A 61,155-nucleotide genomic window follows, 5' to 3' on the forward strand; every position below is an offset into this window, starting at 1 on the left:
AGACTTTCCTAGCCAGGAAACCTCTCCCCATGGACCCCAGCGAGGAGTTACAGGCAGGATCCACCCTCCATGCCTCAATGTCTCCTTTGTCATCACCACCCTCACGCTTCTCACCAGAGTCACCCTCACCTCTAACCCTGCATCCAGTTGCTTCCAAACTTCATCCTCCCTCTTTCCCAGTCTGTGCCCAAAGCCCCTTTCCAGCAAAAGGATCCTCCTTTAATAGTTTGGGCCCCCTCAGTGCTTATCTCTCCAAAATTCTAACCCCTAACAGCACCCTCAGTCCACTGGGCTCCACCCCCTCACTCACCCCAAAGTGATGACATTGCTGTTACCTTGGTAACAGATGCCTGTGGGTGGGTAGGGGAAATGGACTAGAGAAAGAAAGCAGTGGCTTCGGGACACTGTCAGAGGCATGGGAGGTGGGTAGGGGGCAAACTGATGCAGTGCCTAGGGAGGGGCTGCCAGGGGCTCTGACCCGCCCCACCATGGCTGCGGTCAGCCTATGTCCCAGCCTCAAGGAAAAAAGAAACAGAATAGAAGGGGACATCTTCCTGGAAAGAGAGATTTTCTTCATGGAGGAAAGGGAAACATCCCCAACCCCTCTGTCCCCTCACACAGGAACAGGTCTCCTGGGCTTGGCAGGGGACAGGGAAGGGATTGCATATACTGGAGCCCAATCTGTTCCCCTCCAGGGAGCCTGGGGCACAGAGAGAGGGAACAGCTCACCCAGGGTGTATTAGGGACAATGCCACAAGCAGTGGGAGGGTGGCTCTATGCCAGTGTCCTGAGCTCCTGGGGTTGGTGGCAGCAGGGGGTGGAGGGGCCCTCCTCCAGCCCCTGGGGACCTGGCTGTCCCAGATGCCACAGACGGGAAGTGTGTCAGGCACTTGCGTAAGAGCCTTCTATATTTCCATAAAGTCGTAATTACTGAGGCCTGCCATGGGCCTTAGCTCATTAGAGTGGTATCTGCCTCTGGGCCCCAGGGTGGGCTGGCCGGCAGGGGGAGGTGGGGGAGACCGGACAAGGCCAGGCCACTCATGGTGTTCTCTGCATCCCCAGCCCCACGGGTCCCCCTTCCTCTCCCCAGCTAGGAGATGAGAACCCAGACTTGACCTCAACCATGATGGACTACCCCACCCCAGGTGTGCTGGTTCTAAAGCTAGAGGGAAAGGCCAGGTTTTTCAGCTTGGGCTGTCCTGGGCAATCCCTGGGGCCAGAGGCCGCAGCGGGAAGGGCTTGAGCTGAAGGTGTTTATGGGGAAAATAAGTCAGTCCTGTGGAAGGAGTAGCAACCCTCACATCAACGAATCTCAACCTCTTCCTGGAAGGATCCTGGGGGTCATTCAAGCCAAAGATTCTTAATCTTTTGGGGATCTTAGATTCTCTGAGGAGCAGATGAAAGCTCTGACTCTTCCCAGAAAGTGCTTATCCTCCAAATTTTACATAGTTTCAAGGGGTTCACGAACTTCCTAAAGCTTCCCTGCAAGCCCAAGGTTAAGAATTCTTAATAACAACAACTATTGCCCTGGCTGGTTTGGCTCAGTGGATAGAGCGTAGGCCTATGGACTAAAAGGTCCCGGGTTCGATTCTGGTCAAGGGCATGTACTTTGGTTGCGGGCACATCCCCAGTGGGAGGTGTGCAGGAGGCAGCTGATCGATGTTTCTCTCTCATCGATGTTTCTGACTCCCTATCCTTCTCCCTTCCTCTCTGTAAAAAATCAATAAAATATATTAAAAAAAATAACAACAACTATTATTGCCCCATTTTAATCCAACTCCCCATTTCAACCTATTCTAGTCCAATTCTGCCCATCTAAAAAGAAAGAAATGAAAGTCCCTCCAGAGAACAGCTCTCTGCCCCAAATCGAAGAACAGAAAAAAAAAAAGGGCAGACTGGGAAGAGGACCAGACTCTGAGTGTGCTGGACATTGTGCCCCAGGCAGATTTAAGTCATTGGCCATCCCTCGGTCCCGGGGCTCCTGAGAGCTCAGTGCCCACTCTCATTCAGGCAGTTCTCCCACCAAGAGGCACTCCAGTAGTTGTATTTTGACTTCTGGTCTAGGGGGTTCTTTTGAGAGTGTGACTGCCATTTATCCTCTCGTGGCACCTTGACCCTCGTTATTTCAGCCACCGCATCTGAGATGGGACAATGTTCCTCTTCCAGGAGAAGCTAGCCCGGTGCTCCGGCCCTGTCCCTGAGCTACTGCAGTAGGAGTTGTTGGCGCTGAGACAATGACTCAGACTTAGTGTATGAAAGGCTTCTCTGAAACACTTCCAGAAAGGACATCCAGAGGTCATGGCATCCAGCCCCCTGGCCTCCTCCATATTTGCCCCACCTCAGGCTTCTGGTGCCGAGACCAGATGGGTCCAGGACCCACCAACTTTCCTGGCTTTGCCTTGGTCACTGGTACCACTGAGGCCCCTGGGAATTCTTCCTCTTGTCTCATCAGAATCCTTTTCTGGGTTGACTCCCCCATGAAATAACAGGCTCCCAATGACTCAGGAAAGTGAGGGGAACGACGCTGTTTCTTCTCTCTGCTCAGGAAAAGCACTGGGAAGGAACAACGATCCCAAAAGAAATGCGAGGAGAAAATTAATTTCCCTGCTTGTCGTCCCTGGGCTAACTCATTCATTCTCCTAACACCGCACTGTGTCCATTTTGCTGATGGAGAAATCAAGGCTCTAAAGGGTTTAGTTACTCACCCCAGGTCACAGTTAGTTAGTGACTATACAGGTACTGGATTCTAAGGAACCCGGAGTTTCTGCTAGGTGGGAGAAACAGGGGTAGCTCCCCAGGATGTCTCTAAATGCAGAAGGCCTTGTTTGCTCTAGTCCAGAATAGATGGGGTGGGGGGAGGAGGCTGACAACTCTATCTCAGGGTGCTCCAAGCATTTCTACATCTCAGTTGTCCAGGGAGGGGATTTTGGGGTGCCCTGCGCTGGGCAAGAGGGAGGAGGGCAGCCCTCCGAGGAGATTTGGAGATGGCTGGTCATGAGTGGGCCTTTGGGGAGACTGGTTTAAGGACGGAGGCCAGGTTCTATTGCAGCTCCTTTCAGGAAAGCTAGCTCTCAGCGTCTGTGGCTGCAGTGGGTGGATCTGGAGGGGAGGGGACTAAGCCCCCACAATCACGAACCCTCACATCTGCCCTTGTCCTACTTCTGTCACTGGCAAGTAAATCTCTATTCTTGGACACAGTAACCTGAGCGGTTCTCCAATGGTGAGCTCATCCTTGGGAGGACAGAGATCGCATGGATGGCTATGTGCATGGGCAGACACAGGGTTCAGCCCCTCCTCCAGGGCTGCCATAAAGGCAGTACCTTCTTGAGGTCCCCCCGCCCCCATCTTATCACCCACAGCAGATGAGGAGGAAGGAGACTTAGACCCAGAAGTCTATCCACCCCCAACCAGGAAAGAAGTCTCTCATCTCCCAATTTACCTCTCTTTCCTTGGACTGGCCAAGAGATGAAGCTAGACCTTTTGGTCAGGATGGGAGGTGAGGGAGGAGGACTTGGGGAAATGGAAGGCACACACACACACACACACACACACACACACACACATACACACCCATGCATTAGAAGAGATACCTTCAGACAAGTGGGCAGAAGACACCTTGGAGGGCAAGAACCTGCTTGCCCCTCCACCGTTCCCTACCCCCCTGATCTAACTCCATCTGTGGCAGGTTCTGTAGGAGGGGGCGTGTCCTGGAGAAGGTTAGAGGACCTCAGGTGCTGGGACTGAGGCCACTTCTCTCTTTTCTGCTGAAGTCCAGACAAGACTGGAAAGTGACACACTGTCCAGCTTTTCATCCACAAAAAAGCAGTTTGTCAGGCCTGGCCTTTGACACATGATGTTAAGTTGTCCCTTCTCTGCTTAAGGAAATTACTACCTCACAGTCCAGGGGTACGTGTGTTTGGGGAGCGTCTCTTCAGGGCAGAGACACCCAGGTACTGAATGGGGCAGAAGGGTCCCCATTCTTCCTCCACCCCTATCAGGAAGTCCTCATTTGGATTCTACTCTCGGCTATCCTTCTGCAGATGTAACCTACTTCTATTCCCCACTCCACCCCCCAACCTTATTCAGACTCTAATATGACCTCTGGAGCCATCTCTCAACCTTGTCACGCCACCCATTCCAGGTTTTTCAATGTAAAACGGCCCCCTCCACTTCTCTTCCTTCCAAGCCCCTCCCCATCTTGTCGAGCCCTCCCAGGCTCCGCCCCCTTCGCCCTCGTTGCCACCGCGGTAGCCAATAGCGGAGAAGCTTATTTGCATAGCGGCGCGGGGGAGCGGCGGAGGGAAGGGGGAGGAACCACGCGACCTCCTAAATCAAAGTTGGGAGGCGAGGACTGGGCGGAGGGGGCCTCGGGGTGCGGGGCTGGGGCCCGCGGGGAGGAGGGGGAAGATGGGGGGCGGGCTCAGAGGGCGGCGGAGGTGGCCGGACCAGGACAGCTCCACGGCTCCCTCCCTCAGCTCATCCCCGCGTCCCCACTTCCCTCCTCCCCTGACTCCGAGCAGCATCCTCTGCGGACCCTCGGTCCTCACTCCCGGGGTCGTCGCGCTCCCATCGCTCCGTGTAATTACCACCCCTCCCCGGCCAACCCGGGAACTTTCTCCGCCCGCGCACGGGAGTGAGGGGTTGCTTTGTCTGGGCGGGTTTTTCCTGGGGTTCATTGGGTGGCAGTCTTCGGAGAAGGGCGTCAGGGTCCCAGAGAGACGCCCGCCCCCCGCAGCCTGCCCCCCACCGGGAGGACCGTCGGGTCTCGGCATCCTCGCGGCCCTTCTCCCCAACCATGACTGAAATGAGCGAGAAGGAGAGTGAACCGGATGACGCGGCCACCCACACCGCCCCGGGGACCGTGTCCGTCCTCCAAGAAACCAAGGTAACTCGGGAGGCGCGAGGCCTGGACCCCTCCCTGTCCGATGCGACCCCGGGCCGGACGCCCTGCTCCGGCCTCGGCCGCCACTACGGGTTCGGCTGCCCTGGGGTCACAATATCCGGGCAGGTGTGATTCTTAAGGCTCCGCGCGGGGGAGTGGGTTCGCGACGGCGGGCCACCCGGAGCCCCCATCACACAGGCACGACACGCCCTTGCGCGCGTGATGAGCAGACGCACCCCCAGACCCTCCAGGGAGCTGACAACTCGGCTCTGTTGGAGGGAATCGGCGCAGCGCAGGCGGAGGGAGTGTGTGGCCGTGTGTAGCGGGTGTACGCGCCGGTGTGCTGCGTGCGAGGCGCATCCCTGTGGAGTCCGCCAGGTCTCGGGGTGCAGCTCAGCCTGTCCCTCTCTCTGCCTGTGTCTCTCTGAACATGTCTACAACCTGGCTGTCTCTGTCTCGGTATCTCTCTGGGCGCGTCTCTCCCGCGTTCCTGGGGCTTCTCTGCGTGTTTATCTCTGAGTCTCTCCGACCCGCCGCAGTCCTGCATTCCCCCCTCCCAACCGGGTTAGTCTGGGGACGCGAGGCCGCGGCCCAGGGGTGCGCAGCGTCCGAGTCCACGCCGGGGGCTGCGGCAGCGCGGGCCAACGCGGGCGGGGACGAGGGGGCTGTGGTGGCGGCTCCACGGGGCTGCTCTCCCCCCACCACCCCGGGATCTGGACGAGGGTGGGGTGGGATAAGGCGGGTAACAAGCAAAAAAGAGAAGTCATCGTAATTAATGAATGTCATAATTAACCCTAATTATGTATGATCGTTACTCCTGCGGGAGTCACAGTGAATAAATTATTTCCCAGTGAAGTCAGGCGGAGCCCAGACTCCTGGCGCTGAAGGGGGTGAGGGCGTCGCTCACATTCAACGCACACCACCCCCCACCCCCATCCCTCTTCTAATCTGTCTGCTCCCTTCCCAAAGTTCTAGGTGCTCTCAACTGACCCGCAAGAAGTTCTGCGGGAAGCAACCTGAGCTGGCCTGGGCATGGGGAGAGAAGAAGCTCTGCCCCATTTCCAGACTTCAGGCCAAGACCTCCTCTCTCCCTTCCGCCCCGTATTTTGTTTCCACCCTGCTCCTGTTACCCAGATGAGGAAGGCAGTGAGGACCAGAAATAGATGGGGTCTTTGGCTCCCCCTGGTATCTCTAATTCATCTAGAGTTCTCTCCAATGCCCATCTTCCTCCTCATTCTGTCTTGACCCCTCCCCCGCCCCAAGATATAAGGTTAATTCAAGGTCAAGGTCATCAAGGGAGTGACCAGGGGGAGGTGAGTAAAGCCACAGTGGAGTCTGGCTGAGGCACCCCAGGAAGCTCCCTATCCCTAAACCAGAGGGACCCAGTGGGGCTTCATGTCCAAGTCTTCAGATATACGTTTTTTAAATTCTTTGTTTTTGTTTTTTATCAGATATACATTTGACCTTCTCCTGGCCCCTTCTGAGAATGAGACCCTGGGCTCTCAGACCACAGAATTAACTCCCGCTCAGAAAGTCAAGTGTCTACTGGGAAAGGAAAGAGATGTGGGGCAGGAGGCTAGTGCTTGGAATATTTGTGACAGCTTCTTTCCAGCAGAGGGTCCCAGGAGCTGAGCCCCATCCCGAGGTCCAAGGCCTCTGACCTTCTCAGTTGCCTCTAGTCACCCTGGACAGACATCCCCCTCCTTGCTTCCCAGGGACTAGGGGGTCTGCTTCCCACACCAAGGCCCGGCAGCTCTGCCCCTTCCTTAAGAGCTCCCCACAAGCATGCAGGAGTGAACGCAGACAGGAGCCCTGGGCAGTGCTGCCTCAGCAGTCAGCGGGCTGCAAGCTCAGCTGTATGGGGAGGGGGAGGCCTGTGCCTGGCAGGTTTGCACTGCCCTCCTCCCAGCCCAAGGACCCTCCAATGCCAGTCACCTCTGGGCCTGAGCCTCGGCTATCCCAGGAACAGGGGGGGGAGGTAGAGTGCACATTTGGCCTGGCAGCTCTGTGCCTTGGCGCCCTTCCCCTATGCCACCCCCTTGTGAAGGACTCAGCCATAACTCAATAATAACATGCTGGGCTGGGGGTCAGGAGGGCAGAGGTGGGCAGAGAGAGAATAATTCAGGACCCTTGCCAGCCTCCTTCCATTCTCCTCCCCCAACCTGTCTCAAAGAAACTTCTATCTCCAGATTGTAGCAGTGGGGGAGAGGAAGGAAAGAGGGTTGGTTGCTGCCCACCCAGCTCAGTTCGAGACAGGTACAACAGAGGGGGCTGGTACCCACCAGACAGTGAAGCCAACATTCCAGGCTTATCTATCAGTGTTTGGGCCCCCTGGGCATTTCTTGCCAAATCCATCCTTCTGCCCACCCTACAGTTGGGTCTCACCCCTGCATCCAAGCTACTCAGCCACCTTCCTTGTGTCAGCATCTCCTTTTCTGGGTCCCCATCCCATGCTACGACATAGGGTCCGCAATCACCCCCTTTGGTGCCATCTTTGGGAAGACCCTGCCATGCCAGCTCTGCCATCTGAGTCAGCTTGTGCCAAGTCCACCAACATCCACTGCCAGCTGCTTAGTGCCCTTTCAGGAGCTGGCAGGAAGTGATGAGGTACAACAGGAAATTGAGAAGAGAAGGGAGCATCAAGGGCAGGGGTGGGGAACCTTTCTTCTACCAAGGGCCATTTGGATATTTATAACATCATTCATGGGCCACACAACATTATCAACTTAAAAATTAGCCTGCTCTATTTGGTCAAACATGCAATTAACTCACCCCTAATGCCTTGGCAGGGCCAGACCAAGTGATTTTGCAGGCCTTATATGGCCCGTGGACCTGACATTCCCACCCCTGGCCTGGGGTATGGGGAAAGTGGGGAGGAATTCAGAAGAACAGGGCTGGTGGTTCAGGCTCCAAGCCAGACATGCTCCAGGTGCATTGGCATGGAACAGGATCCAAGAGAAGGTCCAGCTCACCAGGGTACATGGCAACTTCTCCCCATGCCATGGAATGGGTCCTGGAATGGTGCAGGCACCAAAAAGGTAGCTGATGGGGAGATGGGGAAAGATCATCTCTGGGAACTAGGAGCCCCAGGAATGGGAATACTTGGCCAGGCTGGGCCAAAATGACACCATGTAGCCAAGCCGGATGTCTCTGGAGTGAGCAGGCATCAAGCCATTTGCCAGCGGTGATGCTTCCTGCCCTCCAACCACAGCTCTTGACATCTGCCAGCCTCCCCAGGTGGTATCTGGGGCCCACGCTGAGCCAGTGAGTTTCAGACAGAGTTGGGGTTGCCCTGGTGCTGGGGAACATTTTGTTCCCGAGGCCTCTGGAACCCTAAGAGGTGGTTCGTGGCTCCGAGGCCAGGTGGAAAGGAGAATAGGGAGGATTGTTATAGTAATCCTGTGAGGTTGCTATGAAAATAATGGCCTTGGGAGGGGGACATGATTGATGTCTTAAACCAGTGGTCGGCAAACTCATTAGTCAACAGAGCCAGATATCAACAGTACAACGATTGAAATTTCTTTTGAGAGCCAAATTTTTTTAAAATATTTTTATTGATTTCAGAGAGGAAGGGAGAGGGAGAGAGAGATAGAAACATCAATGATAAGAGAGAATCATTGATCGGCTGCCTCCTGCACGCCCCCTACTGGGGATAGAGCCTACAACCCAGGCATGTGCCCTTGGCGGGAATCGAACCTGGGACCCTTCAGTCCGCAGGCCGATGCTTATCCACTGAGCCAAACCAGCCAGGGCGAGCCAAATTTTTTAAACTTAAACTATATAGCTAGGTACATTGTTATTAACTTAATTAGGGTACTCCTAAGCTGGCCTTGGCTAAAAACTCAAGGGGCCAAAGAGCCGCATGTGGCTCGCGAGCCACAGTTTGCCGACCACTGCCTTAAACTATTTGAAGGACTGATATGTGTGAGAGCCTAGCCCTTTCTGGAGCCAAGGGAGGAACAGGGGCCCGTAGGCAAAAGTGGCAGGAGGCAGGTTTCAGCTCTGTATAGGGAAGCACTGTCCAGTGATGGCAGCTGCCCAAAGATGGAGTGTCTGTCCCAAGAGAGGGTGTGCTTCCTGTCACAGAGGTGACCAACACAGTCAGACAACCCTTCTGAGGGGACGTGCAGGGCCGTCAGGTAGGGACTGCTCTACAGAGCCAGTCTTTCAAGTCCCTTCTAACCTAAGTTGTATTACTGGCCTGTAGACAAGCCCATGGAGCAACTGAGGGGCAGCGGTGAGGGCCAGGCAGGGCACAGAGCGGCAGGAGGCTCCTGCTCACGTGGGCTCAACAGCTAAAGCCACTGGTTCGAGTCCTGGCTCTGCTACTTCCCAGCTGCGGACTCATGAGTAAGTGCCTTCACCCCGATGAGACTCAGTTCCTCATCTGAAAGGGGGGTCATTGTCACCACCTCAGAGGGTAGTGCCAGGGTTAATGAGATGTTGCAGAAAAAGTGCTAACTCACTCCCAGCTCACTGACAATGACAGCCCCTTATAGCTATAAGTTCATGTTTTTGCTTTTTGGACCCAGAGCCTTGCATTACTTAGAGAGCATTCAGTCCTCCCTCTTTCCTCTTGGATGTGGGGGAAATGAGGCTTGGAGAGAGGAAAGGAAGTGACTTGCCTTTAGACAGCAGGTTTAGTTCTGCCCCCACCCCCAGCACAGACTTCCAGAGACCTCGTGTGTTCTATGTCCACCGCCTGTGGGCAGTGATGGGTTCACTTGCCCCCCTGGGCCTGTGAAAGCCCCCAGAGCCACATTTGGCCCATAGATCACATTCGTGTTCTAATTCTTTGTCCCTCTGGCCCTCCACCTCTGCCTCAGCACGCAGGCATCCAGGGCCTGGGGCCCCGATTCTCACAGGCACACAAAGGAGCCCACAGTGCGGTCCAGGAAGCTGCATTTGGAAGGAGCCAGACACCCCAGGGTTCTGGCTTCACAGCTGGCAGTGGCACACCAGGCCTACCTTGTGCCCAGACATCTCCCTCTCCACTCCCCTCATCCGTCTTGCTGCCTGCTGACCTCCCCAGGGCTGGAGGGGCCACCACTTCCATCCTCTTGGCACCACTGCCAGGCTGGCTGCCATGGCACACAGGCTGCCTGGTGTGCCAGCTGGGAACCCTGGCCAAGTCTTCCTGTCTGAAGCCAGACTTCTGGCCCCCTTTTTCTATTCCTGGTGGAAAGGAGTAGGCAGGGGTACGGGGGCTCTCAACAGGAGGGGAATGGGGCAAGGATCTGGATAGAGAAGATTCCAGGTCTCGCTCTGGGCAGACTCAGGAATGGTACGTTAGGGCGAGCAGTGGAAATAACCCTGGCCTCACTGCAGGATCCACTCTGCACTCCAAATGGGCTCCATTTAGGATTCCAGCCACTTGCTCATTTATTCAGCAAACATTGACCGAGCAGCTACTATGTGTGCAGGCCCTGTGTCGAGATGTGAAGCATCTGCCCCTGCCCTTGGCTGGCTCACGGACTCTTGGGAGAATGAGAAGTGAATAACAACATAAACCTGATTGGAGCTATAATGGACGTCAGCGTTGGGTGCGCTGGGCCCCAGAGGAGGGAGTGGTTCCACTAAATGGAATTCCTGCAGAAGAGACAGCTTCCCGGAAGAGGAAGAGTCACTGGAAATCCTGAAGGATAAAGAGGGTATTAATTGGATGAGGAGAAAAGAGGACAAATAAGTCCATAGCTCAGGGGCATAAAGCACGGATAAGTCCAAGTCCTTAGGCCTGGGTGGTAGGCAGAAGGCACGGGTTGGAAAGGCAGGTTTGCCCAAGTTGCAGAGTCTCATGTCTGGAGCAAGGGCTTTTGCTGGGTCCTGAGGAGCCATGAAAAGTTTTGTTTTTGGTTTTTAAAGATATATTATTATTGATTTCAGAGAGGAAGTGAGAGGGAGAGAGAGATAGAGACATCAATGATGAGAATCATTGATTGGCTGCCTCCTGCACACCCCCTACTGGGGATCGAGCCCGCAACCCTGGCATGTGCCCTTGGCCGGAATCAAACCTGGGACCCTTCAGTTCACAGGCAGAGGCTCTATCCACTGAGCCAAACTGGCTAGGGCCATGAAAAGATTTTAGCAAGGTCAGGGATCACCTCCCTGTATGGAAAGCAGATGGAGGCAGCCCGGCTGGTGTGGCTCAGTGGTTGAGAATAGACCCATGAACCAGGAGGTCATGGTTGATTCCTGGTCAGGGCACATGCCCAGGTTGTGGGCTCAATCCCCATTAGGAGGCCTGCAGGAGGCAGCCGATCAATGATTCTCTCTCATCATTGATGTTTCTATCTCTCTCTCCCTCTCCCTTCCTCTCTCTCAAATCAATAAAAAACATTTTATATATAAAATGTTTATATATATATATCTCACAGGGAGAGCCTCAGAGGGTAGTGCCAGCTCCCGAATGTTCTAGAATCTTAGTCCTAGTGAGGGGTCAAGGATGCCACAGGTTTCTGCATGGGCTCCAACTACATATACATATATAGAAAGCAGGTAGAGGCAAAGGGTTGTGGCCTCAGTCAGACTGGGGGTGCTGTGGCCTGAATTAGGGCAGGGCTGTGCAAGTGATGAGGTGATTGTAGGGGACAGGCTGGAGAGGTGTTTTAGAGGGGAAATCAGCCCTGAGGATGAGGGTTCAGGATGACCACTCCCACCCTGTTCAAGAACACAGGTGGACAACTGGGACCTGGTGTGTTTTGTTTGACCCCCAAAGTATTTTTTAACTCAAGTAAACGGTATGCCCGTACCATGAAACCCTGTGTAGCCATAAAAAAGAATGATGGATCTCTTTAAGCATTGGTATGGAATGATTTCCAAGATTTACTGTTAAGCGAAAAAAAGCAAGGTACAGGAAAAATAGTATACTACCATTTCTGCAAAGGAAAATAAAATGAAACTTTTTAAATGTGTTTCTCTTCAATGTCCCATAAAAGTCTAGATTCCTTTTGAACATTGAAAAACCTGACAATCCTGGGTGGCCTCCCTTGGCTGGAGGACACCAGCAGCGGCTCCCTAGCTGTTCAGTCCCCACGTCCCCACCACTCCTCATTATGCGCCTGCCCAGCCGGAACTCCTTTGCTCAGGGAGGTTACTGTAGGCATCTGGGGTTGTGACCCACCTTCTGGAACCTGGCAGCCCTTCTCTTCACCTTCATCTCACCTCTGGCCCTCAGCCTTCAGCTGCCGCGGACCAGCAGAGCTATCCTGGGGGGAGGGGGCCGGGGGCAGCACCTTCTTGGGTTTCCACTCACAGTCCCTCTTCCTCTCTCAGCTCCAGCGGTTCAAGCGCTCGCTTTCCCTCAAGACCATCCTCCGAAGTAAGAGCGTGGAGAACTTCTTCCTCCGCTCAGGCTCTGAGCTCAAGTGCCCCACCGAGGTGCTGCTGACACCGCCAACCCCGCTGCCCCCTTCCTCCCCACCACGGGCATCCACAGAGAGGGGCCTGCCCACCCCGGCCCCCTCCCCCTGCCCAGTCCCACGTCCCCTGGCATCTCTCAAACCGGTGAGGCTGCACAGCTTCCAGGAACATGTCTTCAAGCGAGCCAACCCCTGTGAGCTGTGCCACCAGTTCATTGTAGGTGGGTGCCTGAGGCGGGCAAGGTGATGGGCCAGGGTGGGCATGGGGACTGGCTTAGGGAACTTCCTGAGAGTCATGGCTCCCAGTTCTAACTGTGCCCCTCATCCTGGGCAGACAAATGAGCACTCTTGGGGTGGGGGTTGCCCAGTCTTGCTGTGTTTACTAACAACTCAGGCTTCAGTTCCAGTTCACACCCTGACTGGACGAGGGGTAGATGCTAGTCCCGGAGACTGGTCCCCTACCCTGTCCCCACCCCCTAACCTGCCTCCTTTGCTCCATTGCCCATGGACCATGAAGTTCATGGTCCATAAGGAAGCTAGACATGGGTGTGGCCTCTCTTTTTTCTGAACCCAAATTCTTCCCAGGAAACTCCAAGCAGGGCTTGCGGTGTAAGACATGCAAAGTCAGTGTCCACCTCTGGTGCTCCGAGGAGATCTCCCACCAGCAATGCCCAGTCAAGACGGTGAGTGGAGGTGGCTGGCGGAGAGCCCCCAGAACCAGCATGTGGGGGGATGAGTACCCCTCAAGGCTGGTTCCCCATGTGGAGTTGAGGAAGATCAATTACTCCATGGGCCATGACATCCTCATGCCCTCTCTCTGCCCCCTCTTGCCGTAGTCTTCCTCCTTCCGTCGCAACTTCAGCTCCCCCCTCCTGGTGCATGAGCCGCCACCAGCCTGTGCCACAAGCAGAGAGTCCCCACCCACTGGTGAGTATCCTTGCTGCTCCTGATCCCACTGTGGGGTGTTGAGAAACCCATGCATTCCTCATATGGACACCTGTGTCACACTGCTACCACTTCCCTTCTGTGGGTGCTCCTGTCCTGAATGTAGGGTTCCTTCATTCACTCATCCTTCAACAAAAACTTTACTGAGCACCTACTAAGTGCCAGACATTGTGCCAGCCACAGGGACATAGCAGTAAAGAAGATGAAGTTCATGGTCCATAAGGAAGCTGGACATGAAATAGATAATCACACCAATTATCCATTAACCATCATTCAGATGAATGCCTAAAACAAGGATAGGAAATAAGGAGAGGAGAAAGCAGCCACCGTCCTCAACCATGGAGACTGGGAAAGGCATCCCGGAGAAGTGAAGGGTGGGGAGTTAGTCCACTGAGGCTCTGGGGAAGGCGAGTGTGGGCAGAGGGTGTGACCTGAGGCGGGAAGGGGCAGTTAAAGAGAGGACAACATGGCTGGGACTCAGGGAGTGAGAGTGAGAGGGTGTGACAGGACCATGGGCCCAGGGCCTTAGGGTCCATTTTATGATTGTTCTTTGGACTTTATTCTAAGGACAATTTTTGTGTTTTTACAAGAGCATTCTGGCTGCTGTGTGGATTGGAGGGGCCGGAGTGGAAGCAGAGAGAGTAGTTGGAAGGTTGTGATGGCTGCCAAGAGAGAGTTTGGGAGCTTGGAGCAGACTGGTAGCGGTGGAGATGGAGGGAAGTGGGCAGATTCTAGAACATTCGGGAGGTAGGACTAGGTGACGGAGTGATATGGGCAGTGAGGAGAGTGAGGGGTCAAGGATGCCACAGGTTTCTGCGTGGGCTCCATGGAAGGACCTGGGCTCTCCCTGTGATGAGGGAGAATGGGGAGGGCAGATGAGGGGAGACCAGACTTTGGCCTCCAGGATGCTGAGCGGTGGGGCAGCCAGGGCTGAGATCCAGGGCTTCAGGGCTGAGCGAGGCTGGCAGCTGGGTGCCTGGCCTTGAGGGTGGATCCTTGGCAGGCGCCAGCGGGAAGGTGGACCCCATCTACGAGACCCTACGCTATGGCACCTCCTTGGCACTGATGAACCGCTCCAGCTTCAGCAGCACCTCTGAGTCCCCCACACGGAGCCTGGTATGGTGGGCACCAGAGGGGAGCCTCGGGGGCAGGGGTCTCTGAGGATGAGGGTCCAGGGGCTGAACCCTTCCCTCCTTCTGTCCCCAGAGTGAGCGGGAGGAGCTGATTGAGGATGGGGAAAGCAGCATCCGAAGCTCTGAGGAGGGCCCTGGCGACAATGGTGAGTGGAGGTTAAGGACCAGGGGCAGGAAGGGATCACAGTGCCCAGTGCGGTGGCTTCCTGCTGCCTCACACCCTGTCTCCTGCCCCCTCCCGCCCCTGGCATCTGCAGTGTTCACACCCCCGGCAGAGAGCGAAGGGTCGGTACCAGAGGAGAAGAGCCCTGGACAGCAGGTGAGGTGATGCTGGCGCCAGCCCCAGTAGGCCAGGTGGGAAAGGAATGTCACTTCTCCTTGTCACTGACCCACGGGTGGGTGAGAACAGGGGAGTGGAAGTATCACTGCTCCATCATTTATTCTCAGCCTACCGTCTACAGGGGTGGGCGATGCTAGGGGGAGTGGTCACAGGAGGCAGGCGTATTACCCCTCCCACCACTGACCCAATGCCTATTGCTCCCACTCCTGTTTCCACAAGGGTGGGCAGTTTCAGGGTGCAGAAGGCAGCAGAGTATCCCCCTTCTCCATCCTGGCCCAGTCCCCGCTGGGGTGTGTGAGCACAACAGATAGGAGAGGCTGACCTCTCCTTATCCTTGACCCAGGAGCCTTGGGTCCCACCTCCCAGCCCCCAGGTAGCAAGGCCAAGGCCAGTAGGGGGAGTGACGAGTGTATGGCCCTCCCATCACTGACCCAGAGCTCTCCCACAGCCCCCCAAGCACCCGCTGCGGAAGGACGTGGGCCCCATGTACTCCTATGTCGCGCTCTACAAGTTCCTGCCCCAAGAAAACAACGACCTGGCTCTACAGTAAGTCCTCTTGGTCCCAGCCCCACCCGGTGGCCACCTGGCTCCGCCCTCAGGGCCCTGCACTCCCAGCCCTCGGGACAGTGTGAGGGGCCCTTCAGGAGCCTTCTCCTGCATACTGGAGGCTGCTGAGCCCAGAGAGGAGCGGAGCTGCCCCGGGTCCAAGAGGGACTTGGTGCTGATGGCATGGCTCCCGCCCCTGCGCCAGCTCTGTCCTGGCGAATGTCTGCTGTCCCTGCGGTCACACAGTGTCCTCCTGTTGAGGGCATCAGGAATCCGCCTTCAGCTGATTCCTTGACCCAGGAGCCTTGTGTCCCACTTCCCAGCCCCCAGGGGGCACGCAGGGGATCTGGGGTCCAGGACTGTGGGGATGCAGAGAGGGCAAGCCCACCCTGCCCCATATGCTGCCCCAGCTCTCTCCTCCCAGGCCTGGAGATCGGATCATGCTGGTGGATGACTCTAACGAGGACTGGTGGAAGGTGACTTGGCAGGGTGGGAAACGGAGGGACCCTGGTAGGCATCTCATCAACCTCTGCCCCCAACGGGCACTGCCCCACCTTCTCTCCACTCCTCCTCCAGCCACTGGCTCTAGCCAAGCCTGGGACCAACCCTCAGACCTTGCTCTTGCTTTGACCACCCCCCCTGCCCCTCTTCCCCCCCCCTCCCCCGCCAAGCCGCCTCAGCTCTGTCCTTCTGCCCACCGAATACCCTTCCCAATGCAGAAGCCACCCGACTAGGGGCTTGAATACAGAGAACCCAGAATCTGGCATCGGCTCTAAGTGGTCACTGGGTCTAGAGAAAGCAGTGAGGGGTGGCACTGGTGCTCATGCCAGCCTCATCCCCAGGGCAAGATTGGCGACCGGGTTGGCTTCTTCCCAGCCAATTTTGTGCAGCGGGTGAGGCCAGGCGAGAATGTTTGGCGCTGCTGCCAACCCTTCTCCGGGAATAAAGAACAGGGCTACCTGAGCCTCAAGGAGAACCAGGTGAGTGCCTGGGCCCTGCAGCGGTTACAGGAGGTGGGACTGCAGGGCCCTCTAGTGCTCTCCTGCTGGGACTTGGGGTTGGTGGCCACAGGCAGGGGCTGAATTACATGAGAGACAGCTTTGGGGAGAAGAGGAGCACTGGATTAGGAGTCCAGAGGCTTGGGTTTGAATGGTGGCTCTGCCTCTGGCTTGTGGTGTGACCGCAGACAAGTTCTTTTCCCTCTGTGATATGGGAGAGGGGCTGCGTTAGTTAGCCCAGCTGATCTCAGAGTCAGCCCCAAAGTGCTGCTCTGTGTCTGCTGATGTCCTGGTCTTGCTGCTGCACCCTGTACCCTCAGGGGATCTGCTCCTAGCACCCCAGCTCAGGTCTCCAGCCACATCTGATGCCAGTTTCCTCATTCCCTGGAGCGGGCCCCCTGGGAGCCATCAGCAGGACTCGGGGCCAGGGCTGCAGGCAGTGCCAGGCCTTAGCTCCATGTCTCTCTGGCTCAGATCTGTGTGGGCGTGGGCAGGAGCAAGGATGCTGACGGCTTCATCCGCGTCAGCAGCGGCAAGAAGCGAGGCCTGGTGCCAGCCGACGCCCTGACCGAGATCTGAGAGGAGCCAAGAGAACCCAGATGCCACCCCTGCCTGTGCCTGGCCCTCGCTTCTGGTCCCGGGAGGGGAGCAGGCATCTGCCCACACTCTTCCTCCCTCTGCCTCTCTCCTAGCGGCCATTCGCCATGGCTTGGGAGGCTTCTGCACTGAGGAAGGTTTAATTTCTTGGGTCCCAGGGTGTCCTGAAAGATGTGCTCCTCTGGGACTTGGGGGTGGGGGAGGAGGAGAGGATGGGGGGGATGGGGAAGCTCCAGGTAGGACCACCCTGTGCCCAGGCACCCCCAGTCCAGTTGCCTTGCTGAGTCCAGCCCTGAGGGGCATTCTTGGGGGAATGTCCCTGCTGCTTCTTCCCCCAGAGCCTCCCTGTGCTCACACCAGCTTTGCATGACTGACACTCCCTCTCCCACCCAGCCTCTGCTTGGGTCTAATTGTGTGCAGCCTGGCCACGCTGCCCTGGGGAAGTGAGTGCCTTCCCAGCCTCTCAGCCCTCGGCCCCAAAGTGCTGCTCTGTGTCCGGGGGATTCGGGGCTATGGGAGGGTCCTGAGTCCCTCTCCTGGTCTCACTGCCTCTGTCACTCAATCAATTCTCAGGAAAGTCTTGCAGGAACCTCTCCCATTACTTGAACTCTGGGCGGACAGAGGAGGGGAGGGCTGAGGGCTGAGGAGGATGTGGCAAATCAGAGACTGCCCCCTCGAGTAGCACAGGCACTACAGAGCAGCCGCACCCTACCCTTGCTCACGGGAAAATTCCTGAACACAGAAACCCCACTGAACATGGGCCTGCGCTTGGTCAAAACACCCCCATTTCATTGTCAGGACTCTAACAGCCCCCCAGCAGCAGGACCCACCAGCCAGGGGCGCCTGACCAGTGGCCCCAGGAGCCCCAGCCTCAGGGCTGACTTCCAACCGGCCCTTCCTCACCCCTCTCTCTGAGCTCTGCAGGGGGGCTGCCTTTGCTGGCTGTGTTGGCTCCCTCGTCCTGGACACAGAGCCCTGGGAGGGAGCGGCTGGGAAGGTGGGTCTTTGTTGGGCCACCAGGAAAGGAAGGGAGAAGGCACCCTGAGGGCGGGGTGGGCACCCACAAAGACAAACACTCCCTTGCAGGTTGCTTTCCTCTGGTGCCAATGTCCCTCTTCCCCCCCAGCTCAGAGCCTCCTCTAGTGTCCTTGATCGTGCCAGCTGATGCCACCCCCATCCTGGGCACAGTCATGCCCTCCCCTGCGGTGGGAGGGACACATTGTCTTACCCACTGGCCCCTGCCCCACTTCTCCCCCCGCCCCCCGCGGAGGGGGACTCAAGCCACACTGCCCTGTTTGCTGCCATGAGGCCCCTCAGCAATATCCCAGGGGCGGCCCTTGCCCACTGTACATACGGCTGCATGACGGTCTGCCGGGGCGTCGCCGAGCCCCCAGGCCCCTAAGTAAACGTTCCTGGTCCCAACCTCTCTGCTCTGTGTATCTGCTTGGGAAAGGGGAGAAAAAGGGCAAGGAGTGGGATGGGGCTGCGCGTGCTGAGCGGAGGGAGGCCTGCAGGTGTTGCTCTCTGGGAGGGGTGTGGAGGCTGACACTGGAGGGGTCCCCAGGCCTCTTCACTCCCTTCCGCTGGAGCAGCCGAAGACGCGGGATCTGGGAGGTGTTTGAGAGAAGGGGCTGGGGAGAGTCGAAGCGGAGAAGAACGTGGAAAGGACCGAAAAGGGGGGGGGGGGGTAGGACACCAAGGTTTGTGGGATGCGGAGGGAGAGGGCGGGGCTGCGGCCACTTTCTGGTTCCTTGCGCACCTGGGTCGCGCAGGGGGCGGGCACACACCTCCCCGCGTCTGGACGCTTCCCGCCCACCCAGCGGGGCCCTCCAGGGCCAGGGCCTGCGGGGTTCAGTGTCCACCCGAGACCGGCCTCGCCCCCGCAGCCTCCCAAGTCCGAGGCACACACGTTGGCGGCTGGGACAGTCGCGGGCAGTGGGGCCCCGGGATGACTCAGTCGGGAGCCTGGCACGACGATCTCCGCCCACCTGCTCCGGCAGAGGAGCATCTGCCCCCTCCCCTGCCCCGCGGGCGTCCGCGTCACCGGGAGCGCGTCCTGCGCTATTTATAGGCAGAGGGGAGCCGGGAGGCAGCGGGAGGCGGGCTGTGGGGGTGCCGGGTCCCGGCGGTGCTGCGGTGCTGCAGGGCGGGGGGACTGCTCCTCCCCGTGGGCGCTCCCCTGCGTCTGCCTTCCAGCGCCCCGCCCCCAAAGCAAGGTAGGCCAGGTGGGACGAGGCCCTGCTTTCTTTGGGCCCCTTCACCCAAGGAAGGCCTCAGGGCTGGTTGGGAAGGAGGAGGAGGAGGATGGCCTCCTCTTCCGAGGACCCCTGATGGTGGGAGTGAAAAAAAGGGGTCACAAATCCAGTCCAAAGGCTTAAAGAGAGAGCAACTCACATAATAGGCGCCGACTGTGTTCCAGGAACCAAGCCAGGATCTTAATTTTATTTAATCTTCTCAATGACCCGATGAGGAAAGAGGTGGCGTCCCCTTTCGCAGACGGAGAAGGGGAGGCCCTGAGGTGTTAGGTGGCTTACCCAAGGTCGTAGGGATTATCCTGCTCCACCGGGTCCCTTTTGTACCTGGGGAAACAGGCCCAGAGGGACTAGTAACTTGCCCAAGGTCACCCAGCGAAATAGTGGTCAAGCCACTGAGAAATCGTATCCCTTGCCAGTCAGCTCTTCTCCCATTGGGCCCTGGGTCTCTTGGTGCCTTAAACCAGCAAGATGGAAGCAGAGACACCCCAGATGCTGGGCCAGGGGCTCCAGGGATCAAGACCCCACTCCGCTGGAGACAGTGAGAGCCTTCCAGCCAACCCTCCTGCACACTCCACTCCCATCTGCCACCAGCCAGCAGCTGGCCTGGACCCATGCCTCCTCCCCAGCCCATTTGCCGCACTGCTGAGCACAACAGCTTTTTCGGGTGGCTGAACCACTGACAGCATGCTCACAGCCTGAGGGCTGGGAACAGCTGGTGCCCTCCCCATAGCCTCTGCCTTCCTCTGTGCCCACTCAGTGGGTGGCTGGACCGGCAGCACCGTTGGCCTGGGGCAGAGCATGCCCAGGAAACTGCTGGTGGTGCCAACCCACCATTTGGCTCTGTTGCCTGACCCACATGTGCCCTCCATCCTCCCACCTCAGCCTGAGTTTAACTGTGTGGGGATAAAGGTTACCTAGGCTTCGGAGAGATGCAAAAAAGAGGGGGAGCCTGGGAGCCAGAGACAGGAGAGGCCTAAAAGGGTAGAGGGATGGACCAGAGGTGGGAGGAGGGAGTCACAGAGGGAGCCTCTGTCCAATCCCACCCATTTTGCCAGCACCAGCCACTCCCTTTGGTCCCTTCAACCTTCTTCACAAGCCCCCCTCCCCCCATAACCACCTCTCCCAATGCTTGGGACAGGCGGGGTGGGACACCTGCTGAGGAGTGCAAGGAAGGTGGCAGTGTACTTCCAGCCTCAGCCACCCTGGGGCTTGCAGGGAGCCGGCCTAGGTGGTCCCTCTCTCAGCATCAGAGAGAGCACTGGGAAGCGGGCCAGGGACCTACACCCCCTTTCCAGCTCGTGGCTCTGCAGCCGCCGCTGTGCGCAGTACCTCTGCCACAATCCACTCTGAGTCACACCCTCCCACGCCTGGAAGAGTCAAAGATGGGTGCTTGTGTTCATGCAACGCTGAGATTCTGGGGAGCCGCTGGCCCCTCTGAAATGGAGTTGGACTTGCTCAGGGAATCTTTACCTGGGGTCAATGAACCCCTTTAAAAGGGTATACAAATTATAAAGGGGACCAATTGTATATGCTTGAGAGAATGGACATATATTTTCATAACTTTCCATACTTAAAAGAGATCCAGCCGTTAGTTCAGGGGATCTGCTTGCTGAAGGGCCTTAAGCACGGCTTGGGAAGGGGTTAGAGGCCCATGGTGGAAAGAGGTAATTTCCAGGCTGGGGTGAGCTTCAGAAAGAAGGAACTAGGGGATTGGGTTGTGGAGGATGGTATAGGGAGGATAAATGGTGATGGAAGGAGACTTGACTTGGGGTGGTGAACATACAATACAGTGTACAGATGCTGTGTTGTAGAATTGTGCACCTGAAACCTATATAATTTTGTTAACCACTGTCACCTCCAATAAATTCAATAAAAAAGGAAAAAAGGAAGTAACTAAACCCAAAGCTTCCCAAGAGATAGGCTCCCACAACCCATGACCCTTCCCTCCCCGCCAATCCTCCCACAACCCAAAATGTGAGGCGGTTTTCTGCAACCACCTGTGAGAGAACAGCACCATCTCCTGGTCCAGGGTGGAAACCGGTTTCTGTGCTGCTAGCAGGAGCCCAGGTGCGGGTGCCATGTTTGTTACCATAGCCTCCTTTCCGTCGCTCCTCAACTGCTTGAGGGGCGTGGAGGTGGAGTGGCCTCCACTGGCCTTCCCCCTCTGGTCCATGACTGGGAAGGGGTCCCATACTCCAAGCTGAGAGCTTGTCCAAGGCCCTTCCCCTTCTAGGCCACAGCTTCCCCACTTGGGATGACAAAGGATTGGAGCAAGAGCTAAAAAATTAAGTGCATACAGGCTGCCACAGTGGCCACAGGGAACCCTCAAATCAGTGCTCTCGTCCCAGGCTCTGATGCAAGTGGGTGGTGGAGATCCTCTGGACATTCCTCATTGAATTTGGGCTTCCCTGCCTTGGGCCACCCACTTCCCCCATCTGGTCCAGACTGGACAAGGACAGTTGAGGCAGAGCTGGAGAGGGGCCTGCTGTCCCCAAGACCACTTTGGCCCTGCCTTTCCCAAGTGTAGATGAGAACATCTGCCAAGTACACCCCCTGAAGGCCAATTGGCTTTGTATTGCTCCCCGCAAAGCAAAAATTCCTCAGGAGAGGGGTGGAGGGCAGGGAGGTAACTAGCTAGGACATCAGTCCTAGCTGTGTCCATATAAAGGAGGTGGCCGCTTCTATGCAACCTTCCTCCCAACCCAGACGTCTTCCTCATCCAAGTCGACATTCCTGTATTTAACTGGCTGACTGACCCGCTCCACCTGGACATTTGTCCCTCAAACTGCCACCCACTCAATATATCTAAAGCTCAGCTCTTCTAGCCCTTCTCCCCACCTCAAATGGTTCCTTCTCATCACTAAAGGAATCCCCTGCTCAGTCCTCCAAAGCACAAGGCCTTGGGGCCAACCCAGACTTCTTCCTCAGCCCCCACAATCAGTGTCTACAAAGCTGTTTCACTTACTAAATATCTTGAATCCACTTTTCCCATCCCAACCCTACATTAGTTTTTGTGTGAATCCAAATGTCTGCAAAACAAAGACAGTAACCCTACTTGACAATGTTGCCAAGATTAGAATCAATGTCAAAGTACTGGACTCTCAGAGCAGATATTTTATTGTAAAACTGGCAGTTACTACTCCCAGTAATAGTTGCAAAATAAAATTTACTTCCCATTTGTAAAAGGGGCTACAAATTCACAATGTGCTGTGAACTCACAAGCAACTCACAATGGCTGACAAGCTTTTGTATGCCACGTGCCTTTTCCCAATTTCTGAGAAAAGCCTTTTCTTTTATCCCCTATGTGATGGGTATAAGGCCCGCGGCCCCCCCCCCCCCCAAAAAAAAAGCGCGACAGGACAAGAAGGTAAAAAGATTTAGAAATTGTTACTCAAAATGACAGCTTGTTACACCTCGATACAGCTGTTTAGGGATAGCAGTCAGCAGTCGAAGTCCAGGTGTAATTTCTGGACTGATGTTAAAGGGCATATTTTAACCTTGGACCTCAGTGCCCAGTTGAGAAGTGTAAGCACTCTATTTGCTGTCATTTTTAATACCATGTGACAACTATTGGTCCCCAACCAACATTTGAGACCACTTTTAAGGTGCTACCCATGCTCTGCTGTGAAAGCATTTCTGAAGCACAGTATTTTGGAGGCTTGGGTAGAAGCCATTCCTTCCCTCCCTGCAAAGCAGGCCCTGCACCCCACTAAAACAACACACACACAAATCCCCTCTATCATGGAGAGGTCACGAGTCAAGAAATGAAACAGGAACCCTGGAAGGGCCTGTATCTCAGTCCTCAGAGTGGTCATTCTGGCCCTCTAAATAGTGAAGACTGGCCCTGGCTAGGTAGCTCAGTTGATTAGTGTTATCCTGATATACCAAGGTTTTGGGTTCAAGCCCCGGTCAGGGCATATACAAGAATCAACCAATCACGGCTAAATAAGGGGAACAAATCAATGTTTCTCCCTCTCTAAAATAAATACATAAGTAAGTGAAAACCCACAATTAGTAACTTTGGAAGAAGCAGAGAGGTAGACGAAGGCTACTTTTATTAAATGACTGAACCACGTAACTGCCAAGGCCACTATGTACAGGTAAGAGAGGTGAAGCTTTATTTCTTGGTCTCTTCCTCCTTGGACAGAGTCTTGATGATCTCCTCCTTCTTGGCCTGGAGCCGCTCTTCACGGCGCTTGCGGGCTTCCTTGGTCTTAGACCTGCGGGCCTCGGCCTGGTCACTGAGTAATGGAAGTAGAAAAGATGGGTCAGTTTGAGAACAGATAGGCTGCTGGGAGATGGAAGCGCAGGCCTAGACCTCTCTCTTTGAACATAGTTAGCTTGAGGAATGAATGGCCTGGGCCCGTGGTCGGCAAACTGCGGCTCATGAGCCACATGCGGCTCTTTGGCCCCTTGAGTGTGGCTCTTCCACAAAATACCACGGCCTGGGAGAGTCTATTTTGAAGAAGTTTAAGTTTAAAAAATTTGGCTCTCAAAAGAAATTTCAATCGTTGTACTGTTGATATTTGACTCTGCTGACTAATGAGTTTGCCGACCACTGGCCTGGGCTATCAAGAACTCCCACTTCAACTAATCTACAGCCCCTACCGCACATGTCTCAGAGGAACACTTGTAATAATAAAAGTCAAAGAAGCTGCCCCATGACACAGAGGCCAATTCCTGAAGAAACTTACGCCAGAAGCTTCTTGCGAGCCTTGTCTGCCTTCAGCTTGTGGATGTGTTCCATGAGAATCCGCTTGTTTTTGAACACGTTACCCTTCACTTTGAGGTACAGGCTGTGGTACCTGCAGGATGTAGGAAGCAGAGGTTCTAGCCAGTGATGGGATCAGAGGTTGGCCCCTCCACACCAAGTCCCTAAAGCGTGTAGGGTTCCTTTCCTCTTCTATTGCTGATGAACTGCTTTCCCTCAAACCAAAACTTTCTGGCCAGAAGAGCCTGTCTGGCAGATAATTCAATACTTGGACTACCCTGATGCCGTATGGGGGTGGGGCGGGAAGAAAACAGCTAGCCCTGGCTGAGTAGCTCCGTTGGCTAGTGTTGCTCCCATATGCCAAGGCTGCTGGTTCGATCCTCATCCCCGGTCAGGGCACATATAGAGGTCAACCAATGAATGTATAACTAAGTGGAACAACACATCGATGCCTGTTCCCCCACGCCCTCTAAAATCAACAAGTAAACAAACACACACACACACACACACAAACAAAACAGGACAGAATGGAAGAATTTCCTAAGCTTACTCAACACAGATAGCCCCCTCGCCAAGGCCAATGAGACAGAATTGTGTCTGCACAAAGAACAAGCCATCAAAGCAGCAAATGGGTCTTGGTGGGCCCAAGAGGAAGACATGCTTACATGTGGCGGTCAATCTTCTTAGATTCGCGGTATCTTCTGAGTAGCCGGCGAAGAATTCTCATCCTCCTCATCCAGGTTACTTTCTCAGGCATTCGAGCATTGGCAGTACCCTTTCGCTTACCTGCAGAGAAGATGAGTTAGGTCCACTCTCAGGCATTTAGATCTCAAAGGAGTTATTCAAGCCAGCTGATTGGTCCTAATGACAGCTACCAACTTCCACCTTGTGAAAACCTTTATAATTCACTAGGTCATGTGACAAGTGCTTTGTTATCATTTTAAGTAACATTTCCATTTTACAGATGATCCCAAATAATTTCTTTCATTTATTAAGTTTTAAAGGAAGCACAAACAAGGCAATTCTTCCCCCTATGCTTTGCACAGAATGTGGATATGATGGGCATGCACCAAGGCAGCATCGTAAGCTGGAAGGGGCTTTAAAGGTGGTGTGTCCTTCATCTCCCTAAATTATCCTGACCTTTGAAAGTGGTTTTAGAATTTATTGGACAGTTTCAAGTACCAAGTACAATCCTTGGCATAGGGTAGGTGCTCAAGAAATGTGACCTCTTTCTACCAATACTGTACTTTTAATTTCAACACCAGTGCCAACTTTCTGATTTGCACAAAGAAAGCACATCAACTATCAGAGTAAGAAAAGGGCTCAAGATTAGACAGACTGGGAAGAAAAAGATCCTAAATATATTTCAGTCTAGACTTAAACACCCATTATTTCTTAAGTCTTAGAGGAAGAAGAATGCACTAACCTATGCCCATATGCCTGCCCTTCCTGCGGGCCAAGGTGTTTTTCCGGCATCGAGCCCGGGAATGGACAGTCACAGGCTTCCGGATGATCAGCCCATCTTTGATCAGCTTCCGAATCTGCTGCCCTGGAAAAACATAATGTACCTGGTCAGTCAGATAGGGCCTAGCTTCAAGAATGCAAGTCATAACCCAGAGTTTTAATAGGACAGGCCATAGACACTGTGTACATCCCCAGCCCAGTGATCTCAAAACTTCCCCCCACTTTTAGGTATTTGTAGCCTACTCAAAACATCCATCACCATTTCCCAGGTGATGTCTCACCATCCTGGCCCGTCTTCAGTTAGAATCCTGCGAGGTCCATTTAACCAAAATCCCTGTTACCTCCACTTCCTCTTGGTAACTTCCCATCCACTGACCCTCTACACTGCGTGCCTTAGCTATAAACTCTACCTGCCCATGCTGTATTTGGATTTGAGCCCAATCTCCCTCCCCCCTGTAAAAGCCCATTTGCAGTGGCTCCTGTACCTATCACAATGATCCCAAATGAAGCCTGCCTTACAATTGTCATTGAATACTTTTTCCCCCTGTAATATTATATGGAATTATTGTGGTATGATGCTCTCTGTAGGATTGACATCTATTAGCCTTGAATATGCCAACAGGCTCTCCTAAGTCTGAGGCCCCAGGTCTTCCCACATCATTATTTCCTTGGTCATTTCTACCCCCCAGTGCCTTCACAGAGCTTTAAAACAGAGTATCCACTCTAGGAATAGTAATTAGTATAACACTGGGTGGTTCCATCAACTTGTGTTTGTTTTTTGTTTTTTTTTCTAGGAAGAGCTAAGACGAAATCCTAGCTCTTTTATTTACTTTTTGATTAAATTTTTTTTTCTATGAACAGTTTGTCCATTAATTTCTATCCTGCCCTTTTGGCAAATGGCAGGAATAAAAACTCTGGCATCTCCATTATTCTGTGATCCCTCCATTTTATAAGACCTCGCAGACTATAAAGTCAACACAACTGTGTCGTCTTCCATCTCATGAAACATGAGTAAAGGGTAGGACGAAGAAGGAACATAGACCCAAGAACTCACGGGAGTTGGCATTGGCGATTTCATTGGTCTCATTGGGGTCCAACCAGACCTTCTTTTTGCCACAGCGGAGGACGCTGGAGGCAAGCCTCTTCTGAAGCCTGAGCATACTGCGACAAACAGAAAGAAAACACTGTCAGGCCCTGGAAGCCATTGCTAGGAAGGAACGAGTATCCCCAGCACATCTGCCCTTCCAAGTCTTCTAAGGTGGTGAAACAGAACACATGGGAAAGTGGATGTGCATGCGCACACAAGTGTTAGGGGCAAACACGTCCCACTTCACTAAGACTTTTGCCACCCACGCCATCACACCCCCAGATCTTTCCTATATCATTCTCTCCTCTGGAAAATGAGAACGAGTAAAATTAGGATGGAGAGGGGGCTTATGCCCGTTCTGGTGTTCAGCTCTAAAAACAAGTGTTTAGCGTGAAGAATCCGCGGCCAGGAGACCTGAATTGCTAGTCTAGTCCTTTGCTTCCTGGGCTCGTTTCCTTCGTCTCATCACAGTAATAAGCGAAATTCAGCTGGCCTTAAGCGGTCTCCAGGAGGTGCTAGGGTTCGCCCCTCTTGGCAGCCAGAGGCCTGAGACCTCATCACATAGATGCAGAGGTCGGCTCGGATCCAGGAGCGCCCCGCGAGTATGGAGGCCAGGGCCTAGTCACCGCCGCTACCTTCCCTTTGCCCGCGTGGTCGCCCCCGATCCGTGTGCGGCGCGGTGCCCCGCCTTCCCGCGGCCTAAAGTTCTCGGGACGCTCCGCCACCCCAATCCTCTCGAGGCCGGGGCCTAGTGTGCTCCGGCCTACCCCAAACTCCGGGACCCGCCGCTTCAGGGCTGCCTCCACCTCATCTCTCCCATCGGGGGCCACGGTCCCGAGCACCGCCGTCCCCCGGCAGCCGGGATCAACCCAAGCCGGAGACCTGCGAGTCCTCACCTCATGGCTTCTGCCGCAGCGGCGAAAGGAAAGAACTCACTTCGGCCAGGCTCCTCCCATTATCTGTAAAGGGGAGAGGCCATCCCCCGCTCCGCTTTCATCCGTATTCCCCTCTTGTCCTTTCATCTTCCGCCATCCTAAACGTACTTAAATCGTGTGTAAATACCCTAGATAATAGAAGCGTAATATCAGGAATCGTTTTAAACATAAAAACATAGAAAATATACCCCTTTGGTAGGGCAAAATGGTATAGTCCGGCTTCCTACTAGGCACGCGCAGCCAGGGTGGCTGATCACGTGGTTAGTGGGAGCCGGATGTCAGCTGGATTGCGCAGGCGGGGTAGAGGAGTTTGCTAGAGTGGCCCAGTCCTTGCAGGCATCCTGTGTTCTCTGGGAAGATGATTTATTAGCGGGTAAAAAAACAGTGAATGAAGCGGAAGAAAATAATAGGGCAGATATCAGACAAAAGCCACCTTTTTATTCATTTTCTCAGTAGATCGGGAGCCCCTGGAGTGCAGAATAGGTCACCAAAGACATTAGCTTGTTTTTGCACCACTGTGGTTCTTAATCTTAGTGCCTCAGCTTTCTCCTATGTAATATTTCCGTAACCCAGTTGTGAAAATCACGTAAGTTAATGTTTGCAACTTGCAAAGGGAAGCTTTAAGACAAGCTCCTTGATAGTAGGAAACTTGTTCGGCTTACACTGCACTACAGCGGGTTTAGAGTTTAGAGCATAGTAAACACTTGAGAAATACTATTTTGGCTGAGTGAACGCATAGTTGTGAAAGTTTAAAAAAAATTCGAATGACCACACAACCCATAGTTCTTCCCTCCTGGTCTGGCGTACCCAGTGCAAAAACCCAAGGAGAATATTCTGGAATCCAAGAAACCCAGCTTTGAGTGCTGGCTCCACCTGATTACCGCATCTCTAGCTGAATTTTTCTGGCTGCTAAACAGAGCTCAGGTCAAAAAGGGAGAAAGAGGAGCAAAATTTATGCCACATCCTCACATCACAATTAGTGTCATTGTCATGTTACATCTAAGTGAGGTCACAGAAATGGAAAGTCCAGGTCTTTGTGACCGCAAAACCCATGCCTTCTGTCATGCCAGGCTCTCTCGTGTCCATTGGGCAGGTGAGGACCCTGCTCCGGATTGGATCTGCTCATAGGACAATGCTAATGGGTTTCAGCTGCAATGTCTCTCAAAGGGATGTGATCAGAAAAACAATTTAGGCTGGCCATCTACTTGTTGCAGGCCGGCCTTATTTTAGGGTCACTAAACCTGGGCCAATCTCCATTCTACTTCTCACCTCTCCTCTTTGTGGAACAGCAGGAGGGGTAGATTAGGGAGATAACAGGTCCTCCTGTCATGACTGACCCCTACACTGCTCCTTACAGCATCTCCAAAGGCCCCAGCAATCCATCATTTAATTTCACTTTCCCTCATCCTCCCAATCATCCCAGGCGACAAAGATACCACAGTCCTGGCAACCCCATTTTACAGGAAAGGTGTAGTGATTTGTCCAGGGCCACATGACCAGAAAGAGCCTGAGCCAAACTGGCACCAAGGTCTCTTGCCAGAATCCCCTACTCCTTTTCTCTCCGAAGATCATGCGTGTTAAGTGGGGTCCAGGCCTTGGATTGGATGAAGGGGGAGCAATCCTAGGTCAATGGTCATTAGATCTGATTTTAGCCAGTTTCTCCTCTCAGCTCATTTCTTCTTCCTTTTTCTTCTCTCTTCCAAAGTACACGGACCTCACCCAGCCCCAATCCCGGCCTTCTGGAAGGGCCTGGGATACTAGCAGCTGAGACAGAAGGACTCCTGGGTCCCTGGGATTTCTTGTGCTCTGCTGGGACTCCCTTTGGACACCCTCCCCGCTCCAGCCTCAGCCCCCCGCCGGCCAGCCCAGAGTTAGAGGCGGGGAGGGGACTTTCTGTTTGGTTCAAGGGGACCTGGGCTCACACAGGGGAGAAAGCAGTTAAAGCCGGGTCCCCGGGACCGAGAAGTTCCGGTGGCCCAAGCTGGAATGGGGAGACCAGCTAGGGAAGAGCGGTTTGGGACGGAAGGGGGGCGCGGTGCCAGACACGCTAAGCCGCGTTACACCTCCATTAGCGCTTGGCATCCCCTGGTAAACCGCCACCCCCGGCCCCCAACCCTCAGGCGAGTTTCTACCCCCACCCCTGCCCCCGCAGAGGGGGCCGCCTTCACCCCGGGCCAGTCCGAGGTCAGCTTGCGCTCTGCCTCGGAGCCAGGAGGGGCGTGCTTGCCTCCCGCCGCCCTTCCATTGTCCGTGCGGAGCCCGCGGAGGGGCTGCGAGGGGCGGGGCCGGGGCGGGCGGAGGGGCGGGGGGAAGCGGCGCGGGCGGGGGGAGATGCTGAGCCTTCAGGGGCGGAGGAGGCGGCGGCGGCAGAGGAGAGAGCGGGAGGAGGGAGGCAAGGCAGGAAGAGGGCAGCCGCAGGCAGGGCCAGGTGGCTGGATCCGGTGCTGGCTGCGCTGCGCCGCTCTCGGTTCCTACGGCCTCTCGTGCGCTGAGGGCGCCCAGCTGGGCCGGGCCGGCGGCCGGAGGGGAGGCTCCTCTCCATGGTCCAGAAGACCGGCATGTCGCGGGGCCCTTACCCACCCTCCCAGGAGATTCCCATGGAGGTCTTCGACCCCAGCCCACAGGTGAGGCGCGGTGGCTGGGCAGAGGGAAGGGGCCGCTCCCGCGGACCCTGGGAGGTTGGCTGGAGGGACCCTGGGGAGGAAAGGGTTATAAGCTCGGCGCGGAGGGGAGAGGGGCGCCTGCTCGCCCCCAGTTCCTGCGGGTTAATGATTGATGGGCGCTTGGCCCGGAATTGGGCTGCGGTTTTGCGGAGCCGGAGGAGGCGGTCGGAGCGCCTGTCACCCTCGCTTCCTCGTGTCCCTGCTGCTCGGGTACAGGTTCCAGTGGGTTGAGAATGGGGGTGCTGGCGGGGGGATCCCGGGGTTGAGGGAGGCTGGAGAGCGAGCTCAGGCAAAGGGGGCGACGCAGAGCACGCTCTTGGGCGCTGGGCGGGGGTGGGTGGGGCGGGGGTGGCTCTGGGAGATGGCCGAGGCGCTAGTCAGAGGGCGGCGCCAGCAGGCCTTCGGAGCCGCAGACAGTGGCCCTCGAGAGTGGGGAAGGGGCCAGGCTCCCATTCCGGCCACGTCAGCTACATCCCTATATTGGACCAGCACCTCGTCCCCAACACCCACGTTCTCTCTCTCTGCCAATCCTCCCCTCCCCCCTCAGCCCCGGAAAAATGCCTCCAAAGTTTGGAAAGTTGGATGGATGCCAACTCACTGTCCTGGAGGGGAAGAAGCTGTTACCTGGGGGAGGAGGTCTGATGTCCCGCCCTCCCCCCCTAACACTTAACTGTGCCCACGGGTTACTCCGAGGAAGGGGCATTTTCGGGTGTGGTGGGTGTCCATGGAGTAACTAGCAAGGTCTGGGGTGGTTTCTCTGGGGCATGTCCTTCTCTAATCTGGCAACACCCCAAGGCTGGGATAGCATTAACTCTTTTCTGGCTGTGGCCAGAGTGGAGCAATTGTAACCGCCATGATAATGTGGTTAATCTGCATGTGTGTGTGGCGGGGGCCAGGTCAGACCTAAAAATACCTTCCTTCCCCACCCCAGGCCCCTTGGAGCCTGCGAGGCAGCTGCCTGGGCCTTTCTTTCAGCTGTCCCTTGTCCTCTGGGTGCCACTCCCTTTTCCCAGCCTGGGGTGGTGGTGTGAGAGAGTCGGAGCTTCCTGGGTGATCCTCTTAAGTTTGTAGGGATCCCCAATTCCAGAGGTAGGGTGTATGTCTGGTTTAAAGAGAGGTATAGGAGGGAGGATTCTGGGGTTCCCGGGTGCCCTTCTTTCCCATCTATCCATTCTCCTTCTGGTACTTAGGCCCAAGTACCAGAGGGAGGATGGAGATCCTAGTCTGGTCATGGCTTAGTACCTTCTTTGGTAAAGAAACTCTAGGATGCAGGCTGGGGGCACGGGCTTGGAGGGCCTAAACCCTCAATCAGATGACCCCCTCCTCTGGACTGGCCTGGGGTCAATGTGCATGCGTGAGTTGGGGAGGGCAAAGAAGCAGCCCCTGTACAGGCGGCCTGGAAAGAGCTGGATGTGCGGCTGTTTGAGTGCTCAGGCAGTGTCCACTCCAGCCAAGTCAGGAGCCTTGTCAGTGAGACTGAGCCAGCCTACCCCAGGGACTTGTGGGGGCTGTGTCCTAGGCTCATCTTGGGGCAGGGCCAAGGGGCATTTAGATTGATGCAGCCTGGTGGGTACCATGGGGACAGGATGTTGGCAGTGGCAGCTGGGGGTTAGTGGGAGGGTGCTTGATCCCTCTTGCCCCTTCCGGGAGAGGTGTGACCACTGTGATAGTGAGGAGAGGCCTGAGAAAAAGTCCTGCCAGGATAGGGGGTGCTGAGCTTAAACATGCCCGATGGCAGTGGGCCAGGGTTAGATGTTTACTTACCACACGCCTCACCCCCTCCCCGAACATCTAGTTTGGGGTCTCGTAGAGCTGAAAGCGGCCCCTCCCCTCCCCACTCTGCAAAAAAGGAAAGCAAGAGTTGGGCACAAGAAAAGCCAAGTGGGGCCCTCTTGGCAACTGGCAGTTCCCCTTCTCTCTCGGGGCCACAGGCACACTCAGCCCTGCTCCCCTCCAGCTGAGGGGGAGCGGGAGAGGGACTTTCCCCAGGTTTCTTCACCACCACACCCCAGCACTGCAGGTGGCCTCTCCCTTCCCTCCAGGCCTCTGCAGCCTGCCCAGCATCTTAATTAGCTTTGCTGCCTAATGAGCCTCCAGCTACTCAGCGCCTGCCCCTTCCCAGCCTCTCTGGCTTAGTTTGGGGGGTTTCTGTGTGCACTTCCTAGGGCTCTCTTGCACTGCCCCCCACTCCATGGCTGTGGTCTGGGCCCTCCCACCCCTTCGGGCTGTACCATCTCAGGGAGAATATGGGGGGCTGTTCAGATCAGGGAGTGATATTTCCAAGGCTTGGCTGGAGCTCTGGCCCGATAGGGTAAGGGTTGGGAAAGGGCCTTTCTGATTCCACTCTTGTCCCTTCCTGGCTCCTCCAGGGCAAATACAGCAAGAGGAAAGGACGGTTCAAAAGGTCGGATGGGAGCACATCGTCGGATACAACATCCAACAGCTTTGTGCGCCAGGTAATGGGGATGCTGGGCCGAGAGGAGGGAGGCGGCTGGCTGCTGGATCCCGGCTTTGGTGAGCTGGGTCTGAGGCTTTCTCCAGGCACCCTCCCCCATGCCATTTGTCGCCTGCCTGGAACCACCCATCATGCTGACACCCCATGACCTCTCCTGCCTGTACTGTCAGCTGTAACCACGCCCTCAGCCCCCGCCCATCCCTTCCCCCAGCACCAGGCACCAACCCCTGTTGCCTGCCTGCGTCATCTCATTCAGGGACAGCCTGGCTTGCCTCCTTCTAGCTTGCTTCAGGCTGTCACCCACTCCCCCTGCCGGCTGTCTGCTTCCACGTCCTCCCCCAGGATCTGACAGCGTTGGGTAGAGGCAAGTCCTAAGAAATGAGGAGCCAGGACATTTGAGTCCCTGGTTAGGTGTGGGTCGGGGAAAGGCTCCTCGTATCCGGATGTGACCGGTCTTCAACATGCAGAGAGAACGTGTGTTGAAGGAGGAGGGGTACTGGCAGGAGGGAGTTGATTTTAGAAAGGACTTTAGCCCAGCACCTCTGACGGAAGGCAGGGTCACTGAATAGCTTTCCGGGGTCTTCTGTGCTCAGTCAGGAAGATGCCATTCTCATCTCTGTTCTAAGTCTCAACCCCGGGCCATCTCAGGCTCAGGGAGAAACATGTGGTTGCTATGACTACAGAGCATCTCAACAAAAAAAAGGGAGAGGGGCTTGGGATCAGACAAGGAAAAGGAAAATGTTGAAGAGGAAGTGGGCAGGGCATATGAGGGCAGGGGTCGTTGGGAGAAGGGCCCTGTGGGGATCAAGCCCCCTCTTGGACCAGGAGAGGGAGGATGGTACCAGGCAGATCCACCACAGATTGGAGTGCGGCTCTTCTTTTTGATTCCTGTTTCCCCAGCACTTGGCACATGAGAGCCCAGGAAAGGTACCCTTCATCCTAGCATCGCTTAAGTACACAAATAGGAAGTCCTTCCTTCAGTCTCTCCTTCATCCCTCCTGTTGCGGGACTGGGCTAGGACCGGGCTAGGAAGAATGGTGCTGTGCTCTCAGTGTAACCCCTCTTGACAGGAAAAGGACTTGGTTCGCTCAGTGTTTGGTAACCCAGGTTGTCAGACCCCAGTCTCTAATCCTTTCCCCTCTCCTCTCCCTAGTCCTGACCCCCAGTAGGTGGCAGGGAGTGGGGGGGGCAGTCCTTGCCACATCTCTGAGCTAAATATACCCTAGCAGTCTGCACATGTAGCAACTCTGCTTGTAATCTGAGCCCCCTGGGGGAACGGGCAGTTTGGGCCACCTCCTAGGCCAGCAGGGCCAGGCACTGAGGGTGCTGATATGGAGGCGCCCAGCCGGACCCTCGTGGTGGTGAGCTGGGGATAGGGGACAGGGTGGGAGCAGCTCCTCGAGGAAGCTGGTGAAGGGGGCTTCAGTCTAGCCTGCCTCTCTGCCTCCTCACCGTTTCCCTGTCTCCTGCCATTCCTGCCATGTCTGTGTGCATGCATGTGCGTGAGCGCGTGTGCATGTGTGTGTCGGTCAGTGAGTGCCGCTCTGTCACTCTCTCTGGGTCTGTTTCTCTGACTCTGTGCGTCTGTCTCCCTGACGCTGCGTGCTCCCGTCGGGAGGGGTGAAGAGTGGTAGACGAACTGGCTTCCACTCTTCTTCCTTTACGTCTCTTTCCCAGCTTCTGTTAGTGACTTCAACCCCCACCTCCAACCTATCGCCTCACGAGTCTCCCGTTTTCATGATTTGGCTGGGAAAAGGATGGACAACTGCACTGGCTAATGACCAGGGCCCTCTGAGGGGGGTGGGACTGTGTCTTCTCTCCTTCTCAGGTCCCATCCATACAAAGCTAATGGGAATTTCTGGCCAAGTGACCCTTTCCTGCCCTCAGGAAAAACCCCCCACATCTCCGCAGTCCTGTTCTTCCCCACATCACCTTCCACCCCTTGTAGCGACAGCACTGCTGCTCACACACACAAATCCACACATCCTGGCTCCTGCCCTCAGGGGCTGCACACCCTCAGGGACACTGACACCTAGGGTGCCCCCTGTATGTGCTCATATGTACCTGCTTGCATTCAGTCATGAGATCCAGCACATACTATAGAACACACCCTCCTCCATGGACTTGAAGTTGCACATCCAAGCGCACCCGTGAGTAAGCGTGTTCATTCACACTGCGGGTCTGGACTGTTTGTGTCTTACACATGTGCCTGCATCACTGAAGGAGTTAGGCTCTGGAATGGTCGATGTGGTCCTGGCACACCCCCACTTCTGAGCCGGCCTTAACCCTGGCAGCTGCAGCCCCCTGTTCTGCTCTTCACTGGCCTCTGCTGCCTGCACCATCTCAGGAATCTTGGACTTCCTTTTGTATCTTCTGAGAGCCTCAGGGTTGGGGCTCCCCTGATTCTGACGGGGGAGGTAGGATTCTGCCCTCCCTCACCCTTGAGCACAAGACAGCAGAATTTTTGGTGGCCCCATCATGCCGAGCAGGCTGCCCACTGCCAATAGTGCGGAAAGCTCAGGCCTACGCTGGTGGCTACAGTCCCTGGAAGGACCCACTGGGCTTCTGCTGAGTCTGTCTCAGCTGGTGCTGAGGGGAGGGGCGGGAATGAGGAGCAGGGAGGGGAGATTCATCCTCTGGCACTCCTCTATTGCGCTGCCCCTATCAGGTTCCCGCCCCTCCCGGGCCCCAAGCAGCTGTCCTTGGACCTGCCTTAACCCCTGGCTTGCTGCTGTCACCCTTTCTAGGGCCACATCTTTCCTGTGGGCCTGCAAACCTCAGTCCCTGATTCCTCCCTTATAATACCACCTTCTCCTAGCCCCGTGGCATCATGCTGGGCTGCCTGGGGCTTGAGGCAGCCATGATGGGTGGCACCTCCATGCCTTCTGAGGCCCAGGAGATGGGGAGGCAGTGCTGGCCCTGAGCTGGCCCTGTCTTTCCAGGGCTCAGCGGAGTCCTACACCAGCCGCCCATCGGACTCTGATGTGTCTCTGGAAGAGGACCGGGAAGCCTTAAGGAAGGAGGCAGAGCGCCAGGCATTAGCCCAGCTTGAGAAAGCCAAGGTGAGAAGGAAGGGAGGGGCTGTGCTGTCCTATTCCTCCCCCACCCCCCCGCCCTAGGCTTTAGAGACAGCCTAGAAAGACCCGGGGTCAAGTCTTGGCCCAGCCACTTCCTAGCTGGTATACCCATGGGCCTCAGTGTGCCTTTGTCTTTCACCTGTAAAATGTGGGCTATAATACTGCCTGCTTATACAGTATAATGTGTCTGATACTGTTTCCACACGTAACAGGAGCTTGAGAAGTGCTAAAAATTTACACTTCTTTCTGGAGTCACACTTCCTGGGCTGCTCTTACTGGCTAGCTGTACAATGATCCTAGGCAAGTCACTTAACCTTTCTGAACTTCAGTCTCCGCATTCATTAAAATGAAGAGAACAATACTTCTTGGGATTTTTGTGATACATAAATGAGATAATGCGTGTGAAACATGTAACACAGTACCTGGCACACTAAACAGTAGCTTATTATTATTACTAGAGGCCCGATGCACGAAATTCGTGCAAGGGGCTCAGCCCTCGCAGCCGCAGATGCCGGCTTGCCTCGGCCCTCACAGCCCTGGCTTCGTCCAGAAGGTCGTTCGGCTGTCCGGTCTAATTAGCATATTATGCTTTTATTATTATTATAGATTATTATTATTATTATTCCTTTTGAGTGTCGTTCTGGGCTTTCCCCACCCCTAATACTTATCACTCCCCAGTGTCCCCCTCCACCCTGAGAGGGCTATTTTTTCCTTTTTAATTGTGAAAATTAACATATATGCAAAAACCCTACCAAGCCATTCGGTATACCTTTTAATGAACAATTTCTAAAACAAGCCTCCACATAATCGCCACCCCAGTCAAGAAGTTGTACATTTTTACATGATGGTCTAACCCTCTGGCTGTCACCCTCCCTGTCCCCCTCCTCTAGACCAAGCCTGTGGCATTTGCTGTTCGGACAAATGTCGGCTACAACCCATCTCCAGGGGATGAGGTGCCTGTGCAGGGAGTGGCCATCACCTTCGAGCCCAAGGACTTCCTGCACATCAAAGAGGTGGAGAGAGCACTTGGCATCTGGAGGGTAGTGGGTACCAGGAGAGGGGCATCTGGAACTGTCGTGGAAAAAGACTTCTGAGCCAAGCAGGGCTGGGCTGAGTCTGCTGCGCAACCTTAGACAAATCTTTCCACCTCTCTGAGCCTCTAATTTTTCATTGGTGAAATGGGGTGGTAATGCCTAGGTCACCAGGTTGTTGGGCAGGATTGTGATGAGGCCTGTCAGTGGAGTGGCAGCTTGCCAGGCACATGTAGGTGCCAGCGTTTGCTTCTCTCCTCGCCTTTCCAGGGCAGGACGGACACGTGGGGAAGAAGGACTCTCAGAACAGGGATGTGCTGGGGGCAGGGTGATCCATGGCCCAAGAGGATGCTGGTCCTGGAGTTGTCCTGGAAATTGGGGCTGTACTCAGAGGCTGGAACCAGGGGTGGGGCTCTTTGAGGGTGCCACCCCCTGGGCAGGGTAGGCAACTCCGAGGGTAGTTTCCCCTGCAGGGTGGCTGCTGGCTTGCACCTCCAATCTCCCTCTTGGTCTCTCCCACCCCACCTGCCGTTGTTTGCAGAAATACAATAATGACTGGTGGATCGGGCGACTGGTAAAGGAGGGCTGTGAGGTTGGCTTCATTCCTAGCCCTGTCAAACTGGACAGCCTGCGTCTGCTGCAGGAACAGAAGCTGCGCCAGAACCGCCTCAGCTCCAGGTGTCTGGCTGGGGGTGGGGCACTGCCAACCCCGGGAGAGGCCATTCAGCCAGGACTTGGCCTCAGGGTGATACCCCTGTGGTATCACCAGTGGGGTTGGAGAATCTTGGGGGCAGGGCAGCATGTGAGAGAACCAAGATTCCCCCACCCTCACACCCACCCCTTAGCTCACAGTTCCATTTGCCTCTCTACCCACACAGCAAATCAGGTGACAACTCCAGCTCCAGTCTGGGAGATGTGGTGACTGGCACCCGCCGCCCCACACCCCCCGCCAGTGGTAAGAGCTGCTGCCTCCCCACTCCCCAGGGAGTCATGGGGAGCTTCTGGGTTGGGTGGTCTCCCCACTGCCCTTCCCCCTCCTTCCCCTGCAGTAGAGGGTACCCCATTCCTGAGTCCTCCACACACATCCAGTGGTCCCCTCTCCATGAAGAGTAGGGTACCCCACGAGCTGGGCCAGTCAGCACCCATCCTCTCATGTCTCTCCTCTCCCATTTCTTTGGTAGCTCCATTTCTCTGCCTGACTCCCCTCCCACTCCCCCTATTCATTTCTCCCAACCCTGTTCCATTCACCTCTTCTTCTTTCTTTTTCCCCCATCCCATCCCTGCGTTCTGTATTTGTGTCTCCCTGTCCATCTCACTCCTCCCCACCTCGCCTCCCTCCTCCCTCTCTCCTGACTCTCCGGTCCAGGTAATGAAATGACTAACTTAGCATTTGAACTAGACCCCCTAGAGTTAGAGGACGAGGAGGCTGAGCTGGGGGAGCCTGGTGGCTCTGCCAAGACTAGTGTTAGCAGTGTCACCACCCCGTCACCCCATGGCAAACGCATCTCCTTCTTCAAGAAGGTAATCCTTGCTGGGTTCTTGTGAGAGGGGAGGGGGTCAGGGCCCAGATCTTTGGCAGGGGAGGGGGCCGGAATGGATTCAGATGTGGTGGCAGCCTGATTCTGCGGGGGGTGGGGGGGATCGGGCTTCCTGCTGAGGAGGCGGGCGGGGTGGGATGGCACAGAGGACAGGCGTGTCTCTCTCCACACAAAACCCTACCCTGGCCCACTCCACAGGAAGGGGTAGTTCTTGACATCAAAGCACCCCTTCCCTTGGAAAGCTGCCCCCCTCCCCAACCAGAAGTAGAATCTGGTGGTAATGAAACCTGACCTTTCCCCTCACTACCACTGTGCCATCCCATGTTTGCCCCCACCCCAAATGTGAAGGGGGAGTGGCACGGTGACCTTTCTTTGCCCTTTCCGGACTTGGGTGGGCATGTGGGGGTCTACTGGCTACAGAGCAGGACAGTCAAGAGAACTCTTAAATCGGGCAGGTTGGCTGTACTGGGGCCAGAGGTGGGCACCAAATTAGGGGCTGTCACCCTCCCCAGCTCTTTTCCAAGACCCAGAAAGAGGGTCTTGGTATGTCTGAATATACTCAGTTCCCCTGGACTGACTGACAGTCCCACTCCCAGCCCTGATCCAGGGCCACCTCTGGCTCCCCCTGGCATGGGGTCCCGTCCCCTCTCTCTGGCTCTGTCTGTCACTAACACGCATGCCCTGTTATCTCTCCTCGTCTGCCCGCTCTCCCTCCCTCTCTTGTCCTGGCTCCTTCCTTGCCCTCTGCCCCTGCCTGGGTGCCCTTCCCTCTCTCCCTCCTCCCCCTCTTGGCAATCTCTGGACCCAGCCAAACAGAAGCAGAAATCGGTGAGTATCACAGCTTTCTGTGTCTCCCCTCCCCACCCTTTGGGATGAGCTAGGGGGGATCTTCTAACACCCATTCCCATATCTGCCCCATTTCCCCCCCACTTCCTGGTTCTCCCTGCCATCCCTCCCCACCTCACCCTGATCCCCACATCTGGGCTCTGGGACCAGCGGGAGGAACGGATGCATGTGGAGGCTGGGGAAGAGGGGCTAATGCCATCTCCACTCTGGGGTTTCCCCTCCCTGCCTCCCCTCCAGACAGAGCATGTGCCCCCCTATGACGTGGTGCCTTCCATGAGGCCCATCATCCTGGTGGGACCGTCGCTCAAGGGCTATGAGGTAGGAGCCCATAGATGGGAGTGGACCCAGAGGGGCCCAGACCTTCAGAGACACTCCAGAGGTTTCGAAGGGCCCAGGTTCCTGGGTATCTTCCCCAGAGGGCTACAGACCTTCAGAGAAATTTCCCAGAGGGGGCCCAACCCACAGGGAGACCCACTCAGAGGGTCGAGTTCCTCCCCCCAAAATCCCCAGAAGAGTCCTCCCAGAGGTACCACCTAGAAGAACCATTGGAATCTGAGAGCTCATTGGAGGCTCCTTAGACTCAGAAGACTCCTCCTACCCCCAGGGTCCCATTCATTTCAGGAATTTAAGAAGAAAATGGAGTGGGAAGGTGCATACACCCAGCAGCCCACTCTTGCTGAGTGGCTTTTTAAACACCTGACTTCTCCCCCACCCCAAATCCCACCCTCAGGTTACAGACATGATGCAGAAAGCTTTGTTTGACTTCTTGAAGCATCGGTTTGATGGCAGGTAAGACCCCAGGAGCTAGGTCCCCACTGCCACTGCAGTCCTCTGCTGCTGGGGATGGGCAGGATGGCTTGAATGATAATTTGGGACTCTTGGACTGAGGGATAGCAGACAGGCCTAGAGCCTGGGGAACAGGCAGGGCATTCTAGCCCACCTGACCCCTGACTCTCTTTGCCCCATCCCAGGATCTCCATCACTCGGGTGACAGCGGACATTTCTCTGGCTAAGCGCTCAGTCCTCAACAACCCCAGCAAACACATTATCATTGAGCGCTCCAACACACGCTCCAGCCTGGGTGAGTCCCCCTCTTCATCCCCCCCGCCCCTGCTTTTTGGGGCCAGATGTGGGAGCGGGGGGGGGGCGGGGGCATCTCCAGAAGTGTTCTATCCACCCACTGCCTCCTGGGGGCTCCCTTACATTCCCCCTTCTCCATGACTCCATGTACCTCCAGCTGAGGTTCAGAGCGAGATCGAGCGAATCTTCGAGCTGGCCCGGACCCTTCAGTTGGTTGCTCTGGACGCCGACACCATCAACCACCCGGCCCAACTCTCCAAGACCTCACTGGCCCCCATCATTGTTTACATCAAGATCACCTCTCCCAAGGTGGGTGCAGAAGCCGGACCCGAGAGGGGACAGGCGCTCTCGGGAGTCTGGCTGCCTGTTTAAATCCCAGCTGCTGCTTACTAATGATGTGGCTTAATCACCCCAGCCTTCCTTTCCCGCTCTGTACAACTCCATCACATGGATATTGTGAAGATTCAATCTGATGGGAATACTTAGTACTTAGCAAAGGTTCTGGTATAATGGACCTCATCATGTATTAGCTATTAGTACTCTATAAATCTTTTTTTTTTTTTTTTTTTTTTAATATATTTTATTGATATTTTACAGAGAGGAAGGGAGAGGGATAGAGAGCTAGAAACATCGATGGGAGAGAAACATCGATCAGCTGCCTCCTGCACACCTCCCACTGGGGATGTGCCCGCAACCAAGGTACATGCCCTTGACCGGAATCGAACCCGGGACCCTTCAGTCCGCAGGCTGACGCTCTATCCACTGAGCCAAACCGGTTTCGGCCTCTATAAATCTTAATACAAATATTATTATTAGGGTCATGCAGGCCAGTCCCCTATCTCCGCTCTGGTTAACCTCCCACTCCTGATCCAGAAAACTGGAATTCTGTGCGTGTTGTCCCAGGTGTCACCCAGCTACTTGACAGCCGGGAGGTTCTTCCTGCCTTTTGGTTTCAGCCCTTTTTGCTGCACTGTCCTCCTGTGGACCTTGATAGAGATGAAATCCGTAGGATTCACTTCTTCGTCATATTGCAGCTCCATTAGTTTTCCCTCCTAGGTGTTAATGGGGAGGAACATGCAGGGTGAGTGTAGGTGAAGAAGTGGGGGTTTGAGACACATGGAGGGCAAGCGTAGGTGAAGGATTTGAAGTTAGAAGACAGCATGGGGTTCAAATCCTAGCTGTGATTGGCTTATTCATGAGATTTTGTTGTTTTTTTGTTGTTATTTTTTACTGAAATTGAGGCCTCTGACCTCCTTTCTTCACCTGTAGAATGGGGACTATAATCCCTCCCTGGTATGGTGTGATTGTTGAGAGGGTTTGAGGTAATGTCATAGAGAGCCCGGAGTTCATGATGGCAACCAGGGGCGGTAACTGTTATTACCTCATGAGGGCACCCTGGGACCTGAGCACCCGTTACTTAACCTTTCTGCGTCCTAAGTTTCTAATGAGCATAAAGGGGATGATGAATCTAAGTACTTCCTGGCATGGTTGAAAGGATCCAATAAGATAAAGGATCCAATAAGATCGAAAAAACACTTTGTGATCTAGCCCTGAATGGTTTGGCTCAGTGGATAGAGCATCGACCTGCGGACTGAAAGGTCCCAGGTTCGATTCCGGTCAAGGGCATGTACCTTGGTTGCGGGCACATCCCCAGTGGAGGGTGTGCAGGAGGCAGCTGATCGATGTTTCTCTCTCATCGGTGTTTCTGACTCTCTATCCCTCTCCCTTCCTCTCTGTAAAAAAGCAATAAAAATATATTTAAAAAAACACACACTTTGTGATCTAGAAAGTACCAGGACGCCCATTCCCCCAGACTGCCTGGGTTTATGTCCCAGTGCTGCCACTCACCAGCTCTGTGCTCCTTTGCCAAGTCAGCTGACATCTCTATGCCTCAGTGTCCTCATCTGTAAAATAGGGATCCTCAAGTAGTGATTGTGAAGATCAAATAAATGGATTAACCATGCAAAGTGGCTGGTACCTCCTAAGCACTATATCTATTTTATTTTTTAAAAGATTTTTATTTATAGAAGAGTTGCAAGAATAGTCCAAAGAACTCTAATCCTTTGAATGCCCTTCACTTGGATTTGCTAATTTTTTTAACAGCTTTATTGAGGTATAATTTACGTACCACTCAATTCAGCCATTGAAAGTATGCAATTCAAATTTTTCAGTTTGATTAATTCTCAACATTTTGCCACATTTTACTTTATCTTATGTATTATGTACACATAACGATTTGAGAGTAGGTTATAGGTATTGTATGCCTTTATCCCACCATGTATTTCTTAAGAACAAGGGCATTAATCACAGTATAACTGTCAAATTCAGGAAGTGTTATCTGGAATGCAGTCCATCTTCAGTTTTCACCAAAGCCACGCGTCCTGATTGCATTGCATCAAGAGGCATATGACATTGGTCTGCTGCATCACTGGTGATGTTAGCTTTGATCATTTAGTTAAGGTTAGGGGTTTGTTTCAGCTATTGTTATTATTATGATTGAGTGAAAATCATAGTAATGGCCACCTAATGGGATTATTGTCGGGACTAAATGAATTGATCATGTAAAAAGTACCCAATAGTGCCAGTACACAGCAAGTGCCCCATAAAGCATGGCTGTTGTTAACATGGAGGGGAAGTTGGCCTAGCCAATGGAGCCTGTGAAGAAGCTCAGAGGAGCTGGGCTGTATGCCCTTCAGACAGCCACTGTTACGAGAACTTCTAGGACATGTTGGCATGAGACCCAGGAGAGAGCCTGGGCATTGTGTAGGATGGATACAGAGCGGGTGAGGTGATTTCTGAAGAGGTGGCCAGGGCTGAGAGTCATCGAACATCCCCTAGCCCTGACACTGCCTCTCCACATTAGCTTTAACCACGACCTGCCTCTCTGACTTGGTGCATTTCTGGGGTTCCCTCTTCTCCCCCCAAACCAGGTACTTCAGAGGCTCATCAAGTCTCGAGGGAAGTCTCAGTCCAAACACCTCAATGTGCAAATAGCGGCCTCGGAGAAGCTGGCGCAGTGTCCGCCTGTGAGTGCTCAGACCCCGGGGAAGGGGGTGGCATTTGGATTCTGGTTTCCTCTGGCCTGCATGGGAGACAGAGTGACCAGGAACACCTGGGCTGGGTCCATAGGCGCAGACTGGTCTTCTGGGAAGGAGTGCTGGGCAGGCAGTCAGAGACTGGCTTCAAGCCCCAGAAGTACCACTTCTCTTTGGGGCGTCTAAGCCTTAAATCTAGAATGAGGGAGTTGGACTCTGTGGGTGCCAAGACCCTTTGTAGTTCTGCCAGTGCACATCTGAGAGCGCCCCTTCTCTTTCTGGACATCCAGAAGTCTCTTTTTAACCTTGTCCTTCAACCCCTTGACTCTCCGCCCATTGTGCCCAGGCCACACCCACAACCCCTAGGTCATGCCTGGCTCATCCTAGCCCTACCCCTCACCCCGCCTCCACAGGAAATGTTTGACATCATCCTGGACGAGAACCAATTGGAGGATGCCTGTGAGCACTTGGCCGAATACTTGGAAGCCTATTGGAAGGCCACACACCCGCCCAGCAGCACTCCACCTAACCCACTGCTGAACCGCACCATGGCTACTGCAGCCCTGGCTGCCAGCCCTGCCCCTGTCTCCAACCTCCAGGTACAGGTGCTCACCTCACTCAGGAGAAATCTCAGCTTCTGGGGTGGGCTGGAGGCCTCACAGCAGGCCGGGGCGGTGCCCCAGCTGCAGGAGCACGCCATGTAGGTACCCCCTCCCCCCACATCTCCCCTCCTGCCCATGGCCGGGAATTGGAGAACAGGGATCATGGGGAAGGAAGGAAAGAGCTCTATTTTGTAAAAAAATGTGGTGAGCAGCAGCTTCTGGTGTCTGTGATTTGTTTATGGGATTGGGGCGGGCTGATGGTACTCCTTGGGCCTGGTCCCATAGGACTACATCCGCTGCCTTGGGGACTTTTGGGGGTGAGACCTGATTGGGGGCCCTGTAAGTCAAGTGACTAGGAAGAAAACATGGAGACGACTGGTAGAGTCATTCACTGGACTCCATGCCCATTTTAGACACAATAGTGGTCACAGAATTGTAGACCCAACAGAGCAAGGAATCCCACAAAGCAGGGGCCTTTAAACCCAAAGCGACTGTCCCCTTTCCTAGAGCCCTAACCACAGGAGGCCCCTCAGAAGGGACCTAGAATGTAGCATCTTCGGTGATTGATGCTGAACCTTCCATTCTTCTCCCAGTTAAACAGATTCCAGGAAAGGCCTTCCTGTGGGTGCCCTGCCCTGCCTCTCCCTCCTCCCGTGGGAGCCATGGCCCATCCCTGAGATCACATTATTACGCATTTGATTCTCGATTAGAGCCAGAAAACAAAGCATTCTAGACCATTGCTTTTCAAATTTGTTCACTGAATCTTATGTGGAAGCTCAGTATAAGCCAGCCATCCTTGCTCTGCTCAGAGGGAGCTAGTGGCTTGGTCTTCACTTCACCTCCACAGGGACCCCTGAAGCACTTCTGTGCCCTCCCACGCCACCCCAGATCTCAGGGGAACAGTTTGGAAACTGCTGCTCTCATCTCCATCACACCACCACAGAGAAACTGGGCTACAGGAAGGGGAGTCATTTGCTTAGCATCACCCAACTTAAAGGGGCAGGACTAGGACCCAGGCCTCTTTGCACCCACCCAGTGGCCTCTGTGAGGGGAGTGGCCATCAGGACATTGGGCCACCTCATCATCTCCTGTGGGGATGGAGACCCATCAGCTTTTCCTATCCTGCTGCTTTGAGTCTTTGCTGGGGGCAGAGGAGGAAGTCCATCATTTGACTTGGGTCAGGGAGTGTGGGGTTCTAGAATCCTCTGATTAGGGCCTGGTTTGGACTGAAGGAGCTGGGGTTAGTGAGCTTGAGCTGAAATCCCCTTAGTGTATTTGGAAAACTGGAGCAATGACTAACCCAATCAACCGCTAATGAGTGGCAATACTAATGAGCTGTTAATGATGATTTACCCCCAAAAAGCATTAGTGACGTGTTTTGAGGAAGCGATGACTAATTGTTCATGGGGTCTGTGTCATGGTAACCGGAGAGTTCAGGCCTCCTCAGCTGTGGGAAGGTTGGGTGCCCCCGTCCTAACAAGAGTCCTTGGCAGGGAGTCAGCCCCCTCCTCCCTCAGCCAGGCTGGTGCCTTGGTGCCATCACTAACCTGCATTGCCTTGTTGTGTTTCTCTCACCCCTGCCTGATCCGCATGGTGTGTGCCGTCTGTCTGCTAACCAGGGACCCTACCTTGCTTCTGGGGACCAGTCGCTGGACCGGGCCACCGGGGAGCATGCCAGCGTGCACGAGTACCCGGGGGAGCTGGGCCAGCCCCCAGGCCTTTACCCCAGCAGCCACCCACCAGGCCGGGTGGGCACCGTGCGGGCACTGTCCCGCCAAGACACGTTTGATGCCGACGCCTCTGGCAACCGAAATTCTGCCTACACCGAGCTGGGAGACTCGTGCGTGGACATGGAGACTGACCCCTCAGAGGGGCCAGGGCTTGGAGACCCCGCAGGGGGCAGTACCCCACCAGCTCGTCAGGGATCCTGGGAGGATGAAGAAGACGACTATGAAGAGGAGCTGACTGACAACCGGAATCGTGGCCGGAATAAGGCCCGCTACTGCGCGGAGGGCGGGGGACCCGTGCTGGGACGCAACAAGAACGAGCTGGAGGGCTGGGGGCGGGGTGTTTACATCCGCTGAGAGGCCGCGGCCACACTGGGAGGAAGGACTCTGAGCCCAGGGAGGGCAGGTACAGCTCGCTCACCACCGGGATGTATCTTACCTCCAGGGGGCGCTTCTCTTTCAGATGCCTTTGCTCAGTGTTGGGGTTTGTTTTTTTTTAGGTGGTAGCGTCCCAGCTCCTGGGAGTCCCTTCAGCTCCAGCTGTAGGTTTTTATCTACCTGCGGTGGATGGATGGGGGATGCCCACCTGTCTGCAGTGTCTCCTTTTCCCCACCTCAGGGGGTCTCTCTCCCCCCTCACTCTCCCAGAGAAAAGGTGCGCTTCCTTAGCTCTTTCTACTTGGGACTCTAAATGGGGTGGCCCTTTTTCCAACCTGGAGTATTTGGGAAGGGTAGGGGGCTTTTCCTGGAGAGAGAGAGACCACAGGCTTTTCCATGAGTGTTCTCTTCCCAAACTCCAGGCCCAGGGTCCCTCATCATGCCCAACCCTCCCCACCCGTTCTCCCCCCAGCTTTCTGGCAGCATGGTCTGGTAGGAGGGAGCTCTCGGCTGGAAGCCCCTTGGGGAGGTGTCTGGGTAGAAACTGACAGGCATCGGATGTAGTGCCATCTGCCCACCCAGGACCTAACCCTGAGGAGTGGGCAATCGGAGGCGCTCCTCCCCTCCCCCCCGTCTCCATGCCTCAGCCTTTACCTGCCCCAGGAATGAGCTTTGCCTACAGTATCCCTTGCCTGCTGCCACCAGAAGAGGGGCCCTCCACACCCCTGAGTCACCTGGGTGTGGAGCCCATGGAACACTCTGGTCCGCCTCATTTTGAAACCAAAAACTGCTCCTTCATTCTCACCCCAAAACCCCAGGAGAGAGGCCCTTGGGGTTGGTGCCCAGGAAATGATCACTGCCCCAGGGGTTGCCTCGGGACCACGGATCTCCTCTGGGGGGGCGTGGCTGCTGCTGCTGCTGCTGCTCTGTATTTGCCTCTTGTGATCCTGTTCTTTACCCATGTCCGCTCCACTCCCCCCAGGAGAGGCCTTCCTACCCCCTCTGACCTGAGTGTCCCTCTGCCTAGCATCCCCTTAGCCCAGCAGCCCTGCCCCTCCCCAGCATCCCAGCTGGGCCAGAGAGAGCCGATTGTGCCAACGAGGACTGGGCCCTGCCCGGCTGCCCACCTCAGGGATGGGCACCTCATGCCTGTCTCGCCACCTCCTGTGCCAATGTTGTCCCACCCCCCGCCTGGGGGTGGGGTGCATCTTCCACTTACTGGTTAGAAGAGACCACTGCCCAACCTTTCCCCCTCCTGTCCGGTATCGTGTGCCTCCATCTGTCCATCTGTTCGTCTTTACTCCCCTAGGAGTATTTTGCCTCATATAAAACCACCATCCTGTCCTTTGCGGCGGCCTCCCAAGCCTGCTTTGTTCCCGCAGGGGGGTGGGAGGGCTGGGTGCAGGAGGAAGCTGTGCCTGGAGTCGTTTCCTCCACAGGAGATGAGGCTGATCTGTGACTGATGCATTACGTTCAGACCTGCGTAGCCAGGCCCAGTCCCCACTCAGCGCCAGACTCTGCACCGAACCCATCTCCCCTTAAGCAAAGCCAGGGAAAATGGGAAGCTGAGTTGGAGAAATGGGGTGTCCTGGGTGTTGTACAGAAGGTGAGATCCAGACCCACTGGCACAATGTTAAAGGCTTCTGCTTGTTATGCTCCTGGGGCCTCAACTGCTCCCCAACACCTCGGGAGAGGGAGGGACTGCGTCTGGCTTTCTCCCCTGAAGCCCCCACAACTACCCCCTTCCCAGCCCCTGCTAACCAGCCTTTGGGGAGGGGCAGAGAGAATGGGGATTTCCCCAGTCCCAGCTGCAGAGAAAAATAGTCAGCAGGTGACTGCCAGTTCCTGCCCTCAGCAGCTGGCAGATGCGGACTTCTGAAGGTTGTTACTGCTGTCGCCTGTATCCTGTCTCTCGTAGTACCTGGTTCTTGATTCTGGGGTGGCGCTGGACCCGAAGGGTGAGCTCCTGGGTCTTTAACCTGAGTGCTCCTCTATTCGGTGTGTGGCTGTGTGTGTGTAGAGAGGGCAACGGTTAGCAGACCCGAGGAGAGAGGAACTGGGCAGGCCTGCAGATGCAGTGGCTGGCCCACCCGAGGTCCTCTAGCGCGGCTGGGATTGGAGTTCAGTCTCTGCCTCCCAGCGTTGTGCTCTTTGCACTGTCTTTCAGTGTATCCATTCCCATGTTTAATCACTGAACAAACGTCTGCTGAGCAGCTACTATGTACCAGGCACAAGTCTAAATGGGAGCCACAGGCAATTCAGGACAGCACAGTGAGCTCTCTGATGTGGGGAGCACTGGGTTCTGGGGAAACCTGAAACAGGGGTCAGGGCTTGAGTCCCCTAAATCTGAAGAGACCAGGAGAAACTTCCTGAAGGAAGTAAGGCTTGAGCAGAGGCTAGAAGCAGAGGAGTGGGGGAAGTGTTGAAGGCAGAGGAGACAGGTGACATACAGGACATGTTCTTGGACTTCACTAGCAAAGCATGCTCTCAAGGTGTGGTCAGAGAAGGGTCAGCAGGAGCAGGTCCCCATGGACCTTGAGTCACATTAAGGAGTTTGGGCTTTGTCCTGAAGAAATCGAAGGACTGCACGCAGCAATAGCAAGATTGCCTTGACTGCAGATTGGAGGGTCTAGCCTGGAAACCTGCAATACTCCAAGTGAGACATGAGAAGGGCCTGCACTAGACCTCAGCAGTGGAATGGGAAAGGAGGCTGTGGCTGTCAGAGACGTCTAACAGAATGGAGAGCTGTGGAAGAGCAATTGGAGGTGGTCAGTGAGAGACAGGGAGGTGTCTGGGGTGACTGTGGGTTGTAGGGAAAGCAAGTTAGAGGCTGAAACAATACCTAGCTTTGGACAAGGTGGGTTTATGGTGCTGTAGGAGGACATCCCAGAGGAGAAGAGCAGAAGACAGTCGAGTGCTTGGTCAGGAGCTCGGCAGAGAGCTCCATCCGGCGTGGAGCCTGGTATTTTTATGCCAAAGGCAGGGATTATTAACTACCACTTACAGATAAAGCTCAGAGAGATCCAGCAGCTTGTCCATAGTTACATGGCATTGGAGCCAGAACTTGGACTCAGATCTTTGGATTTCAAGTTCTGTGGTGTCCATGACCCCCAAGTTTAGGGCTCATTCCCCCGCCCCCAGGATGGCCCAGCTTCTGGGAGTGGAGCGGGGAAGGGAGGGGGAACAGGTATCTGAATATGTGTCTCTTCCCCATGTGCCTTCTGCCTGAAATTGCATTTGCCCAGAACATACAGCCAGGGGCATCTCTAGGTGGCTTGGAGATGTTGGGAGGCGAGAGAGAGAGAGAGAGAGAGAGAGAGAGAGAGAGAGAGAGAGACTGACTTGTCTCTTGGTAATCGCAAGCCCTCAACCGACACAGTCAGCACGGGACATCAACAACCACAAAGCTGGCTGTGATGAGGCCCAGAGAGGCTGGTTCTGCTACCACAGCCACCACAGGGGTTCAGGAACTGAGACGCTGGGGACACCCCTCCCCCACCCCCCACCCCCCACACCTGACTAGCTGCTTCTGTCTTTGCAATATGTTCTGCACCAGAGCGAGCCTCAGTCCTAGGTGTGGCTGACGGTTTCCACCAATCAAAAATAAAATGAGCCCTGGCTGTTTTGGTTCAGTGGATAGAGCGTCGGCCTGCGGACTGAAGGGTCCCGGGTTCGATTCCAGTCAAAGGCACATGCCGGGGTTGCGGGCTCGATCCCCAGTGGGGGACGTGCAAGAGGCAGCCAATCAATGATTCCCTGTCATCATTGATGTTTCTATCTCTCTCTCCCTCTCCCTTCCTCTCTGAAATCAATAAGAATATTTTGAAAAAAAATTAAAATAAAATGAGCTGAGCGGGGCCACGACAGCCCAGAAGTGAGGGGGTGTCCCCGTCCAATACCCGAGAGAAAAAGCTTGACTTAGCTCCAGTGAGCACATCCTCAGAGAAGAGGCCTTGGCGCCCTTCTAAGTCAGACCTTCCCATCCACTGCCTGCCAGGGTTTTTGTTTGTTTGTGTTTGTGGTTTGTTTTTGGTATGTGTATTTGTCTCCCCACTAGACAGTAAGCTTCATCAGACCCAGACTGGGTCTGTTTTGTCTAGTTGGCATGTTCCCTACCTCCTGACTCATATCTGTCAAATGAATGAAAAGTGAATGAAATACCCCTAAGATCCAGGCTCTGGGCCTCACAGCGAAGGCTGGCCTCTGGTCTGTTTACTGAATCTGCTCCAGCTAGCCGAATGTCACTTCCAATTCCGCAAGTGGTGGTGGTGGAGGAGGAGGCCGGGTACACTAAGAGGCCCCCCCCCCCCCGCCCCCAGGAAACAGATGGTGAACATGCTTAACACATTGCTGCTTCCCTCAGCACCCTCCTGTGCCCTCACCCTCCTGCACCCAGCCACAGCCCCAGCTCTTTTTTTCCTAAGGCTGAAATGAAATCAGCCAGATGGGCTCCGCTAGCCAATTCTTCTTCCTTCTAACTCTGCTAGGAATCGGGGCGGGGGGGGGGGGAGGGGGGGGCGCGGAGATGAAAATTCTGTATTAAGTGAATTCTTTTCTCTCTTCTCCACAAACTTCCCTGTCTTCCCTGTCTTCCTCCATTCTCTGCAACTTGTACTCACACTTTTTTTTTTAAAGGAAGATTTTTTATTTTTTGTTTTGTTTTAAATATATTTTATTGATATTTTACAGAGAGGAAGGGAGAGGGATAGAGAGCTAGAAACATCGATGAGAGAGAAACATCGATCAGCTGCCTCCTGCACACCTCCCACTGGGGATGTGCCCGCATCCAAGGTACATGCCCTTGACCGGAATCGAACCCGGGACCCTTCAGTCCGCAGGCCGACGCTCTATCCACTGAGCCAAACCGGTTTCGGCACTTTTATTTTTTTTTAATACTCCAAAACCATTTCTCAGGTTGTAGCTTAACTCACTGTACTTCAATCCAATAGCAACACATTCCTACTGTGGGCCGGGCACTGGACCAGGTGGGGGTACACAAGTGAACATGACATGAACCCTGCCTCTAGGACTCACAGATGACTGGAAGGAACAGGCGTGCCAGTCCAGTCTGCAGTCCCAGTGTGGAGAGAAGCCCCATGTGGCTGGAGAGCCAGGCCGGAGCTTGGGAAGTAGGTGGCTTTTATGGCAGGCAGCTAATGGGATGGGCCTCAGGAATCCTCCTTTCTGAAAGAGGGAAAGGCATTCAGGGGGAGGAAATGCAGAAGTAAAAGCACAGTTGGAAAGAGCTGTGCATGTGTGAGCAAGGACCATTGGAGGCAAACACGGGAGATAAGCTGCAAAGGCAGATAGATGGGGGCTATTCATGGAGGTTTTTAAATTTCCGGTGAGGAGACTGATCTGAACCCAGTGGGCATTAGGGAACCGTGGAAGGGTTATGAGTTGTGGAGTAACAGACTCGGAAGGTTAACAGGACTGAGGGCTGTGCGGAGATGCCCTGGTAAGGGGAGACAGAGTCAGGGAGACCGGTTAGAGGGCTGTTTCCTTAGCGGAGAGCACACTGATGGGCTGTCGGAGAGCAGAGGGGAGGAAGGAACCAATTCCCCTGGGTGATGCTGGTGCCTCCTAACCCCCCTGCAGCCTGCAGTTGCGTTGCCTTCCCCACTTCTCTTTTTGTTTTCTGGTTTTCCCCAGTTTAAGCGAAGAAGGAAATTCACAAACATCAACTAGCGGCTCCCCCTTCCTGTTCCTCCTCTGCAGGGTCTTGGTATCTGGAATCCCTCTGTAGGGTTTGTGGCTGAGAGATGTCTTTTTTGCTCCATCCCTGTCTTCAGATGCCTACCCTCTGGGTTCAGGGAGCTGGGCCTGAGCAGTCGGTTTGTCAGTAAATCATAGACGTTGCCTGTCTCCAAGGGACCTGCAAGAGGAGGGAGACTCTTAGGGAACTACAAGACCCACACAAGGGAGCAGCTAGAGATCTGTTGAGGATCAAAATATTCCCCCAGCTCAGAGAGAGGGGATCAGGGAGCGCTGTCTACCCCACACAGCTAGTAGGTGGAGAAGGTGGGTGGCCAAGGGTTTTGCTTTAGCCTCATGCTCCAGACATGGCACTTGGAGAAGGAAGAGCTGGGACATGGTCAGGGAACACCATCTGAGTCTCCTGGATTTGCAGTGGGGTTGCAGTCCACCCAGAGAACTCTGGAATTTTCTCAGGGGGAGGGGGAGGATGTGGAGTCTGGACCCCGTTTTCCTCGCACCTCTAGGGCTCTGGACAGTAGTTTGTTGTCAACGTGAGGTCCATAGCACCCCGGAGGGTTCAGCGTTTCAGGGAATTCCCAGGCCCTGCAGGAGACTCAGGAGGCTTCCGTGACCTCATAGACCCCGTCTGGCCCTCCCCCGGGGGCGGGGCTCCAAGCGCCGGGGCTCAACCCCGGCCAGCGAAGGCCACTGAGTCCTGCACCTCCTTGGCCCGGGACGCGCCATGGGACAACTGATGGCCAAATTGATGGGCATCTTTGGGAAACAGGGTAAGGGGCGTACAGGGCATCCAAGCGATCGCTTCGATCCGGCTCCCACCCGGGTATCCCGGGAGTGGGATGCGTTGTGTAACCTGGGACTGGGAGGGTCCTGCATGGGCGCTCCCTGCCTGATGCGCAGTCTCCCCTGCCCCTTCCCTGCCTGCTCCTCGCGGGTCGCGGGATTCGGTGCGCCCCAGGGCATGGGGCTGGGCGAGCCGCATTCCTCGCCGCCGGTTTCTTGCGATTGTGACTTCGCGCTCGATTCTTTCCCCGGACGCCCTCCAGGTCTTGACAAGCCCTGAGCTCCCCGGACCCTTCAAACATCACTTTTCTGGAATTGTGGAGCGAGGGAGGTGGGGCTGGTGTCCGGGGCCGTGGGAAAGAAACCTGTCCTGTTGGTCCCCCCCCCTTTTTTTGGGGGGTGCGGTGGGAGATGGGGGCAGGGAAGCAGAAGTGGTACCATGGGAAAGTCCCCCAGCCTGCTGGGGACACTTGCGTCCTTCGTGGGAGGTCTAGTGGGTCACACAGTCCCTTGGTCATCGCGTTGGGCCCTGACCCTGCCCTTCCCTCGGATGCCTCCAGAGCACAAGGTTATCATCGTGGGACTGGACAACGCAGGAAAGTCCACCATCCTCTACCAGTTGTAAGTGACCCCCGGGTGGGGGGCGGGGTTTGTGCTTGTCCACCAGACTGACAAACGTGTGGGCCAATCACCGGAGCTCTTCCCTGGGTTCCCGGGAGGAGTGATTTGGAGAACGCTAGTGGGACCTTCCCGGGATAGTGGCCCCTCACTCATTCCAGTGGCCCCTCGACCTGACACTCGAATGCTGCTCGGTATGGGCAACCCCACTGCGCCCCGCCATCTACCCCCGGCCCCTGCCAAACTCGGCTCCAGGCTGACGCTGGTGGGCAGGCAGGTTCTTCCCGCCTTCCTGCTCTTCTCTACCCCCTAGCGGCGGGTCCCTTCTTTTGAACTCCTGCGCTCCACCTTGGCATCTTGGCCTTCCTTCTCAAACCCTCCGAGAGAGCCAGCTTTGGGTCCGCTGGGCTCCGTAGCTCCTGGCCCCGCAGAGTCTGGCACATGTGCTGAGTAATTACCCATCGGAGTTTTCCCCGAAATTCATCCCCTGGATGGTATCTCTCCTGGAGCCTCCGGAGTGTTTACTTAGGACAGATTTTCCCCTGAAAAGGTGACACATAGAAATGGTTTTTAAAGATTAGAAGGAAAGAAAAATCCTAACAGTACAGGAGTATGCAGCGAAAAGGAAGTTTCTCTCTCACCTCTGACTCCAAGAGCACAGGGAGTTACTTCCCAGATCTCCCGGGGAATTCCTTGCAGGTGAAAGGGTGTGTGTTTTCTATGTCACTATAGCCAGAGCACCTTTCGGATGTCCCTCACGTGTGTCTGTCTCGTTTGTCCCTCGCTACTCAAAGTGTGGCCCACAGACCAGCAGCGATGGATCATCTGGAAGCTTGTTAGAAGTGCAAAGCGCTGGGCCCCAGCCCAGACCCACTGGGTCAGAATCTGCATTTTAATAAGCCTCCCAGGTGACTCAACTGCATTGTAAAGCTTGGGGAGACTGCTCGATTAAGTCTCCCCTCTCTGGGGTCCAAGCCAGGGCAAGACTTGGTCTCACTCCTGCTCAGCAGAGGCTCGGTCCACCTGGGCTGATTTCTTCTGAACTGGATTCAGCCTGACTTAGGAGCAGAAAGGTCGGAGGTGAGAGCTAGCTGTGAGTGAGCGGCGCTGAGCTCTTGGTCCCCTCTCCTACTTCCCCAGCCTGATGAATGAGGTGGTCCATACGTGTCCCACCATCGGCAGCAACGTGGAGGAGGTTGTTCTGCGAAAGACCCACTTTCTCATGTGGGACATAGGGGGCCAAGAGGCGCTGCGCTCCACCTGGAACACATACTTCTCCAACACGGAGGTGAGGTGGGCACGGGGCTGGCGGGGCTGTGTGATAGTAGTCAGCTACGTAACCTCTCTGAGCCTTGGTCCCCCCACTTAGGACCTCCCTGAGTTGCTGTGAAAATTGAATAACAAACCAATAGCTAATGCATGCCTGTCAAATGCTTACACAGCACAGTGCCTGTGAACCTTTTGGAATATCTCCTAGCAGCTTTGCCTGCTTGCGGGCACTTTCCCATTTGATGCAATGGATGGGGTAGACCAGGGGTCCTCAAACCTTTTAAACAGGGGGCCAGTTCACTGTCCCTCAGACCGTTGGAGGGCCGGACTATAGTTTAAAAAAAAACTATGAACAAATTCCTATGCGCACTGCGGGCCCGGGATGAGTCGGCTGCTAAGCAGGACAGGCAGCGGCACCCGGCGGGCCGGATAAATGTCCTCGGCGGGCCACCTGTGGCCCGTGGGCCGTAGTTTGAGGACCCCTGGGGTAGACCCTTGTCTCCGGGGGTTTTACTTACTCACTCTGGAAGCAGTAGAATTCAGTGGTTTCACTCCTGGAACGAGAAGGCCGAGTTTAAATCCCAGCACTCCACTCACCAGATGTGTGGCTGAGGGCAAGATATGTCACCTGCTGCACCTCAGTCTCCTCATCTGTAGATGGGGATAATAATACAGTTGACCCTTGAACTTTGAACAACATGGGTCCACTTATATGTGAATTTTTTCAATATATAGACAGCCAGCCTTCTGCGTTCCCGGGATTGGCATTGCGTTTGGGAGTTCCATATACGCTGAGGGCCAACTGTATGCATTGTTCTATGCCGTTTTCTATAAGGGACTTGAGCATCCCTAGATTTTGGTATCCCAAGGCCCCTGGAACCAGTCCCCTGCGGATACCAAGGACTGAAGTTTTGGGGAGTCCAAAGTTATATGTAGATTTTCAACTGTGTGGGAGTTGGTTGCCCCCATCCCTCACATCATTCAAGGGTCAACTTCAGTTTCAGTTCCAAAGGGCTGTGGTGGGGCCTAAATGGACTCATGAATGCCCAGGGCATAGTCTCTGGCGTGAAATCTGAGCTCATGCTGTGTATTCCCCACGTCTGATTGGAAAGGGGAATTAAAATGGGACTAGAACAAACATAAATAAATTTAAGAAAAAACAAAAAACAATGGGACTAGGGCGGCGAGATCTTGAGACTGGACAGTTAGTTTTCCGTGGGACTTGCATCAGCGTAGTGCAGAGGCCAGTGGGCAGCACAGCTGGGCAGAGGGCAGCTTCCCCAAAGAGAAAGCCCACCACTCATGGTTCCCCTCTGCTGGCCAGTTCATCATCCTTGTGATTGACAGCACGGACCGGGACCGGCTGCTGACCACTCGGGAGGAGCTGTATAAGATGCTGGCCCATGAGGTAAGCCCCCTGCGGTTGGGAGAGGGCTCAGTGTGCTCCCGGTGTGACCTCAGCTTACTCACTTGGCCTCTCTGAGCTTCATTCCTGATGACTCCGTCTCTGAGAGCCCCTAGCTCAGCAGCTTGGGCAGGGCTAGCTTATCTCTGATGAAGGGCCGTAACGCCCTCAGCACAGTTGACCACAGAAGCCAAAGTTGCTGGTTCAGGTTCTGAAACCATGTCCCACTCACCGTGCGACCCCAGACAAGCTACTTTGCCTCTCTAATTCTGTTTACCCAATGATAAATTAGGGAGAATCATCAAATTCCTATGTCATGGGACTGTTAGGGGTTATATGAGCTGGTTTGGAGGCATCTGTGAGCTGCCAGTGTCATTTGCTGGGGTTGCTATGTTGGGACAGGCCCCCATGCCCACCCCACTTGGGCTTGGGCTTCTCTTGCTGGGACAACAGGGGAGCCAGGGGACACTCAAGGGGCGCTGGGGAGGGAGGCTGGGCCCTGGGAGGCTGACTGGAGCTGGGCTCCTCTGTCCGCAGGCTCTGCGAGATGCTTCTGTCCTGATCTTTGCCAATAAGCAGGATCTGAAGGACTCCATGACCACCGTGGAGATCTCCCAATTCCTCACCCTTAGTGCCATCAAAGACCACCCATGGCACATACAGGGCTGCTGTGCCCTCACCGGGGAAGGGTTAGTGGCTGTCCCACCTGGACCTCCTGGGACTGGTACCAATGAATGACTGACCATCAGAACATTCTCCTGCCTCTCCTGTCAGAATCTGGTTCACAGTCAAGTCAGTTGCGCACCTTCCCACAGCTGAGATGCTGTGGGTAAGCAGTGAGCAAGAGAGCCCCTGCTCTCAGGAGCTTGTTCTAGTGGGGGGAGAGGCAACAGTCCACCCACACACACATGTTTTAGGTACTCATAAGTGCTATGAAGAACATGAACTTGGACCACAGTGATAGAGGGGTGGGGATGGGTCTGGTTGAGCTCTGGTGGTGAGGGACGGCCTCTACTAATGTCTTTTGAGCTGAGATCTGAATGAAGAGGAGGTAGCCATGGGAAGACCTGGGACAAGCCTTTGAGGCAGAAATCACCGACTCCTTTTGACCTTGAGCTTCCTGACCTGTAAAGAGGAGGGTGATTAAATCTACTTCCTCCCAGCGTTTCTGTAGAGAGTAAATGATACCGTTCATTCATTCAACATGTATTAAGCACCTACTTGTGCCAGGCACTCTTCTAGGCCCCTGGAGACACACCGGTAAACAAAACAGACCAAAATACCTGCCCTCATGGAGCTTACTTTCCCGTGGTGGGGAGGAGAAGGGGAGGAAACAGACAATAAACAATAAAAATAAAACTATATGTAGTAAGTTAAAAAGTGCTAAGTGCTCAGGGGAAGTCAAGTTGGGAAGAAGATTGGAAGTATGGGGCGGCGTGGGGGAGAGGGGTGATGTAAAGGCTCTAGGTCACGGTCATGTAGAAACGGCCCGTATCCAGTCTGGAGAGAGCCCTTCCCTTTAAAGAAGGGGAAGCTTTGGTTAGGTCAGCCAAGGAACCACACATTTCTGGTGGTCTTTTGCTACCTCCTGGGTCAAGAGAACCTCCTCACCCCCCACTCACAGTCAGTTCAATTCAACCAGCATTTCCTAAGTCCCCCAATGTGCCCATGCACTGTACCAGGTGCTAAAGACATGACCAAGACCACTCTATCCCCCCAACCCTTTGTTCTGGTGTTGCTAACAGTAATGGGAGAACTTGCTAATGGGGGTCTCCTCCCAGGCCTTTGAAGTCACCCTGGCCCTGCCTCCTTCGATGGAGTGGGTGGGAAGGGGGCACTAGAGATTTGCCCAAAGACATTGCTAAGGTAGGTCTCCAGGCCCCTTCCTTAGAGAAGTCCCGCTGATTCCCAGACATCCAGAGGCCTCTGTACATCTCCTTCCTAACCTTTATTACAGTATGTAGTTATGGAATTATTTGTGTGATCACTTGTTCAATATCTACCTCCTCTGTTGGATGTAAGCCCCAGAGGGCGTGTCTGTTTTTTCACCAGTAACCACAGTGCCTAGCACAGTAGCTGGTGCATAGCACATACTCAGTCTGTTTATATTATTGACGGAAAGATTGCGCTAACGTCAGTTGCCCCATTCAGTTGGCTTTGGGCAGGGGCTGGGGGCTTGAAGGCCATCATCCTCATGGGATATACTGATCCTTGCTCCGTCCCTCCCGTCCTGCAGGCTGCTTGCTGGGCTCCAGTGGATGCAATCTTGGGCCACTGCCAACGGATGTCCCAGTCGGAGGCCAACCAGGAACTTCAGGGTTTAGCATGGACTACTTGGGTGGAAAACCCAAGTGACTATTTATTACTTTTCTACGATTCTCTGGTGGGAGTAGGCACAGCTATGGACAGTGAGAAGCCCCTGCCCACCTAACTCCCCACAGAGGAGCTAGACTGTATACCCTGAATTGCTGCAGACAGGACAGCAGGCAAAGCTACCCCTCACTCCAGGGAAGCAGGCGTCCTTCTTGGAGACACCAGGAGATGTTGGGTGGATTAGGGAGTGGAGCCTCCTCCCCTCAGTTCTGTAGGAAAAATGGAGGGGCTTTCTTTCCTAGAACCCTCCCCACCTCCACCCCCCACCTTAAACCCCTCACCCCCACCCCAGTTTTCTGGCCCCTTAGCCATCTTTGGGCAAAGGGTATTCTAGAAGGTAAAGGGGGTGGGCTCAGGGGAAGGAAGGCAGACCCAAAAGCAGCTGGGAAGGGAGCGGGAGTGGGACGGGAACAATTCTTGGCACTGCAGGGAGTTCCACTCCTCCCACCTTCCCATTCCCTGAGGTGCTGGCTCTGGCTCCGACCACAGCTTTTGCGCTTTAAGCCACACCAACTATGCCCTTAACTCCCAGTGTCCTTCCAATGTAAATCCCACTCCTGCCAAATGACCCAGGTTTCCAGAGCACCCGTGTATCTTGTTTGTCTTTTTGTATTGATTTTGTTTTGCATTGTATTAGAGTTTTAAAGTTTTTTTATAAAGGTGTAATAAATGGCATTGAAAAGTACTCACTTCTTATTTCTGCCTGCTTGAGTAAGGGTTCTCAGGGGTTGGAAAAGCTCAGGCGTCCTATTTAGGTTGAGCTGGAGACAGGATGGAAACCCAGGCTGCCCTATATACAGGGAGCAGCGCTATTACCCCACAAGACCAGGGATGGTTTTCCTGAGGCGTGATTGTGAAGGAAGAACTCAGGAATTCTAGCAGTCCCATTAAATTATGCTGGCATAATCCTCAAGTAAAAACACAAATGAATACCATGTCCTTATTCCAAAGAAAATGATCCTAACAAAAGCGTCATTGCAAGGCGGGGGTATAGCTCAGTGGTAGAGCATTTGACTGCAGATCAAGAGGTCCCCGGTTCAAATCCGGGTGCCCCCTCTGCACAACTCAGGTTTTTCCAGTTTTTTTTTTTTGGTTCTCCTGTCAATTTCTGTAAGCCCTCGTAGAGGTGACAGGAGACTGCGGCCTCGGGCCCTGCCATCCTCTTTTGCAGTCACCGAGGACGGAGGCCCAGGCCCTGCCCAATCCACAAGCTCACTTGCGAGTGTGTCTGAGAGTGGAATGCATTGCGAGAGGGGGCCTTGGACCTTCCGGTTGACCCACGCGGACTGTAGCGTGTCTAGGAGTGGAATGCATTACGAGGGAGGACTTGGACCTTCGGGACTGTACATAAGGCCTACTCTCTTTGGTAGGGGGCAGGTGGGCACACTCCCAGGTAGGCCTGGCCAGTGACCCGAGGGCAGTTCTTAGGGACGGAGGCTTAGTTTCTATGGGCGAGGCTTAGGCTAGGGAAGGAAGGCCCCGAGAAATCCGCGTAACAGCGTAGGAAGGAAAGAGGGGCGATGAGCAGCAGTAAGGGGGCGATAGCAGGGCAAAAAGAAGGGGATCCCGGCTCAAAGGAACTCCCGGAAGTGAGGGATCTCGAAAGATCTCCAGGGACTCCACATGCTCAAATTGCTTTTTTCTTACACCGTCAGTAGAAGCCTTTAGCTCAGTGCCTCAGAAAACAAACCCTGCATTCAGAAGGGTATTCGCTTGAGATTTATGTTCTTTCCCGCTACTATAAACCTTGGATCCTATTTCTCCTCGCAGCTCCTCGCGGCGCCTTGTCGAAGCAGTGTTAAGAACCTTTCTGCGGCGCCATTGCTGGCAGAGGGGGTATAGCTCAGTGGTAGAGCATTTGACTGCAGATCAAGAGGTCCCCGGTTCAAATCCGGGTGCCCCCTGGCTTGTTCTTTTCAGGCCCAAGCTTTCCCCTTCTTTTTCCACAATTTTATATTGAAATTTCGTTTGTTACCCCTCTTTTCGGCAAACGAAAAGCGACGAGAGTGCAAGAAACAAGAATTCTATAGCAGTGGCTCTCAATTACGATCCCGGGGACCAGCACCACCACCTGGGGAAATGGTAGTAATGCAGGTTCTCGGTCTCATCCCAGAACTACTGAATTAGAAACTTGGGGGTGGTGCCCGGAAATCTGTTTTAAAATTAGTTCCCCAGGTGATTCTGATGTACGTTCCAGTTCTACAGGTTTACATGTTATTTGTTCCTAATTATTTCCAGGTTGCTGTTTCAACCTGAGCCCTTGTAGACCTTTTTAAAAACAGACTGCGAGGCACCCCGACCTGGGGAATGCACACAGAGACGCAGGCCGGAGCTGCAGTCCCATACGTCCTGGGACCTCTCAGAAGGTAGGCACTTCCCATAAAGTAGGGGCGAGGAGAAGTGGACCAGTGGGCAGAAGCCGGAGTCGGTGGACAGCTTCTGGGCAGGTTCGGTTCGGGAAAGTGAAGGAAACCGCAAAACACCCGCGTTGCGGGTCGTCACGTGGCCACTAGGTGGCAGCAAGAAGCCGAAGCTGGAAGCGGCGGCCTATTTGATCCTCTTTAAGAGTCTGCGAAGTCGGGACTTACATTAGACAAGAAGGAGTTGCAGACAGGCCTCGCCTTGTTGCGCCGGAAGGGAATAGAGGGTTTAGGACTGGGGGAGTTCGTTTTTGGGACCCTGGGTCCTGAGGGAGGAGGACCTGGGATTCTGAAAAGTAGAGAGTCTTGAGTTCTTTTCTTATTCCAGCTCACATTGTTCCTTCCTCTGGTCCCCACGCATGTCCCTCCTCCTGGGGAATCCCCCCAGAGACGCTTTGTCCACACCCCTCTCTGCGATTTTCCAGTTTTAGACCCCAGACCTGTAGAAGCTAGGGTGCCCCCGACGCCTCACTCTGCCTTTCTCCAGCGCTCGAACTCCTTGCTGTCACATGAAGTAGGTCACGGGCTGTCTTCCGAGTCCTGACCTGATTTCTCGCCGTGTATTAAATCTCCTAAATTGCGGGTATTTTTATTCTGTCCTGGAAGGGAAATAAAATCTATCCCCAGAGCCTGTTATACGGTAGAGGCGGGGTGGGGTGGTTGGGGGGGGGGGTGAGCTGTGTTCTTGCTCTGGGACTGGCTTTGAAGATTGGGTCGGGCCCTGAGAAGGCCTGGGGTCCCCAGAGAGGGGTGGCCTGGGTTACCTTCTAGGAATAGGGAAAGGTCCAATGTATTTGAAATCAGGGGTGAGCCAGGCCCCCTCCGCCCGAAGGGTGCTGGGCTGGGGGGCAACACAACACGGTGCTGGAAATGGGGGTTTGCGTGGTAAA

At 54.7% G+C, this 61,155-nt stretch overlaps 4 protein-coding genes across 7 annotated transcripts; 3 read left to right on the forward strand and 1 right to left on the reverse strand.

Annotated features, from left to right (window-relative positions):
• The first annotated feature begins 4,369 nt into the window (after positions 1–4,369).
• On the forward strand, positions 4,370–18,221 carry STAC2 (SH3 and cysteine rich domain 2). The gene is made up of 11 exons (XM_080678636.1): positions 4,370–4,885; positions 12,155–12,461; positions 12,826–12,923; positions 13,077–13,167; positions 14,189–14,301; positions 14,392–14,464; positions 14,576–14,637; positions 15,107–15,204; positions 15,629–15,680; positions 16,047–16,184; positions 16,677–18,221. The coding sequence occupies exons 1-11, from the start codon at positions 4,796–4,798 to the stop codon at positions 16,779–16,781; spliced, it is 1,227 nt and encodes a 408-aa protein (XP_080534762.1). The 5' UTR covers positions 4,370–4,795; the 3' UTR covers positions 16,782–18,221.
• Positions 18,222–23,092: 4,871 nt separating this feature from the next.
• Positions 23,093–27,453, reverse strand: RPL19 (ribosomal protein L19). 2 transcript variants are annotated; one of them, XM_080678657.1, is made up of 6 exons: positions 27,213–27,453; positions 26,284–26,390; positions 25,192–25,314; positions 24,431–24,551; positions 23,749–23,859; positions 23,093–23,295 (listed from the first exon to the last, which is right to left on the reverse strand). In XM_080678657.1, exons 1-6 carry the CDS (start codon positions 27,215–27,217, stop codon positions 23,172–23,174), a joined length of 591 nt encoding a protein of 196 aa, XP_080534783.1. In that variant the 5' UTR covers positions 27,218–27,453; the 3' UTR covers positions 23,093–23,171. The 2 variants fall into 2 exon arrangements, with proteins under 2 accessions (XP_080534783.1, XP_080534784.1); XM_080678658.1 differs by having other exon boundaries at positions 27,084–27,235.
• A 2,126-nt stretch (positions 27,454–29,579) lies between these two features.
• Positions 29,580–47,031, forward strand: CACNB1 (calcium voltage-gated channel auxiliary subunit beta 1). Of its 3 annotated transcripts, none has more exons than XM_080679436.1 (14): positions 29,580–29,875; positions 32,284–32,370; positions 35,312–35,431; positions 36,337–36,459; positions 37,019–37,155; positions 37,356–37,432; positions 38,824–38,843; positions 39,099–39,179; positions 39,592–39,650; positions 39,833–39,942; positions 40,099–40,250; positions 42,872–42,967; positions 43,390–43,575; positions 45,198–47,031. In XM_080679436.1, exons 1-14 carry the CDS (start codon positions 29,792–29,794, stop codon positions 45,660–45,662), a joined length of 1,797 nt encoding a protein of 598 aa, XP_080535562.1. In that variant the 5' UTR covers positions 29,580–29,791; the 3' UTR covers positions 45,663–47,031. The 3 variants fall into 3 exon arrangements, with proteins under 3 accessions (XP_080535562.1, XP_080535561.1, XP_080535563.1); XM_080679435.1 differs by lacking the exon at positions 38,824–38,843 and adding an exon at positions 37,844–37,998 and having other exon boundaries at positions 29,606–29,875; XM_080679437.1 differs by lacking the exons at positions 29,580–29,875; positions 32,284–32,370; positions 38,824–38,843; positions 45,198–47,031 and adding exons at positions 33,597–33,730; positions 37,844–37,998 and having other exon boundaries at positions 43,390–43,793.
• A 5,068-nt stretch (positions 47,032–52,099) lies between these two features.
• Positions 52,100–56,210, forward strand: ARL5C (ARF like GTPase 5C; the record flags this gene model as incomplete). Its single annotated transcript, XM_080681157.1, has 5 exons — positions 52,100–52,167; positions 52,741–52,801; positions 53,939–54,086; positions 55,392–55,475; positions 56,010–56,210. The coding sequence occupies exons 1-5, from the start codon at positions 52,122–52,124 to the stop codon at positions 56,208–56,210; spliced, it is 540 nt and encodes a 179-aa protein (XP_080537283.1). The 5' UTR covers positions 52,100–52,121.
• Positions 56,211–61,155: the final 4,945 nt, after the last annotated feature.

This window comes from Plecotus auritus (assembly GCF_963455305.1).
Source record: "Plecotus auritus genome assembly, chromosome: 7".
NCBI lineage: Eukaryota > Metazoa > Chordata > Mammalia > Chiroptera > Vespertilionidae > Plecotus > Plecotus auritus.

Excerpts from the sequence above, each read along its gene's own strand:
- STAC2 (XM_080678636.1), top strand. The coding sequence starts at position 4,796 with ATGACTGAAATGAGCGAGAAGGAGAGTGAACCGGATGACGCGGCCACC. Across the intron at positions 12,924-13,076 it reads AGCAATGCCCAGTCAAGACG|TCTTCCTCCTTCCGTCGCAA; the intron begins GTGAGTGGAGGT and ends CTCTTGCCGTAG. Across the intron at positions 15,205-15,628 it reads AACAACGACCTGGCTCTACA|GCCTGGAGATCGGATCATGC; the intron begins GTAAGTCCTCTT and ends CTCTCCTCCCAG.
- RPL19 (XM_080678657.1), bottom strand. Across the intron at positions 25,315-26,283 it reads AATCGCCAATGCCAACTCCC|GGCAGCAGATTCGGAAGCTG; the intron begins GTGAGTTCTTGG and ends ATGTTTTTCCAG. Across the intron at positions 24,552-25,191 it reads GGGCAGGCATATGGGCATAG|GTAAGCGAAAGGGTACTGCC; the intron begins GTTAGTGCATTC and ends TCTTCTCTGCAG.
- CACNB1 (XM_080679435.1), top strand. The coding sequence starts at position 29,792 with ATGGTCCAGAAGACCGGCATGTCGCGGGGCCCTTACCCACCCTCCCAG. Across the intron at positions 39,651-39,832 it reads AAGCATCGGTTTGATGGCAG|GATCTCCATCACTCGGGTGA; the intron begins GTAAGACCCCAG and ends GCCCCATCCCAG. Across the intron at positions 42,968-43,389 it reads AGCTGGCGCAGTGTCCGCCT|GAAATGTTTGACATCATCCT; the intron begins GTGAGTGCTCAG and ends CCGCCTCCACAG.